This window comes from Carassius carassius, chromosome 41 (genome assembly GCF_963082965.1).
Source record: "Carassius carassius chromosome 41, fCarCar2.1, whole genome shotgun sequence".
Classification (NCBI taxonomy): domain Eukaryota; kingdom Metazoa; phylum Chordata; class Actinopteri; order Cypriniformes; family Cyprinidae; genus Carassius; species Carassius carassius.
The window spans coordinates 26,702,792-26,770,165 of NC_081795.1; the positions used below are offsets into that span (position 1 = coordinate 26,702,792).

Sequence of the window (67,374 nt, forward strand, 5' to 3'; positions counted from 1 at the left end):
TTACCTGATAAACGTGTCCTCTTCGCCTCGCGCTGTTCAGCAGATAACCAGCCTCCTCCGACTTCGGCTGCATTCGGTCTCTTCTAGAACTTTCTCTGGAATTTTCATCTGTGCACATGCGCAAGCCATGCTTAATCTAATAAAGGTCGTTTGATCAAATGTATAATTGAAATTTCATTGTAATGTTTTAATTTTATATTGTATCGATCTAAGAAAATAGATTGAAAGACACATACAAATTACAATATGTAATTTTACTTAACAATCTAATAATTTTAGGCTATTGGAATGAAAAAAAAAATCTAACGAAAAACAGCTATGTTTTACTTTTTACAGTGTGCCACAAGACTGCTAACGTATGAAGGTATAATTAACACCGGATTTATTTAACATGCATTATGTACCATGTGTTGAGTTCAGTGTAAAATGCATTGAGTAAAGAAGTTAATATACAAGACTTGGTATGTCCTTGTGCTTTGGACACAAACTGGACTTTAGTCCCCGTTTGTTAAGTTCACTCAAAAAAGCGATTGCGATAAGTTGCCTTATTTTTTTAAGTTGACGCAACTTTTTTTTTTTTTTACAGTGTTGTTATTGTTACATTGAGGACTGATTGTTTGCTAACTGCCCCGACCCTTTGCATGTCCCAGGATAACGATTTGGCTTCTCTTTACACGCCTCGTTACAGTTTGTGACATACAACGGTTGATGTTTTGGTTTCTTTTGGAATTATTTTAATTGGTGGAGAATAAATATACAAACTAAATGTCCTTTTATCCCCCTGAAACATAAGTAACTACGTTGTAACTTATTGTTTATATACCTGCTATATTAAAAAGCAAATGATTCAGAAAAATTGTCTGTGTTTGCCAACATGGTTCTAAAACAATGACTGCTCCATACCATTTTCCGATCTTTCAGTGAGGCACTTTAATGTTTTTAGGAAGAGCAAAAAGAACTACAGCTTCAAGCCATGGTATCATAATATTTCTCAGTTCTCAGAAGCAAATGAAGACTTTATCTTACTGTGATCTTATCTTCTCACCATTTAAAATAAGAATCCAGTGAACCAGGAACTTTATCAGACAGTTGACTGCATATCAAACCAAACCTTTCAAAACATCAAGCAGTCAGAGATAATTGCAATAGGCTGAAATTATAATAATCATAAAAATAAAACACTATTAATGTCATGTTAAAATGTTGAACACCTTAATTAGTAACAAATACATAGTTAACAGATTGGAAATAATACAGACCAGTCTTTCTTAAGACCATTTTTGGTCATAATAGGAATGTTTGTACCATAATGGGTTAATACAATCAAAAGTGTGCCCTTTTTAAGTTGTGCACTGTAAACAACAGAATATTTTTTTATAAATAAGACAAAAATTATATAAACCAGTCAACCAAAACTGATGCATAAAGCATTGTTGCGTTAACCTTACATTAACCTTATAGATTCTTTTTAAGCCATGATACAAAGTTGTCCATCATCCTGTGTCCAATATCAAAGTCTGTGGGCCATGTAATAAACATTAGTGCCCCATGAAATCCACCGGGGTAATGTTCATGTGTGACATCAACTCCAGCATTACGCAAACGTGTGACATACATCAAGCCGTCATCTCGCAGTACATCATACTCGCAGGTCAACACATAAGTCTTCGGCAGTAAACGCAAGGCTGTGTCAGGCACCAGCAATGGCGAGGCTCGTGGATCTGCAAGCAAGTGATGAAGACCAATAGAGTGCACTGAACTTTTTCCGGTGACCACAGGTGGAGCACTGTAATTGTATGTCTGACGATATGAATCAGGTAAGTATGAACTCCAATTGACAAACTTAAGCAAAGCAGCTGATTCATGGTTGTTGTGTCTGTTTGCCATCATGGCTCTCAAAAATGACTTGTCGCTGGTGAAGTACTCGCTCCAAAACCTCACCATCAGTGTGCGGGGCAGTATAGGCATGTGCTGGTTCTGCTGGTAGGAGGGAGTGTTAAGATCTAAGGCTTGCAGAACAGGGTAGAGTAGAGCCTGGACCTTTAGTTGGACATGCTGTTCTGGGTCCTTCTGCAACTGAGTACACATTCAAATCAATGAAACATATTAAGATGATTGATTAATCTGTAATAAAAAAAACTACTGCAGTTTAATTCTTGACAAAAAAATGAGTGTTGTGCAAGTTGCAACCTGCAGTCAGTTGGAAGATCATCACAATAAACAGTTAGCAGATATTAAGCATTATACTCTAATGTGAGTTAGTAGACATGTAGGTGCAATGTTATTTATTGTTAACAGAATATTCAAAAGTGTTTTTTTTTTTTTTTAATTTAAGCATGGCTGAAAAAAAAATAGAAAATGTGAAATCTAACTGTAATTATGCTGACCAAATACAGTACTCAAAAAATGAAGGGAACACTTAAAGGGATAGTTCACTCTCAAATTAAATTTTAGCATGTTTTAGCTTACCTCAAGGACATCCAAGATGTAGGTTTCTCTGTTTCCTCAGTATTTCCCATTTTGATATTTTTAGGTCCAACCGTTCTTGTCTGTGACTCACATAATGGATGTCTATGGTCACCACCTAAAAGAGCATGCACAGAGAGTCCAAATTAAACAATTCCCCATCATAAGTACACATTGATGACCTAAGACACGAAACGAGCGGATTGTGTAAGAAAACGAACAGTATTTATACACTGTAAAACCCGACAAGTAAACTTAACTGAAACGGTTTGAGTAAACAGATATCCTTAAGTTATGTTAACTCAAACCGTTTGAGGAAACCGATTGCCTTAAACCGTTTAAGTTGAAAAAACTAACAGTTATGAGTACTCTGAACTTAATTCAGTTGAGTTCACTGAAAGAAGATGTACATTGCATTTAAGTAATTAAGTGATTAACTAAGTGCTGATTGTGAATTAGTGATGAACACCTGCTGTTAACAAACAGAATCACTGAAGAAAAGAGAAACACAAGAACTACTACAACTGACTTCAGACACAGCCTTAGATGAAATCAACTGAAATAAAATACATGAAATCTCTCAAGATCTAATTAAACAACCCCACAAACAGCATCACCAGCTCCACTTATTAATAACCAGACTGACTTTATTTCTGTCAGACGTCTACAGAAGATCTTATTGAGAATGAACTAAGGTTTAGATGTTGATTTATTGTTTCATTTGAAGTAACCATATTAGAGATCAGTGTTTGCTTTAGTTGGGCTCTTGACCCTTGACTTCTGTCTTAGTCTTTTCTCTGGCTGTTATAACCCAGGGAAAATATTAACAGGTATTGGTTGTCACGCAGCTTACTGGTGATGAGAGTCATCATTTATGGAGCTGTTCAGAGTTCAAAATCTGACTAAAGAGGTGCTGCATAATTAGTTCAGTTTATTTTAATGGAAGTCTCTCAAAGAGGCTGGTGGCTTTGTCGTAATCTGTTTACATAAAATTATCAAACACTTTATGCACATACATCTTTCTTCTGTGGCAGCAATTAGTCACACACAGACATCAATAATCAGAATATGAACCTCAACAATGGTGACAAATAAAATAAAACATGCTGCAATGCATGCTGGGTATTATTATAGTAAGAAGCTAATCCATGGCTCCCAGCATGCTCTGTTGCATTTTATTTTTATTATGGTCACCATTGTTGAGGTTCATATGCTGATTATTGATGTCTGTGGTGACTGATTGACACCATAGAAGACCAAAGTGTTTGGAAAGTCCTTTATATTAACTAATTATCACAGAACCACTGCTTCTTAGAAACACTTTTACTATATTATTTAACTAATTACACAACACCCTTTTCATCAGAGGTTACACTCTGAACAGTTCAATAATTGATGACTATCATCAATGGGTTAAGTAAAAAATGCTAATGGCATTTCTTCTGGAATTTTGAGATGCAACTAACATGTTTCAGAAACACACGGTTATAACAGCCAGAGAAAACACAAAGACAGAAATCAAGGGTCAAGAGCTCAACTAAAGCAAACACTGATCTCTAACATCGTTACTTCAAATGAAACAATAAATCAACATCTAAACCTTAGTTCATTCTCAATAAGATCTTCTGTAGACGTCTGACAGAAATAAAGTCAGTCTGGTTATTAATAAGTGGAGCTGGTGATGCTGTTTGTGGGGTTGTTTAATCAGATCTTGAGAGATTTCATGTATTTTATTTCAGTTGATTTCATCTAAGGCTGTGTCTGAAGTCAGTTGTAGTAGTTCTTGTGTTTCTCTTTTCTTCAGTGATTCTGTTTGTTAACAGCAGCTGTTCATCACTAATTCACAATCAGCACTTAGTTAATCACTTAATTACTTGAATGCAAAGTTTCAAAACTTACATGGTTTAAATCAAGGCAATCTGTTTACTCAAACGGTTTGAGTTAAGTTTACTTGTCGGGTTTTACAGTGTATAGTTTTTACCTCTTGTACACAACCACGTCACACTGATCTGAGTTCGCGAGTGCTTCCTGATGTGATGTGCGCGCTCTGGCTTTAGTCTGCGCAAGCGCGGAAAGCGCCAGAAGTTATCTTTCGCGCATGCACATCACTCATTGTTTACACTTACTGCCTATGGTTGACACAGATTTTGCAAGTATTACCTTTCACTGTGAAGATCTAAACATATTTAGACGTACAGGAAATCGCAATGGAAGACGATTTCAATATATCAACAGACAACGTTGAATTTTTTTCACAACCATATTTATTTGAACCAGAATACACAGATCAAGTACTCAGGAGCGATCCACTGCAGAAGCACGTCTTCAAGCCTCAGACACAGAGATCTCTTCAAAATTGGTTGTGTTTTAGTAGCAAGTGTTGTGAGATGCCAACAGAAGTGGAGAGCATATGTTGTCACGAATGGAACAACTACAAGACGACGACGAGGAAATTGACAGTATCACATCACACGCCTGCCTGACTGAAGATCCTGAGTTTTCTCCGCTGTTGAGACCCAGCGTTTTGCACATTGTGTTTAGTTTGCCACGTATAAACTGGGGCGACGTCCAATGCCAGAGGGACCCAATGGCACGCTGTCAATAGAGTGAGTAATGTGTTGTTTTTTATTATAAATGCAACGATTATAGGGTGCATTATAAACAAATTAATTTATTACAATTACTGCATTATATTTCAGACAGTGCAGATTGGTGGCGTAGCGTGTGGTAAACAATGAGTGATGTACATGCGCGAGAGATAACTTCCGGCGCTATCCGCGCTTGCGCAGACTAAGCCAGAGCGCGCGCACGTCACATTGGGAAGCACTCGCGAACTCAGATCAGTTGGACATGGTTGTGTACAAGAGGTAAAAACTATATAAATACTGTTCGTTTTCTTACACAAACCGCTCGTTTCGTGTCTTAGGTCATCAATGTATACTTATGATGGGGAATTGTTTAATTTTGACTCCTCTGTGCATGCTCTTTGAGGTGGTGACCATAGACATCCATTATGTGAGTCACAGACAAGAACGGTTTGACCTAAAAATATCAAAATGGAAACTACTCCGGAAACAAAGAAACCTACATCTTGGATGTCCTTGAGGTAAGCTAAAACATATCAAAATTTAATTTGAGAGTGAACTATCCCTTTAAATCACACAATGGATCATGATTAACTAAATATTCTTGTTGAAAAATTTTACTTATATGCATTTTATAAATTGTTGCGATCAAGTGACGATGGACCCATGGAGACCAAAATCATCAACCCACTGAAGGCTGGATTTAAAATCACACCAAAAATCCAAGTAAACTATTTAATATACAGGTTGATTGAACATGCATGAGTTTCATCAAAGCAATTTATGTAAATCAGTAATAACCCACTCAATATGTATTATGATGGTTTTATATATATATTTCAATTTTATGGATTTATATGGCTTAGCCATTTTATTACTCTTACCTATTTTAATATGTGTATGTCTTTAAATTAGTCTGGGTCAGCCTGTCATGTGACTGATCTCTGATCATTTAAAGCCCTTTTCTAAAACATGTAAATCCTATCATTAATGTATAATTTTCTACATCTTACCTGCTGAGCCGCTGCAGCTGCAAGGTTGCCTCCTGCACTGTCTCCAGACACAGCAATCCGTTCTGAATTGATATGGTAGCCCCTCAGAACATCTACACGAAGGAAGTACTTCAGCACACGGTACACATCCTCAAATTGGGCAGGAAAATGATAAGCTGGGGCAAGACGATACCTACACAGAGCAAATGATGTTGGTACTGTTCCTCTTAATTCCAGAATAAAATCCACTGTTGTGAATAGAACGGATGTCCACAGGTATTCACCACAAACAGCATGACTGCTAGTGTTGCAGTTTTTATTTATTTTTTTATTAAATCAATAGAAAAGACAAAAAAGTAGTTACATGTCTTTAATAGAACCTGAACTTGTTCTGTGTGTGGTGTTAGCTTGCAAGATCCAACAGATTGCTTCCGATATACCTTCTGTATCAGATCTTGCCTCTCTATAATATTGCTCATCACTCTCCTGAGTCAAATGTTACCGAAAGATGAATCCAAAAAAGCAAATGACTTAGCATCAACCAGTGTCATATACCTTTTGTTTATTATAACTTAAACTTGTGGAGAATAGCCTAACAATCCACCTACATCATTGTTGTTAAATTTGTAAACAACAACAACAACAAAATTGTCAAATGATGTAAACAACACAGTGCTCTTCTTGCTTCCAAAATTGGTTGCCCTACCATCAGCTTGTTCCTATTACCCTAGTCGTTAAACACAGACAACTTCTCAGGAAACTTTGTGGCTCCATAAAGTCCTTACGATTAGGACACCTACTGGTTCTTTCCAGTGGTGTGTCATTTTTCCTCTCCTTTACACCCATTATACACACAATTGCCATAGCTGATTTGAGTATCAGCACTTTATGAAGTTCACAGATGACAAGGTGTACTTTTAAATATGATTTCTTGATGCATTTTTAGAAACAGCAGGGATGAAGTTGATGCATGGTTGAGGTAAAGTGTATGTTATTTATAAAAACTGGACCTTGGAAAATTCAGGTAGGCTGCATGGGGAGAGCCCCCAACTTCTTTGGCTTCAAGGTTCACATCTTTAGATCAGTGATGCCTTTTTTTTTAAAGACCCTATACTGAGACCATTCATAAACTTTCATTGCTTTGTCCATCCCTAATCAAACAATTTAGCAAGGACTAATAAATACAAAAAACATTATTTAGTGCTTTCCTAGAATTTCAGTTCACTATTTCTTCTAACATTAACTGGCCAAATAATGTTCATGAAGTTCATGTTTTGTGTGTCCTGTACTTCACTATAATCTCTTTAGTGTTTCTGACACTTGGACACCTGGCAGGCAGTCAAAGTGTTTATAGTTTCACAGCAACGGGCAGTCTACTGTAGCAGCAGGAAGTCAGACAGCAAGTCTATTCACATAGGAGATAAACAGGGATTTCTGAATCTTACTCACCAAACGTCTTTTGACTTTTTGTTATAGGTTCAGTATGTTTCTTTTGGCTTTTACTTTGAATATGATCTAATTTTCATGCTCAGTCAACACACCGCATGTTCTTGTTTTTGCTCTTATCCATGATACTACAGGATTCTGCTCTGGAATGCTGGACAGCTGGCCCATGCAGAGGGCTTACCCTCACTGCAGTTCATTGCTGATGCTTATCAGATCACAGTGGTGTCATCAGCACATTTATTTATCCTATTCTTGCTGTGTTTTATAAAAGGTGTTTGTTAAGAACAGAGCATCCACATTTTGAAATTGTTCCAATAGAGTTAGGGCTAAGTGCATTATTCAGGAAGATATATCAGATGTATCACAGATATATCACAGTCAATATAGATTGAAATCAATAGCTGCATTTCCACTGTCGGGCCAAAAGTGGGCATGTTAGTGCGTGCCAGGGCCAGTCGCGTTTCCACTGTCACTTCTGGTGCTTGATTGTGCCTCGTCGTTGCTTCCTCGGGGCCAATGGCCCGGGTTTTTTGGCCTGACGAAAACCTTGGGCCAAAGCAGGCCAGTTGGGACTAGAGGAGTGGTTATGAAGAAAAGTGGAGTTTCTTCGCGTCTCGAGAACGCCAGTGCCGCGGATCATTTGATAAAACTAACAGCTATAACACCAGCAATAAAAACTTTTTTAAATAAGTTGATCTCAAAACTCACTTCCAGTCAGCACTTCCAGTGTTTGAAATAACATGAATGCACTGTAAGTCGCTTTGGATAAAACCGTCTGCTAAATGCATTAATTTAATTTTAATATTTTATCTGTCATAAGTCTCGTCTCGAGAGTTTAGCTCTGCGTATATGTCATAAAAATATAATAATGTTTTTTGTTCGGGAGCTTTTATAAAAATATAGAAATTATCATTCTTTCTAAATATGATGTAGATAGGCTATTGTGACTACAAATAAACAGTAACTGACTCGACTGAATAAGCAGGCTATGTTCAAAACATTTTTTTTTTCTGTGTGACATTTCAATCATGATTTAATTCATTATGATCAATGTATCACTTATTATAGTAAAACATTGATGCTTTTGGATTTAAATATTTAACAAAGCATGCAAACAAATGGCCACTTTTGTGATCGCGCTAGTCCTAGACTTATTTCTTATTAGTTTTCGGATAACTTCTCTTTGTTGGTTAAATGATGGGGTTGCATGACGTTGTTCCTGAGAGGCGTGTAAAGGGCAGCTTTTAGTGAAGCTTTTGGCCCGACGGTGGAAACGCAGCACTATTTTGGCCTTGGTGCTACAGGTCCGAGGCTATTAGCCCCGCCTGGCCTGACAGTGGAAAAGCGGCTAGTGAGTACTGTCAAACTTGTTAGTGCATGCAAGTTTGTTTAGGGACATGAAAATACCATCTTAGCACTGATTGTTCACACCTCAGATTTGAAAAAGGCTCAAAAATGGATGTGTAAACCTGTGGAGATGTTGACTGAGATTTGGAAAGGGGAAATCATAGGGATGAATAAAACACAGACCTACAAAACACTTACATTTCCAAACCATTTTTCTTGAGGCACACCCATAGTATATTTTCAAACTGTCCCTAATCAAACACATCTGATTCAACTCATCTGCTCTGTAAACCATGTATACTTCAAGACCTTAAATGAATCTTTCAGATAAGGGAGACATTTTCAGAATGTGTAATGTTGGTGTGCCTCCAGGAATTAATATTGAAATGGAGTGCAGACCAAAGATAGTTTGAAGCACTTGGCTGTATTCTAAAAATATGTGCCATGACAACAAACTAGGGACACAATATAAAAAAAAAAAAAAAAAAAAAAGGTTTTATAAACTACAGGACACTTATACCAACAACAACAAAAAAAGTTAACATTTCGGGGCTATTGGTCTATAATTATGAAATCAGAGGAAGAACACTAAAAAGGTCTTTAAGTCTCTTAAAAGGACAGTTCACCCAGTAATGCAAATTACTCCATGATTTGCCATCCAAGTTGCAAATTAATTTCTTCATTCAGACAAATACAATCTGAGTTTTAATGCCTAAAAAAGTGCATCCATCCATCATAAAAAGTTCTCAACACGGCTCTGGGGGTCAATAAGGGCATTCTGTAGTAGACACAGCTCACCAACAGCAGTTACAGGCAACAAAGCTATTCAAAAGACCATGGCAACATGAGGGCTATTTATACACAAGACTAAATGACTAAACAAGGAACACCTGTGAACAACCCCAACAGCAAGATTACATAAGGGCAAGGGAACTATGAAAAAGACAAAAGAAAAGACATGAAAACCTGAACATAAACCAAAAACCAAATCTAGCTTGAGCATCATTATGGAGTGTTCAACCCTTATATATGTAATTTGTAACCCTTATATATGTAATTTGTTTTACATTCATACTCAACACCGAAGGGCACCTTCATGCAGAAAGTTCAAAAGCGAGACTCATAGGAGTAATAAAGCCAATTACTTTCCATTAAATCCCTTATATGGACAATGGCATCCAGCTACTGCTGTTGCTGAAAAAAAAATGCAGAAACAAATGTTTTGAATGATGAAACATGATAAGAATCAGCACACGATTACAACAGTATGGTTAATCTGTGTTCTTTAAGCCATCTCGGGTATTTTCATATGAATGGACATTATATCAATTAGTGATAGGCATCCTATCCTATTCCTACAGGTGCACTAGATGTGGATCAGCTGAGAGCCAGCCAATGCAAGTTGACTCACGTGACATGCCAGAGCTAATGCAATGCTTGATTTAGTCACCATAGCAACTAATCACCTATATCTGTCCCTTGTCAGCCCTGGGGCCTGTTTCACAAAGGAGGTTAAGTGAAAACTCTGAGTATGTTATCCCCGAAATGAGGGAAACTCTAGGTTTTCTGTTTCAGAATGGGAGGTTTGTAAAACCCGAGAAAGCAGGGTAAGTCAAGCCCTTTTCTGAAAGAGAGCTAACTTATACTCAGTCAGTTACCATGGTAACTTACTCTATGAACTTAACCTGGTCAGGAGCAGGTTTTTTTCAGTAAACCCAGAGTTTCTTTTGGTCTCCTCCCTGTTTTTAAACACTTCATTGATGCACACTGGAAAAAATGATCTTCTTACTAAGTGCCCCCCCCCCCCCACAAGTACAAATATATTTAAAAAATAATAAATAAAGATACATTTTCTATATAAAATAATGATATAAGATACTTAGTATTGTTTCCTTAAGTGCATTTTAAGTGCATTTTACGTAAGCCAAATTAAATGTCAGTGTGGTAATAAAAATAATCTTAATGCAAATGGAAAACAAGATTATTCGGAGTGTCTATTACTAAGTTCAAATCTACTGTAGCTCCGCCCTCCATCGACACATAAGGTTAAATACGACACATGTGAATAACGGCTTCAATGGTGCAGGCAGTAATGTTTTGGGCACAGAAAACTAGCTTTTAACGCGATTGATTGGGTTAGAGTCCGGCTTTTGCCAAGCTCGTTCTTCTTGCTTTTCCCATCACATGTCACATTACAATTTATTTTCAATAAAAATGAATACAATTTTCTAAAAGTGGAAGTAAAGTGCCTAACGAGTGTTTAATAATGATACAACTATTTATAATTGTAATAGATATAATAATTTACAATCTGTTATTATTGCATCCTGTTAATGTATAACAATACTGAGGTGCAAATGTATCTGCCAGTATAAAGTATAACTAGCATCTAATTATTATTTACACTTAGCCTGCTGCAGAAAGAACTGCTACTTTTAAATGGTAAATAGAATATATCACATTTTTTCTGTAGCTAAATAGCATCTAGAGCTACTTGCACTTAGCCTACTGTAAATAGGATATATTGCTAAGAAAGTATGTTGATTCCACTTAGTGTAAATAGCCACTGTCGTATTTTTCTTACTCTATTGGCAGATCATTTGTAAAATAAGAAAAATACACTTAAAATATTTTTATTAATATTATTATTTTATATATATTTTTTTTGCCCATGAGATACCACAAAATGATTAGCTATAAGTTCATTAATCTAACGTTCTGCCAGTTTTCAACTGTGATATTATAACACTGAGAAGAATTATCTTTGTATTGAGTCTGAAGTATGCAGATGGCTTTTTGGCGGGAGCTGTTGCCATGGTGAATCGTAATATCAGCGCTCCATTGATAATGGGTTTTTATAGTTGTTATTTTATAGTTGATTAAACCAACTCATTTCAGCTGTTCTGTAACCGAAAACTCAGAGTTTCCCATCTCAGGGTAAGTCAACTCAGAGTTCAAGTTTAAACTCAGAGTTGGTTAAACCTCCTTAGTGAAACGGGCCCCTGGTTAACTTGTGTGTGTATATATATGTGGCATAATAGGTAAGATGGGTGTGATCTCCCTAATTTAATTATAAGGGCGGGCATTTGTGTGTTATTGATTGGTGCAGTCTATAAAAGCCATTGGCTGATGTCCCTGCGCAGGTGTCATTTCCCTGACGGGGTTGGGCTTCTGCTGAATGTGACTGTGGGTTGGTAAAGGTGGGTTAATGCAGCCTTTGATGTATTCATCTTGCCGCGACTATTCTGTTTGGCTGATGAATGTGATGACATCTGTCCTCTTCCAGGTATGCGTTTGTTTTTATATGCTTCTTGGCCATGGAAAGGGGTGCAAAATGCAACTTGTTAATGATTTGTATACGACGCCGGCTGTTGCATATAGGCTCTGTATTTAATCATCTGGCTTCCCCTCCTTCCTGCAGCAACCGTTTGGGTGGATAATATCCTCGCAGTGGCAGCACCCCTGTTTCGTTCCAGGTCAAGCTTCATTGAATCTGTGTGTGTGTGTGTGTGTGTGTGTGTGTTAGGGCACGGCTGTGCTCTTGGACCCATGCCAATGGATTTTGTCTTGGTTGTGTATAGGTTTTGTTCTTGAAAGTCTGAGTCGTTATTTTGTGTTGTAGGTTTGTTTGTGATTTTTCTATTTATTCTATTCCTTTTTTTTTCAAATTGGCTTATTTTCTGTACAAGCTATACTTATTCAAGTGGATTATTTTTGATTCTGTTAATATTGTGAAACCTTTTGATTCAATCATTTCTTTTGTAATTTGATTAATTTGAGTTAAAGTGTTTTGTTTTAAGACGTGTGTATGTTGTGATCTGGGACAACTTGTAATTTCTCTTTGTTTGTTTTTCTTTAGGAGCTGCTGGCCTTTATTGACCAGGGTTGATGACTTCCTCTGTAGATATTGTGGTGTTTTCTTCATCTGTAGAGCAGCATTTAATGCGGCTGGAGGTTGTATTGAGTAGGTTAGAACGTGAAGGGTTGAAGGCAAGGTTGGAGAAGTGTTTCCTCTTCAGGAAAGAGGTGAGGTATCTAGGGCATGCGATTTCATCGGAGGGAGTGTCAACAGACCCAAGTAAGATCGAGGCGTTGTCGCAGAAGCATTGTCTAGAAACGCCCAGTGAACTATGTTCGTTTCTGGGTTTCGCAAGCGATTACCGACGATTTGTAGAGGGTTTTGCAAGACTGGCAGCACCCCTCTATAGGCTGGTGGCCGAGTTTGCAGACTCAAAATCCAGGAAGTGAGCTTCTCTGAGTTTTGCGGCTGCATGAACAAAGCTATGCCAACAGAGTTTTGAAGCGTTAAAAGGTAAGCTTACATCCTCACCAGTCCTTGCCTCCGTTGACTTTGAGATTAGGTATAGGTCTGGAAGACGTAATCGCAATGCGGATGCTCTTTCAAGACTCGATCCAGCAAGGCATTGCGAGTTGAGTCAAAAGAGTTTTGGTACCAACTTACCACTTGGTACAATATGTTCAGGATGAGCGAGTGGGTACCCAGGAAGTCACCCAAGCAGCCGTCATGGGTTTTCCCTAGCTGTTCGGCTGATGACATAAGGTCATTTACAAAGCGCGGATGTGATTCTTCGGGAGGTCTTGGGATTTTGGAAGAGAAGGACATTTCCCAGTCGTAAAGAACGCTGTCTATTCTCCAAGTCCACTTTAGTCCTGCTTTGTCAGTGGGATAGGCTGGTTGAGCGGGACAGGTTGGTTTATTGGCATGTTTACCATCCTGATGGGGGAGAGGAGCTCTTACAGGTATTCCTACCCGGTTCTTTGCGGGGTGAGGTGTTGACTTTGTTGCACCAGGAACATGGGCATCAGGGAATTGAGCATACCACTGAATTGGTGAGGCATCATTGTTATTGGAATGGCATGGCTCTGGAGATAGCCCAGTGGTGTCAGCACTGGGAGCGATGAGAGTTAGCCAAGGACTCGCAACCATATGGTCGAAGTTTTATGGGCCATTTGTTGGCATCCAGGCCTAATGAGGTCTTTGCAATAGATTTTACAGTCTTTGAGTCATCGTGGACAGGTATAGAGAATGTATCAGTGATGACTGATGTCTTTACTAAATACATTATGTCTGTCCCTACTTGAGATCAGAGGGCAGAGACTGTGGTGGGAGTACTGGTGATGGAGTGGTTTTATAAGCTGGGGGTGACTGGTCGAATTCACTCAGACCAAGGCCGAAATCAAGTCCCAGCTTATGCAACAGTTGTGCAATTTGTTGAGAGGTCTCTCACTACACCTTACCATCCGGTTGGTAATGGCCATTGTGAGCGATAAAACCGTACACTGCACAACCTTTGCATACCCTCCCCGTTTCCAGAAAAAGGGTTTGGGTGTCTTGTCTCCCGCAAGTATTGTTTTGTTACAATACTGCTCCCCACCAGACCACTAGTGAATTGCCCCATTTCTTGATGTTCGAGTAGGAACCCAGACTCTCAGTGGACTTCCTTCAGGGAAGGGTCCAGGATGTGGTACCTGGTACAGTACATGACTGGGTGGTAGAACATCAATCCAGGCTCTAGGTTGCATTTGAGGGGGCTTGTGAGCGAATAAAGGTGGCCGCAGTCTGCCAAAAGGCTAATCACGATAAGCATGTTTGGGATGATCCGTTGGTTGAAGATCAGATGGTTTATATCCGGCACTTTGCTAAGCAAGGATGTTATAAAATTCAAGACTTATGAAATTATGTGGTACACCATGTAGGGAAGGTGCAGAGGGAAGGCGTTGTGGTTTACTCTGTTGTACCAGTGCATGAACCAGATAAGGTAAAGCATGTTCATCGTTTCTTATTGAAGGCCCAAAATCAGGGAGTGCTGCCTGAGCAGACACAGGAGGATGGTCCTCCTGTACAGCAGTTGGTTGTGCAGGAGGAAGAGCTTGATGAGGCAGACTGGTTACTGGTGGGTTCCAGAGAGCATAAAGCCCCTGTGGCACCGGGAATCGAAGAGCCAGGTTGTCAGCACGGCCGGTCAGTGAGGTATCTGGGGGTTCCGGGGTGCTTAACCATTTTATTGCAGAGGAGGATGGGGTTCGACGGTCCACATGAATGATGGCTTGCTATCATCCTAATATTCATCGGCTCCCCCAGGTGGTGGGATGGTCTGTGTCTGCTACTCCTATGGGTACTAGTGTGGTGTCTGTGTTTTTTAGGCCATGGAATTAAAGCCATTGTCGGGGCGATGACACAAAATCAGGGGGTAGATTGTGGCATAATAGGTAAGATGGGCGTGATATCCTGAATTTAATTATAAGGGCGGGCATTTGTGCGTTATTAATTGGTGCAGTCTATAAAAGCCATTGGCTGATGTACCTGCGCAGGTGTCATTTCCCTGACTGGGTTGGGCACCCACTGTTTCTGCTGAACGTGACTGTGGGTCGGTTAAGGTGGGTTAATGCAGCCTTTGATGTATTGCATTTGCCTGCTTTATTATGGTCTTAGTTGACTTGCCTCTGCATCTGGTTTGTGCTCTCGTTGTTGGCAGAGTGGCTGTGTGAACAGCCGCTTTCTTGTTTGGCATCTCGCCGTGGCTATTCTGTTTGGCTGATGAATGTGATGACATCTGTCCTCTTCCAGGTATGAGTTTATTTTTATATGCTTCTCAGCCATGGAATGAGGTGTGAAATGCAACTTGTTAATGATTTGTGTACAGCATCAGCTGTTGCATATAGGCTAGGTATTTAATCATCTGGCTTCACCTCTTTCCTGCAGCAATCGTTTGGGTGGATAATATCCTTGCAGTGGCAGCACCACAGTCTCCCCTTAGCAAAAAGTATTATACTTCAAGTTTATTTTATTAAGTTTACTTAAGTAAAGTTCAAGTATACTTTTAAGTATACTTTATGTAGCAAGTATACAAAGTGTTCTAGTGTTCTAGTAGTATACTTGTAAGTGTACTGTTTCAATACTCCTTGGGACTAAATCGGCCCACTTTCTAGTACATAAAATATACTTTTAAATATACTTTAAGTATAACAGTAGCAAACTTTGAGTACACAACTAGTTTACCTCTATGTTTGTAGTTTGTACTGCAATTATAATAAAAGTGAACTTGATTTACTGACAGTTTACTAATTAAATACTTTGTACACTTATACTGCAAGTATACTCATAAGTTTTCTTTAAGTGAAATTTATATCATACGTTAAGACTACTATGTCCCTATTTAGGTTTGAATTTGTATATATTTTGTTATATGAATATCTGAGCATGCAAAACATACAAAGAAAGAACAGTGTATCTGCTTGTAAACAAAAACATTTCATTCTAGCTTCATGCATTCTCTTTTTTAAACACTTTAATTTGGGTAAGTTACAAAAAAAAAAGGTTGATAGATGCAGGCTATGCACACTTCAACTACACAGAAATCCTTGCAGAATTCCAATCAGACAACGGATGAGGAGATTTCGCTCAAGAGCAATTGATGACATGGCTGAGAAGAAAATATTTAAGTGTAGGTATTATTACGGTTTTTATGACCTAGATGTACATTTTACCAGTTGTTACCTACAGTTTATACAAACATTATGGTCATCCAGTGATTGATATCTCAAACATAATAATAGCGGTTAGACGTTGGATTTTTGGTGAAAATGAAAATCGGGTTGACGTCTAAATCCAACGACTGTTTGACGTCAAGCTCCAATGTTGGGCAGATGCTGAATTTTGGCTAGAGTAAACACCCCCCCCCCCCCCCCAAAAAAAACATAAAAAAACGGTGAAATGCATGGCAGTATACGTATTACCAGCTTCACTTATTACTAACCAGTTTGACTTTATTTCTGTCAGACGTCTACAGAAGTTCTTTTTGAGAATTAACAGAGGTTTAGATGTTGATGTTTTATTTGAAAATGTTTGGTCACCATTATTGTGATCAGTGTTTGCTTTAGTTGGGTAGTTTGACTCTTAGCTTAGTAAGTTCGTGGTTCCTGTAATAGTGTTTACCAAAACACATAATTTGTTCATGTTTGTTCAAGGCATAAACAAAGATAAGGTGATATAGTTTTCATCATCATGAAGAAAACTGATTGAGGAAAATTATTTTTATCGTCATAAACCCAAAGTGGTTATTTATTAACAATGAACAAAATTCAAGAGACAATACTTTCTTCCCTCAGATTTTTTAAAAACATTTTGGGAGAAAAAGTTATCGAGACACATAGACATCAATAATCAGTATATGAATCTCAACAATGGTGACATGCTTCATGCAGCAATGCATGCTGGGAGCCACCATAGTATACAACGCATGGCTCCCAGCACGCATTGCTGCATGAAGCATGTCACCATTCTTGAGATTCATACGCTGATTGTTGATGTCAGTGTGTGTCACAGTAGGTTAAGTTTTTTTGAGCTCTTGTTTGTTAAAAGATTTTAACTGATTGTTATAATACTGCTGGATCTCATGTGGCAGAAACACAGGGTTTGTAATATGAATGTACTAACGGAAGAACATAATTGTTAGATTAAAAAACATCAGCGAATCAGGTTATTTCATGATGATTATAAAACTATTAACAGGTAACAGCCATCACCTGATCTCATGTCACTTTAGCTTTCTTTGAAGCTGCAAATTTGCTCGACAAACAAACTGTCACAGCAGCCACAATAGCCAAAACATATCATAAGTGTTAAAAGCTCAACTAATGGAAACACTAATCACTGTTATGGTGTTTAACTGTTATGCTGTTATGGAAATTAAACACATTAGAGTTAAGCCCCTGTTAATTTTCAATAAGAGCTTTTGTAGACGTCTGACAGAAATAAAGTCAGTCTGGTTAGTAATACGTGAAGCTGGTAATGCTGTTTGTGGAGATGTTTAATCCTCCTCTGCTGAGATCTTGAGATATGTAATGTGCTGCCAAGCATTTCACCCTTTGTAGCAGTGTGGTGCTTATTCCAACCAAAATTCAACATCTGTCTGATGTCGGAGTTTGACGTCAAACAGGGTGCTTCTCAATATCCCTACTCGTCTCCTCGCTCCTCCGTCCTCCATCCTATGACCCGGAAACCGATCGAACACAGCCATCTTGAAGGACATCTCAATTCTCTAATTGCACCACGAGGAGACGAGGAGGGAGGGGGCTTCATGAGGAGAGATGAGCGAGGATACACAGGTGTATCCTATGCGGAAGAATTTTATCGACTTAACGTGACGCACGTATAAATTCTCCTCCCCCTTCACATCTGTTGTAACAATTTTTATTTATATTTTACCTTTTCACTTCAAATAAACCATGCATGTCATATATTTCAAACAGGGCATCTTGCTTTATTAATATTTATTATGAATGTCTTAATTAACAAACTTTAACAACATAAGGGCAGATCCCTTTAATTACAGCTGATGACACTTTGAAGTAACGCTGAAGGGAGCGAGGATAAATCATTTCACTTGATTCAAGTCCTCCATCCTCACGTCTTTTCCTTGCGTCCTTCCCTCGCATCCTGAAAGGGTGGAGCTAAGACACGAGGAAAGGAAGCGAGGAAAGGAAACGAGGATGCACAAATATGAATTGAGAAGCACCCACAAAGTTGGTTTTAGACATTGTCTGACTGACGTTGGATTAGTTGGAGTCCAGCGTCTTCCTGACGTCACATTGATGTACTGTGCCTGCTGGGTGGTGTTTCTTTTTCTTCTTCACTTGTGTATTTTTGAAAATTTTGTACAGAAGATGCATACTAGCACCCTCTACCATAAAACAATGAAAACACAGATTCTAGGAGTATAGCTCAAATATATTTAGACTTTTTGTAAGTATAAGTCAAGTATACTTAAACGTAATTTTAAGTATATTTCTGAGAAGTACATAAAGAGCATTTCTGAGAAGTACATAAAAAGTAAACTAAAAGTATACTTTCCTTACTATTTTTAGTTTAAAAGAAGTATACTAATAGCACACTTGAATAAACTTCTTTTTCGTAAGGGTCGTTCCAGGGCAAACTTCAATGAATCTGTGTTGTGTGTGCTAGGGCACGCCCGTGCTGTCGGACCCATGCCAACAGATTTAGTCTTGGTTGTGTATAGGTTTTGAGTCATTTTGTGATATAGTTTTGTTTAGATTTTTTTTTCTATTCATCTTTTTCAAAATTTTGTTTATTTTCTGTATAAGCTATATTTATTCAACTGAATTATTTTAGATTTTGTTAATATTGAAAAGTCTTGTTTTGATTCAAGAGTGCGTGCGTGTGCGGACTTTATTTACCAGGGTTGATGACTTCCCCTTTAGATGGTGGTGGGGTTTCTCCATTGTGTGCTGTGGCTTTTGGCATGCACTGGGGTCTTTATTTTGTTATGTGAGTGTGTTATGTAGATTTTTTGGATCGTCTTCCTTGTAATTTAAGCCGCAGCTCCATGACATTTTGAATGATTGATTATAAGCTTTTCTGAGAGTTGATGTTTCTTTTAATTGCTTTTATGCTACTTTAATAAAATATTGGTGTTTTGTTGCCTGTGTCTCCATGTTTTGCTTGATACTGGGCAGGGGATCTGTGCAAAGTTCAAGATTCTTCGGGCGAAATTCCCAAGGTGGAGTAGTCCGGCTCTTTAGGATTCATTTAAAACTTATTGAAACCCAGCTAGGCCGTGTGTGCGCACTCACTCACTCACCTGCCACTTTATTAGGTACACCTGTTCAATTGCTTGGTTACACAAATTGCTAATCAGCCAAACACATGGCAGCACCTCAATGCATTTAAGCATCTAGATGTGAAGATGACTTGCTGAAGTTCAAACCAAGCATCAGAATAGGGTAGAAAGGGGATTTAAGTGACTTTGAACGTGGAATGGTTATTGCTCCCAGATGTGCTGGTCTGAGTATTTCAAAAACTGCTGATCTACTGGGATTTTCAAAGACAATCACACCCATCTCTAGGGTTTACAGAGAATGGTCCAAATAAATTGAAAATATCCAGTGAGCGGTAGTCGTGTAGATGAAAAGTCAGAGGAGAATGGGCAGACTGGTTCGAGATGATAGAAAGGCAAAAGTAACTCAAATAACCACTCATTACAACCAAGCTATGCAGAATACCATCTATGAATGCACCACACATCGAACCCTGATGCAGATGGGCTACAGCAGCAAAAGACCACACCGGATGCCAATCTTGTCAGCTAAGAACAGGAAACAGAGGCTACAATTTGAACAGGCTCACCAAAATTGGACTATAGAAGATCGGGAAAAGCGCTGCCTGGTCTGATGAGTCTTGATTTCTGCTGCAACATTCAGATGGTAGGGTCAGAATTTAGCATAATGAACATAAAAGCATGGATCCTGCCTTGTCTCAACGGTGTAATGGTGTGAGGGATATTTCTTGGCACACTTTGGGCCCCTTAGTACCTATTGAGCATCGTTTAAATGCCACATTGTTGCTGACCATGTCCATCCCTTTATGACTACAGTGTACCCATCTTCTGATGGCTACTTCCAGCAGGATAATGCACCATGTCACAAAGCTCAAATCATCTCAGACTGGTTTCTTGAACATGACAATGAGTATACTCTACTCAAAGGGCCTCCACAGTCACCAAATCTCAAGTTAATAGAGCACCTTAAATAAAAAAAAAACTAAATGTAATTTTAGAGAGAAACAAATTCTTCAAAATACAAGTTAAGTCCTCAAAATAAATTTTACAGAGTAAATTTTGCTCACAGTTGGCAGACTGATCTCCTGAGGGCACTGAGAAGAGATAAGCACCGTGTAATGCGTTGTACACCGCTCTTCCCCAGAGGGAACTGGCCCTCAAAAAGTCCTAGGCCTCAGGACATTTATGACGAAGACTATCCAGCAAGACTGAGGGTCTGCAGAACCACCTTCCGCACCACTCTGCCTCTACATTCTGTGGAGTACGAGAAGTGAGGCCCCCAGAATGAGGAGTTGGAACATGGTAGGTTTGAACTGTTCCCACCCAATAGCCCCTGCTGACCGCCTCAACCTCCTCAGAGGAAGAGAGGTAAACACATGCTCTTACTCATGAAATGTAACAACCAGATGAGTATACACGGTCTGGTGTGATAAGATTTGTATCAAAAATTAAAAATTATATATATTTATCTCACAGACAGATAAATACCTCATTTAATTCCTCAGAATTAAATGCAACTAAACAACCAGACAAGTAAACAGGGTCTGGTGTGGTAGGATTCACCTCAAAAACTGAAAATGATTTAGTACACGCATTGCCTCGGTAGCGCGCGAGCCGCTTGGTCATGCAAACAATAAATCTCAACAATTAATCTCCTTGGAGAAATATAGCTGCAGCAGCACGCTATCACTCAGAAGGGGAAGAATCCGCAGCACGTTGAACCGCTAATAAGAAGAGCTCTCAAAGAGCGCACTGAACTCGTTCAGTCTTCTTCTCTCAGTAGAGTAGGCAGGAGCAGAACGAAGATGAATATGCGCTGCACCTGCTGCCTAGTTATACTCACACAGTGATCAGCAGCATCAGGATGCAATAATTGTGTACCAATGTGCATTGGCTCATATAGTTTACACTCAAGGTGGATTGGTCTCTCTAAGCAAGATTCGAATTCGTCGGTCATCCGACATAACGTCGAGAGTGACTGACTGAAAGGGAACTCAGGGGGCCATGGCAGAGCAGCCTCTGTGGCCTTGGCACAGCCTCTAAGGCTGGATCCCTATAACCAACCCCCCACTCAAAAATTCCTTGGGGAAAATGTTGTTTTCTGTTCTTGTCTTGAACATGCATCGGCCAGTGGGCTTGACTTCGGAGTGGCCAGCGGGCTTGAGAGTGCAGCATCCGGCGGGCTTGAGACAGGAACAGTTCTGAATCAGGGCTGGATGCTTTCTAGAAACCGGAGGATTCCTTCCCTCCAGCTCAGTCCAGTGGTGTCTGGGAGGTCAACAGGGTGATGGTAGTTGGCTCCAATCCAGAACAGAAAATTCAGCGTGAATTCTAACATGATCTTAACTGTGAGCCCGCAGAATTCCCGGGCAAACTCCATAAATGGAAGATCCCTGCGGGCTAGGGCAGAAAAAGTTGTGGCCGTTTCCATGATTTCGACTGGTTACGGAAAACAAAACACTATCTATATGAAAACCAAATAGGTTGCTGCTTACTGTATGTCAGTCCAGTCTTTTTTCACGGGCTCCCTATTTTGTCAGTGCAAGGAGCGAGGAGACGTGGGAGAATATTCAAAGAGTTTTTAATAAACAAAACCAGGAAGACTCACACATAGGACACCGGGCTGATGAATAAGAATGGACGCTAGACACAGGAAAACCCAGGGATAAATAACTGAACCTATACACGGAACACCTGGAAACAATAAACAAGGGAGAATCTAGGTAATAGGGAACACATGGGGAGCAAGATACGGAACACAGGGGCAGTCCAAGGATGTCACAATATCATATATACACAATATCCTATGATTGAGGAATGTGCTTCCTTTTTGGTCAGTCAGTAAGTAGTATGTTTTACAAATATTACCAAAACCAGAGTGTACATGTATGTAATTTATAACTATGATATGGAGTGTGTTGAACATTGGGCTATTCATGCTAATTGTGAACGTGTCGTCTGTTTAGATGGACTTTTTTATTCCTGTGCTTTCTTACATGGGTGAAAGTACTTGCTTCAGCTAACTTTCTGCTTTATGATTGGGAGTTTGGATTATGACGCCTGGACGTTTAACGTGAGCACTAGCGGGTTTGGATTGCACTTGTGGAAGACAGTTAATATCAAGCCTTGCCATCTCTACTCTGATATATAACTTAAGTCCAAAAAAGGGGAAGGGTTATAAGGTGTTGGCTCACCAACTGCCCAACTATACCTATCCCAAGAGTGAACAGAAGTACCAATGGCACCCTCTCTAATTGCTCTTATCTAATTGATCTTAATACTTGCTAGCAGTTATCAATTGTTGCTTTCAGTATGGGTATAAATATAACACAAAATTATAAACAAACTCACATTAGACACTTCTACATTGAATAAAAGACATAAACAGTACCTGAGATTAGCATTGTCATAGTTTGTATGTTGGTGTTCCAGCCGCGACTTTTCAGAAATAAAGTTTTTATAATTTAAACTTTGCATGTTGCAGATGTGGCTGGTTAGGACAAAAACAGCTTTTTATATTGTGTGTCACGGTGCATGTAGTTAGGACACAGTGTAACACTTCCATGTCCATATTCACCCTTTAGAAGAGCAGCAGGTAAGGAAGTGGGATGCAAGAAATGGTATTGCCTGTCTTCTTTTGCTATGCCCTTACATTATACATATGCAAATAAAGAAAGAGCTTATTGCTTCTTCCTTCTGCCTTTTCAGTTTGATTAGTTCAATTAAATGTTTACTGCAACACTTGCCTTCTGCTATAGATAACAGCTGCAGGAACAGAAGGGGGCTGAAGGATGCTATCTGTGGCAGTTCCACGGCTGACTTAATTTTTCTTCTCCATAAACTTCTGGGTAACTTCTATGTTTCGGTTCCGAAAAACGGATCTGGTGCGACCCGTTACCAAGTGCAGTGAGCATCCTTGCACCGGTGTTCTGACAATTCTGTAAATTCAAATTTCAATTCAAATTTCCCGTAAAGGATGTCACAAATCAAATAACAGAAATGCCGCCTGCCTCTTTAATTACTAAGCACATTGATTCCAATGATGCATTCCACAGATGTGCTGTGCCGCGTCATATCTTTAACTACTGAACACATCGTTTCCCTCGACTGTACGCGCACTCACGCCTTTGATAACTGTGCACGTCGTTTTATCTGACTGTACATGTACCGGCATCGCAGCACCTGCCCCAGTCTACAAAACTGTCAAGTTAAATAAACTTAAATATGTATGTTTTGGGAGACTCCATTACTCAATTAAATTGAGGCAATGAGTTTACTCAATCAATTTGGTTCAGTCAACTTATTAGGGTTTTCAGTGCATACTGACTTCAACTTGGACAAATAAATAAATATACTGCTATTGTTATGTAAGTATGAAGGTTAGATTTAGTGTACAGCTCATTTCAAGAGTGATAGACAAAGTGATAGAAAATATTTATTTTCATGCATTTTAAATTTTTTTAAATGTGGAAACCACCTATTGCATCACACCATCTCCTGACTGCATTATTATCTGTAATATAGGGGCTTTATGGACAGTGTGTATACATGGTTATGAGTATAACACTTTATATTTTATTAATTTAGGGAAATTAACAAGTGTCTTAGCCCTCAAGGGACTATTTGGCCAGCCAGCTTATTCCTGCTTGAAATGCAAAATGTTATTGATAATGTAAAAAACATAAACTTTGAAGCACATGCTGATTGATGGACTAGAATTACTACCTTCCAGCAAAACTACATTCAATGAAGGTGAAATAGTAAAAAAAAAAAAACATTTTCTGGTTCTGGTTCCGGTTCCATTTAAATTTCTAACAATACACAACCCTACTTATGAAGATCCGTATACTGTAATATATGTTGAATTTTGACATTGCCAACCTTTAAATTAAGTTCACAGTAAGTAATAAACAGAACTGAGCATTGAGTAGTTGAGTATTGTGCATTTTTCCTTACCACTATTTTTTTATAGTTGTTTAATGATTTTAATGGAACCGGAATCGGAACCATTTGGTGGAACCGTAACCAGATAATTTCTAATGATTCCCAACCCTAGTCAACATGGGACTTGTGGCAGGGGGGGCGTGGTTTAGCGAAGTCTGCAGCGGGAGTGAGAATCAGGAGACGAGCGGCAAGTGAGTGGTTTGGGCGAAAATTATCATCACCTGTTTCTGGTTCTAGTAATTGGCGTGGAGAGAGTATAAAACGCCAGGAGAGTCGGAAGCAAGCGAGAGAGAGACGGACTGCTGACGCGAAGCTGGAAACGAAACCGAAAAGAGTAAATCGGAAGTGCCGGGACAACGTGCCAGAATAGAAGTCACCATTTGGTGTTTGCAAAGTTTAAGTTATTTTCTGTTTAATAAATACGTCACCAGTCCTGCCGACCCCTTTGTCCTCTTCCTTGCCCACACGAACTTACTACACTGGTGCCGAAACCCGGGAAGGAAGTAGGACCGCCGCCGCCGCCATGCAAAGCCCGTCCTCCACGCCACTTGCGGACGTTATTGCTTCCCTCGCGGTCCTGCACCGCGAACAACACCAGGCCCTGCTGGACCTGAGGACCGATCAGGAAAGACGATTCCAGGCCATCGTTCAGGCCCAGCAGGAGGACCGCGAGAGGTTCCGGAGCTGGATTGATCGGGAGGTTCGCACCGAGGCCGCCCGCCGCCCCCTTCCATCTGCCACTGCACAAGATGGGGGCCCAGGACGATCCGGAGGCCGGTGCGCCTCATTCCCCTGCTCTCCGGCGAGGCCCAGGTGGCCGCCCAACAACTTCCGGTGGCGAACCTCCTGGTCTTCAGCGCTTCCGGTCCCTGGACTTGGGCGAGGCCGGTCGGCCCTTCGCGATGGCCCAACAGCTCCGGGACTCCTGCCGCAAGTGGCTACTAGCCGAGGGAAGCAACGTGGAGCATGTCGTCGACTTGGTGGTGCTGGAGCAGTTCATCGCTCGGCTTCCCAAAAATCCATCTGGCGGAGGACCACATGGTGGTGTGCCCAGGGGTCGGCGCACCCCCAGCTACTAATTCTATCTCTCCTTCTCTCTCTCCCCCCTCTCTCTCTCGCCCTGTCCCTCTCCCTAGGTCCCGTCCACCTGGCCCTCCTCGTGTCTCGCCCCGGGGGCGGGTTTGACCAAGGGCACTTCGTGAGTCCCAGGGCCCCGCCAGGGGGGCGGGGCTTGTGCCTGCCGGAGGGGACAGTGCTTCCGTTTCTCCGCTCTCTCCACGCCAATTCTCCAATCCACTCCCTGCCACTGGGGCGGCGGGTAGGTCTGGGCTGGCCTGTTGGCGTTGCGGGGACCCGGAGCATTTCGTGGACAGGTGTCCAGTGATGGAGGTGGGGACGATGATCCGGGTCCCGGACGTCCCACAGGTCACCCCCGGTCAGGCTGGTGAGTACCAAATACCTGTGAGTATCAAGGGGGGTACATATCCGGCCTTGGTGGATTCAGGATGTAACCAAACCTCAATCCATCAAAGCCTGATTCAACCGGGGGCATTGGATACAAGCCGCGTGGTTAAGGTGCGGTGCGTACACGGGGATGTGGTGGAGTATTCGGTTGTCCCAATTATAATTCAATTCCAAGGACAAAAGCATAGTGTGGAGGTGGCGGTTAGTCCCCACCTCCGGCATCCGATAATCTTGGGAACGAATTGGCCCGCGTTTACGGTTTTATTGGGGTCGTTATGTGCGGATGCCTCTTGGGGAAATAAGGCGCGGAAGGAGACCGCGCGGGTACAGGTGGGGGAAACTGAGCCAGGACCACTGGGTTCTGCTTCAGGGGAACCGAACGAAATCGGGAGACTGATTCTCTCGGAGCGTGATGACTTTCCTCTGGAGCAGTCTCAGGATGAGACCCTAAAACATGCGTTTCAACAGGTCCGCGCTATCGATGGCCAGTCTCTCCAACCTGCCCTCCCGCTCTCCTATCCATATTTTGCCATTTTAAAAGACCGGTTGTTTCGAGTGACCCAAGACGCTCGGACAAAATTGAATACAACCCAATTGTTAATTCCAAAGGGCCGCAGGGAAATGCTTTTCCACACGGCTCATTCTAATCCTATGGCGGGCCATTTGGGACAGGCAGCAACACTAAATCGCCTCATGGCCCGTTTCTTTTGGCCGGGCATTCATGACAACGTGCGCAGGTGGTGCGCGTCTTGTCCGGAATGTCGGTTGGTAAACCCACCGGCCGCCCCAAAAGCGCCTTTGCGCCCTCTTCCATTAATGCAGGTCCCCTTCGAGAGAATTGGTATGGACCTCATCGGGCCATTCGAGCGATCGGCACGAGGACATCGCTTTGCACTAGTCATAGTTGATAATGCAACACGATATCCTGAAGCGGTGGCCCTCCGCAACATTTCCGCTAAAAGTGTTGCGGATGCCCTGTTTCGTCTTATCTCCCGGGTGGGGATTCCAAAAGAAATCCTCACCGATCAGGGCACGGCGTTTATGTCACGTACGCTACGCGAACTGTACGGATTATTGGGCATTAAGTCGATTTGAACTAGCGTCTATCACCCACAAACCGACGGCCTGGTCGAACGATTTAATCGCACGCTTAAATCCATGATCCGTAAGTTCGTTCACGAAGACGCCAAAAATTGGGATAGGTGGCTAGAGCCCTTGTTATTCGCTGTGCGAGAGGTCCCGCAAGCCTCCACGGGGTTTTCCCCCTTCGAGCTTCTCTATGGACGCCAGCCCCGGGGGGTGCTCGACGTACTGAGAGAAACGTGGGAGGAGGGACCATCTCAGGGCAAAAACGAAATTCAGTATGTGCTGGACTTGAGAACAAAACTCCACACATTGGGGCGGCTATCAATGGAGAATTTGTTACAAGCCCAGGACCGCCAGAGCCAGCTGTATAACAGGGGAACTAGGTTACGCAAATTTGCACCGGGAGAGAAAGTACTTGTATTACTCCCAACGTCGAGCTCCAAATTAATGGCTAAGTGGCAGGGACCGTTCGAGGTCGCACGACAGGTCGGAGATCTTGATTATGAGGTAATACGGTCCGATAGGAACGGGTCCCGTCAGATCTACCACCTCAATCTCCTTAAAAAAGGGAATGAGGCGGAATCAGTGATGTTGGCAACGGTGATTGGCGGAGAGGATGATCTCGGGCCAGAGGCGAATATCAAACCACAATCCCTTGCCCTGGCTCCAGGTGGAGATCACCTCTCGCCGTCCCAACTCACTGATTTAACGAAATTGCAGGCAGTGTTTGCCGACGTCTTCTCGCCCCTACCGGGCCGTACTAACCTGATTCAGCACCATATCGAGACCGAGCCGGGCGTGGTAGTTCGCAGCCGGCCGTATCGTTTACCTGAGCACAAGAAAAAAGTAGTTCAGGCTGAATTAGGCGCTATGCTTGACATGGGGGTAATAGAAGAATCTAATAGTAACTGGGCGAGCCCGATAGTTTTAGTTCCGAAAACGGACGGCTCAGTTTCTGAGTAGATTACCACAAGGTGAATGCTGTGTCGAAATTCGACGTGTATCCAATGCCGCGGGTTGACGAGTTGCTTGATCGGCTAGGCACGGCTCGCTTTTATTCGACATTGGACTTAACAAAGGGCTATTGGCAGATCCCCTTGTCTCCATTGTCCAGAGAAAAGACAGCTTTCACAACGCCGTTTGGATTACACCAATTTGTTACCCTTCTGTTCGGCTTGTTCGGGGCTCCAGCTACCTTTCAGCGCCTCATGGACAGGATCCTACGGCCCCATGCTGCGTATGCAGCTGCCTACCTAGATGATATCATTATATTTAGTAATGATTGGCAGCGGCATATGCAGCATCTGAGGGCTGTCCTGAGGTCGCTGAGGGGAGCGGGGCTCACGGCCAACCCAAAGAAGTGTGCGATTGGGCGGGTGGAAGTACGGTATCTGGGCTTCCACTTGGGGCAGGTGCATCCCCAAATTGATAAGACAGCCGCTATTGCGACCTGCCCACGTCCCTGGGAAATTTGTGCTCTGCATTTAACCCATCCGAAGTGCACACACACAGAGCAGTGAACACACACACACACTGTGAACACACACCCGGAGCACACCCGGAGCCAGATACGGTCCAGTGGACGGAGCCGTGTCAGCAGGCCTTTACTCAGGTCAAGGCTGCCCTGTGTGGCGGGCCGCTGTTACACTCTCCTGATTTTTCTCTCCCTTTTCTGTTGCAGACAGACGCGTCGGACAGGGGGCTGGGGGCAGTCCTGTCCCAGGAGATAGAGGGAGAGGAACGGCCGGTGCTGTACATTAGCCGGAAGCTCTTGAAGAGAGAGGCTAAGTTAAAGCACCATCTAAAAAGAGTGCCTTGCCATCAGATGGGCCGTCCTCACCCTCCGCTATTATCTCCTGGGACGGGAGTTCACCCTCTGTTCGGACCAAGCTCCGCTGCAGTGGCTCCACCGCATGAAGGATACCAACGCGCAGATCACTCGTTGGTATCTAGCTCTTCAGAGACGGACTGCTGACACGAAGCCGGAAACGAAACCGGAAAGAGTAAATCGGAAGTGCCGGGACAACGTGCCAGAATAGAAGTCACCATTTGGTGTTTGCAAAGTTTAAGTTATTTTCTGTTTAATAAATACGTCAGCAGTCCTGCCGACCCCTTTGTCCTCTTCCTTGCCCACACGAACTTACTACAGGACTGCATTATGTTCTGCAGGGACTTATGTGAGGCTCCTGTATGTGGATTTCAGCTTGGTTTTCAACACTATCATTACAAACCGCCTCCTGCCCAAACTAACTCAGCTCTCCGTGCCCACCTCCATCTGTCAGTGGATCAACAGCTTCCTGACAGACAGGCAGCAGCTAGTGAGGCTGGGAAAATACACATCCAGCACCCGTATAATCAGCACTGGAGCTCCACAGGGCTGTGTTCTCTCCCCACTGCTCTTCTCCCTGTACATCAACGACTGCACATCTAAAGAACCCTCTGTCAAACTCCTGAAGTTTGCAGATGACACCACACTCATTGGTCTCATTCAGGACGGTTGAGCAGCTGGCTGTCTGGTGCAGTCTTAACAATCTGGAGCTCCACATGTTTAACCCTTGTGGATTGTTCAAATTCACTACCCTTTCGGTATGTTCAGGATGAAAACATCCACTCAATAAAAATGCTGTAAAAATTTATCAGATTCATATATTTTTTTTTACCTTTTTTTTTTGCATAAATCTGTTAATCAACATTAAACAAACAAAACAAAAAAATACCAAATGTTTTTAAAAAAAATCCAAGTTTTTAACTCTTTAATTGCCAAGTTCATAAATGATGTCACTGATTTTGGGGGAAAAAACACAAGTGCACAAAGGTCTCTCTCACACTCTCTCTCTCTCTCTCTCACACACACACACACACACACACACACACACTTTAATTTGCTATTATACTCCATATACAAGCCAGAAACGAAGCCTTTTTTTGCACAGGCCTATCTAAAGGGTTAATGGTCCCACATAGTGATCAACTGTAAAAATACAAAATTTTACCTCTTCCCAAAAGGGAAAACCACAAACAATCAAGAATGCATGATTATATGGTGTCATGGCTTTGCAATCAAAAAATGTCGTTATAATGGAAGTCAATGGGGCAAAAACAGCTACCAACAACAAATTAGGGAGAAAAAAATAAAATCTAATGCTGTACAAAAACTAACAATGCATCAAAGCCAATGTTGCTACTAATCTTTGACATGCCCAAGACTGTGATATAAGGTAAAAAAATATCCAGTCCACAATCACTTTTTATATTGAAAATATGTAATTTTGTGTTTTTTCCCCCAAATCAGTGACATCATTTATTAACTTGGTAATTAAAGAGTTAAAATCTTGGAATTTTTTTAAACATTTGGTAGTTTTAATCAGGACTGAGGTTGATTAATAGATTTATGCAAATAATATTGAAAAATATATTTATTTGATACATTTTTACAGCAGTTTAATTTAGCGGATGTTTTCATCCACGAACATACCGAAAGGGTAGTGACTTTGCCCACAGTGTACCGTTGAGTTTTTGAAAAATTTCAAAGCATTTTCCCAAAATATGGGTCAAAATAAGATTTGTCACCAAAAATAATTCCATTAGCTCAAACACAGAGAAAGTTGTGGCCAAAATAAGACTCAACTTTACCCCCTAGTGGACGAAAACGTCCCCAACAACGCATAAGGGTTAAAACCCCTCTGCACTCCCCCCACTCACCATCATGAACAGCACTGTGACTGCAGTGGAGTCATTCAGGTTCCTGGGCACCACAATCTCTCAGGACCTAAAGTGGGACACTCACATTGACTCCATCGTGAAAAAGGCCCAGTAGAGTCTGATCTCAGAAGACTACAGAGGGTAGTCCGGACTGCTGAGAGAATCATTGGTACAACCCTCCCTTCTATTCAAGAACTGTACTTATCCAGAGTGAGCAAAAGGGCTGGTAAAATCACTCTGGACCCCTCACATTCAGCACACTCCCTCTTTGAACTGTTGCCATCCGGTCGACGCTACAGAGCACGAGCATGACCAGACACAGGAACAGCTTCTTCCCCCAGGCAATCCATCTAAGGAACACTTGATAATAACTGTGGAACAAACAACCCGATTTATACACTCATACGCTTATTTAGCTAACACAAATACTTAGTCTACACTTCAAATTTGCACATAATATACCTGTACATATAAAACTGTCTATTGTAATATACCTGCACATACAATTGTCAATTTGTATATTGTTATTCCTTATTTACTTGTTCTATTTTTTATTCTTTTATTATCTGTGTTTTTGTTGTGTTGCTATCATTCACTGCAGAAGCTTCTGTCATGAAAACAAATTCCTCGTATGTGTAAACATAGCTGGCAATAAAGCTCATTCTGATTCTGATTTATTAATTTGCTGATAATTAATTAACAATTTAATGGCTGTAATAGAAATTATAAGCACAATTACATAAAATTACATCAATCAGTCACCAGATCCTGTGTGACCTTGTTGAAGCAAGCAAGCATTTTTATTGAAGGAACAACATATGATACTTACTCTACAGACACAATAACTGCATTGAGCTCTGTAACCATGTGCTTGGCTAGCAGATCATATGGGCCCATACCTAAGGTGAGAAGGAAAACAAATATATATATATATATATACTTTTGACTTTTATTTGAATAAGTGATGAAAATAGTACCCATGGATTAAAACAAAATATATATTACATGTTTTTACCATAGTAATAACAGTAAATCACGCATACTTACATGCAACTAACCCCAATCCTAACCCTACAGTAATTGCATGTTGTTAATTAGAGCTGAAACAACGAATCGATTTAATCGATTAAAATCGATTATTAAAATAGTTGTCAACTAATTTAGTCATCGATTCGTTGCTAAATAACTTTTATTTGCCGTAAGCGGCTCATTTCGTGCATATTTCAAATCTGCGGTGACCAAAGTGTGGCAGTAATGAGCCACCGGAGGTTTTACTCAGCCAGTACAACAGGAGAAGTAGCGAATAGCCAATAGCTGGCCTTGTTTTATGTCACGTGCTTCCCGAGCAGCGTCTCTGCAGCCATAGACATCATATGATGTCTATGTCTGCAGCATTCAGCGTGATGTGGGAGTACTTTACATTGAGCCTTTAAAAAAGAAGAGTAACCTGTAAACTCTGCACTACTGAACTGTTTAAGGGGACGTTCACATATCGCGTCTTTTGCGTGCTCAAGTTCGTTATTTCCAACACCGCACCGCATCGAGTTAAAAACATTTAAACTTTTCAGAATGCCGCAACCGCACCGCGGGTCATGTGACAAGAACTAACCAATCAGCTTTATCCTTTCCCGTAACAACGTTAAAAGCTCAGTCAAGATGAAAGGAACAGCTGATCATAGTTGTATATGGATTTCCATTTTGAAATAAACTTAGTAGCAGAGCTACTGCAAGCGATTTATTTGAGCTGCAAATCCATTTATCCTTTGCTGAAATTTCCGCGTCTTCAAGGAGAGAGCACGTCATGGTTGCTTAGCAAAGGCAGACGCCTCAGGGGCGCTTCTGTGCGAGCGCTTTGGAAAGAAGGAGAAAGCGGTGCGCCTAGCGTTTTCCACGCGTTTTTAGGCGCGATTTGTGAACGGCCCCTAAGACTTTCATTTGTGCAGATTCTCCAGTACAATGTTGTTTGCAAATGTTTAGTCGTAAAAGCTGATAACATTGCTTTTTAACTGTTAACATTTAAAGCTTTACAAACATGTTCTGTGATCAGTTTGTCGTTTACCAGTTCAAAATTCAGTCGTGCAGCCTAATTATGACTGAATGAGAGAGGTAAATGTAGATATTTGAAATGCACTTTTTTTTCTAAGTATTCACTGCTCTTTTTCACACAGCAGGTTTTTTGTGTGTGTCCTATTTTTTTTTCTGGACAACCTTCTGATGGATTTTACTTTAAATTGTGAGTTCCATTCAGGTTTCATGCCATTGGCACTTTTTTTGAAGGATTGTTTACAATTTCACAGCAAAAGCTATAAAGCTGTTTCCCAGTAAATAATAAAATACAATGCACTGCAATTTTATTCTGTTTTATCCTTATTATTCGTGAAAATATGTTCTGAAAGATTCCTTAATAAGCTTTGTTCAGGATGTTAAACTACTTTAGGAGCTCTAAGGACTGCCATGGTGAAAACATTATTTGAAATCTCCTTGTGAAATTTGCTAGAGTATGGGTCAGTGTTCTGATTGCAGAAGAGTTCGACAAAGGATTACTAACACAATAAAACAACTCCAGGTATATTTTTGATGAGGATATGACAGTGCAAAATGGTTAAAATCTCTTAAATCTATGCTGAATGATAAAGACCATTTATTAATAATTTACTTGGGGAAAAAATGGAAAAAACTAAAATATAAGTACATAAACCGATTAATCGATTAATCGTAAAAATAATCGACAGATTAATCGATTATCAAAATAATCGTTAGTTGCAGCCCTATTGTTAATTATTATTACTTACTACCTAAATGCATAATTACTAGGGGTGTAACGATATATCGTGGTACGATTTATCGTGATGCAAAAATGTCACGATATGTATCGTAGAGTTATGACGATATTCAACAATTTTTTTTTTTTTTTTTTTTTTTATGATTTGACGTCCGTTTTATCCTATTGGTTGAGCTACCGCAGCCGCGTCATATGTCACGCTTGCATTCAGGCTCAAATGAAGAATCGCTTGAACTGTGAGCAGTAGCAGGGCAAAATGAGTTCGACTTCATCTGAAATTGTAGATGCTCCGTCCACTTACAAGTCTGACGTCTGGCAGCATTTTGGTTTTCCAGTTACTCGACAGGAGGACGGTAAAAAAACAGACAAAACACGAACTGTGTGTAAACACTGTAAACAAACACTGTTATACACGACGTCGAACACTACAAATATGATGTGTCATTTAAAACGGTACCACAAAGAGAAACTCCTGCAACCGGGTGCGAAAAAGAGAGTTAAAGAAGGCCAAATATCTTTAGAACGTAGTTTTGCTTCAACATGGTCTCAGTCAAGTGCAAAAGCTCAAGAAATAACCAGGTGCATCGGAGTTTTTATCGCAAAAGACATGAGGCCATTCTCGGTCGTCGAAAATGTTGGATTTTGCGAATTGGTGAGGGTACTGGAGCCCAGGTATCATATTCCGTCACGCCCGCACTTCAGTCAGGAGGTAATTCCAGCCCTGTACAACGAAGTTAAAGCAAATGTGACGGATGTTTTGAAAAATGCTGAGAGTGTGGCGATAACAACTGACGGATGGACTTCGCGGGCTGTTCAGAGTTACATCACAGTCACAGCGCATGTTATTACCACAGAGTGGGAAATGAAAAGTTTTGTGCTTCAGACTCGCCCGCTTTTCGAGTCGCACACTGGTACAAACATAGCTGATGTCTTAAAAGCAACCATACAAGAGTGGGAGCTTGAAAGATCTGCTCATAGCATTGCTGTCGTTACAGACAACGCACGCAACATGGTTGATGTCACCGCATATTAAGTGTTTTGCACACACTTTGAATCTTGCTTCGCAAGCAGGATTGAATGTTCCCCGCGTCAGTCGCTTGCTGGGTCGCGTGAGGAAAGTCGTAGCTTTCTTTCACCGCAGTACCACAGCAACAGCTGTGCTCGCGGCAAAGCAAAATATGCTTGAGATCGCATCACACAAGCTTATCATGGATGTTGTTACACGCTGGAACAGCTCAATGGAGATGCTGGAACGCTATCTCGAGCAACAAGCTGCGATAACGGCAGCCCTCTTGAGCACTGAGGTGCGCAAAAATGCACGTCAACTCGATACTATGGATAGCGCTGGCATCAGTGACGCCGAAGAAATCGTAAACCTTCTTAAACCGCTAAAAAAAGCCACCACTGTCCTGTCTGATGAAAAGAGCCCCACGCTGTCACTCATATTGCCCTTGAAAGCCATGATCAAACAGAGCATGACACCGGACGAGAAAGACTCCACAACTATTGCTAACATGAAGACAGCCATCCTGCAAAACCTCTCAAGCAGATTCACAGAGGAACAGGATTATCTACTAGAGGGTACTGCCTTGGACCCCAGATTTCGGTCATTGCCCCACTTACTCCCTGAACAACGTGAAGAGGTTTTCCACCGGTTGAAAAACAAATCAAACCAGTTACAGCAGGTATGTCTGCATTACAAATTGTCTGAGAATCTATGTATTTGCACTTGTGTGTGTTTGTCACTCTAATTGCATGTTTGTGTAACCTACTTTGTGCACACCTTTTGTGTATGTACTTGAAACTACACTTACTTACTAGTATACCTTAATTATTTTATTTATTTTATTTTATTTTAAGGCTGTCACTGGGAAGCAAACGAAAGAGGGAGGTGCCAGTGATGGAGATCCCACTGATGCAGCAGATCAAAGAGATGCAGCACACAGAGTTGAGCCAGAACAGCCACCTAGTAAAAAGACAGCACTGGAAGAGCTCTTTGGTGCAACTTTTTCTGAACCACCAGTCACCCAGTCCAAAAGTAGGATAGAAGTAGAGATTAACATGTACAAAAAGGACACTTCTATTCCCCTCACTAGCTGTCCACTGAAATGGTGGAAAGAAAATGCTCAAATGTACCCACTTCTTTCACCTCTTGCAAAGGCTTACCTCACAGTTCCAGCAACTTCTGTTCCTAGTGAACGTGTTTTTTCGACAGCAGGGGATATTGTTAATGCGCAAAGATCCCAGCTACTGCCAGAAAATGTAGATATGCTGGTTTTCTTGCAAAAAAACCTGTAAGTAACCTCAAAAAAAAAAACCAAAGCTGTTTGTGTTGAAATTACTTGAACAGGAGTCAGGACACTACTTGACGTGTTTTTTGTTGCACTTGTACTGCTTAAAGAAGTTCTCTCTTGGGCTATCCTAATTTTGATTTCATGATACAATTCAGTTTTATTGGTCGGTGACACCTAGTAGTCATTGTTAATTTATTTACGTACTGAAGGTAAACTAAATCTTGATTTATATTGAAGTATTGTATATTCTTTTAGTTGCATGTATAACAAGACAGTTATTGAACACTGTTAATGTTAAATAAATCTGTTATTTGATTTTCAGTTGAATTTTTTAATTTTGTTCAAAATATCGTGATGCATATCGTATCGTGAACCCAGTATCGTGATACGTATCGAATCGTGAGCTGAGTGTATCGTTACACCCCTAATAATTACAGTGTAACAAGGACACATTAAAATAAACTGTAACACCTTTAACCATCACTTTTTTTTTTTTTTTGAGACTAATAGCACTTTAAAGGAGGAGTTTTTTTTAACAGAACTTTTTTACTGTTTATATGTGTTCAAAACAGTTTTCATAACGTGTGATTGGCTGTAATGCTCAATGCTGCAAAAAAAAAGTTATAATTTTAAAAATTAATTTAAAGAGTACTCTTTGGTGCAGCATGAGCTAGATCTAGATGTAATGCTGCATTCTATACTTTTCATTTATTTTCATATTTCACTTTAATCTTGACACTCATAATTTATTTTGTTTAATTTTGCACCTTTATTTTTTGCACCTGTATATTGAATTCAGTGTGCATTTTTGTTAATTTTGGTCCCATTTTTGCCCCAAACTGCTTCTCTGCAGTCTGATTGAACAGAAACCCCTCATCATAATGGAGAACTTAAAACTTTGAAATTCCAAATTTCATAAAAACATTTACCTTACAGTTCAGATATGAAAGCTAGAACACGGTTATACAGCAGTGTGATTAGTTGTACTCACGGGAGCTGCCAAGACACCATCCTCCTCCATGCAGGTAAATGATGGCTCTTCGTAGCTCTTCTGTTTCTTGTCGTTGGGTTGGCTGATACACAATCACCTCTACCCCATCAAAGTTCTCATCCGACACCTGCACCCTCTCATCTGACACAGGCACTACTCGCTCTGCAATGGTGATGAACATCATAACTTTCATGTAGTGCAACAGTCCCATCCACTCACTCAGTTCGGCCTGTGAAGAGGGAAAAATGAAATAAAAAAAATACATTTAAAATGAAGTTTTTGGGAGCTCCCAGTGGAAGTCACACAGTGACTGGCTGCATTTTCTCAAAAGGGTTATGAACAGGGCAGGCACATGGTTGATCAGCTGAGATCATCTCACTAATAGCCAGAATCCCCTAATCTTTTGGTTCAGTGGACAACAGCCCATTGTTAAGCCACTTGATGTTAAATGATGTTACTCCAGTGATGTTCACAGTGATCAAGTCAAGCCTTAAGTCTCTAGCCACCAGTTTTAGTCTTCCGTCTCCTTTGGTAATAGGTTAATTTTCTAAACCATTCAGTCTTGACCATGGAACAACTTTTAAATGCGTCACTATACAAAAACATGAGGAGACTTCTTCACATGAAAGACACAGATTAAAATCAACTGAACTGAAATATAGGACACAAGATGATTGATTGATTGATCGATTGCGTTTACGATGACAGGGTGCATGCAATATGAAAAAGCACAGTCCATGATGAATGCAAATATGATGTGGTATATGTCCCAAAACTTGCCAAATCTTCTGCTACATACTTTTTCTTCAGAAAAACAGAAGCCTATACTTTAGGGGCATAGTCTAAATGGGTGAGTTGAGATGCAGCATAAAGCCCACACCCACACACTGTTATGTTGTCGATTTGTTCAGCACTGCTTGCATGTATTTATTTTCTCCAATTTGTTTGAGATTTATATCAAATGTTTAAATGTTAAAATGTCAGGATGATGAGTAATGGTTTAAAAATCATTAATTTCACACAACCCAACCCAACCAACCTACTGTTAAAACTCACACAATAGTTGTAATAACAGTGAAACTAGTTCATTTGTAACAGACAAATTGAGGGGAGGGGGGGGGGGGGGGGCGGGGATTTAGACGTGATATTCCAACGCTCCCCTATTTAAAGTGCACTGTAAAACCCGACAAGTTAACTTAACTCAAACCGTTTGAGTAAACCGATTGCCTTGACTGTAATACCCGACAAGTAAACTTAACTCAAACGGTTTGAGTAAACAGATATCCTTAAGTTATGTTAACTCAAACCATTTGAGGAAACCGATTGCCTTAAACCGTTTAAGTTGAAAAAACTCACAGTTATGAGTACTCTGAACTTAATTCAGTTGAGTTCACTGAAAGAAGATATATATTGCAATTAAGTAATTAAGTGATTAATTGAGTGATAATTGAGTTTAGTGATGAACAGCTGCTGTTAACAAACAGAATCACTGAAGAAAAGAGAGAAAGGAAATACAGCTGACTTCAGACACAGCCTCACTCAAACCTGACAAGTTATGTTAACTCAAACCGTTTGAGGAAACCGGTTGCCTTAAACCGTTTAAGTTGAAAAAACTCACAGTTATGAGTACTCTGAACTTAATTCAGTTGAGTTCACTTAAAGAAGATGTACATTGCAATTAAGATTAACTAAGTGCTGATTGAGAATTAGTGATGAACAGCTGCTGTTAACAAACAGAATCACTGAAGAAAAGAGAAACACAAGAACTACTACAACTGACTTCAGACACAGCCTTAGATGAAATCAACTGAAATAAAATACATGAAATCTCTCAAGATCTGATTAAAGAACCCCACAAACAGCATCACCAGCTCCACTTATTAATAACCAGACTGACTTTATTTCTGTCAGACGTCTACAGAAGATCTTATTGAGAATGAACTAAGGTTTAGATGTTGATTTATTGTTTCATTTGAAGTAACCATGTTAGAGATCAGTGTTTGCTTTAGTTGTGCTCTTGACCCTCGACTTCTGTCTTTGTGTTTTCTCTGGCTGTTATAACCGTGTGTTTCTAAAACACATTTGTTGTAATTCAAAAGCCCAGAAGAAATGCCATCAGGTGTTAACCTGTACCTAGGTGTAGGTTGTTATACTTTATATTGGTGATGATAATTATTCATTATTATTCACAATTATTGATCTGTACGGAGTCTAATCTCTGATGAAGTAGGTGTAGTGTAATTTGTAGAAGTGGTTCTAGTAAAAATGACACTAAGAGCCAGTGGTTCTGTGATAATCAGTTAATATAAAAATGACTTTCTAAACATTTTGTACACATACATTTTTCTTCTATGCCAGTAGTTGGTCAAACACAGACATTAATAATCAGAATATGAACCTCTACAATGGTGACGAAAAAAACATGCTGCAATGCATGCTGGGTACTATTGTAGTACAAAACTCATCCATGGCTCCCAGCATGCTCTGCAGCATTTTATTTTTATGGTCACCATTGTTGAGGTTCATATGCTGATTATTGATGTCTGTGTGTGACTAATTAACACCATAGAAGTCCAAACTGTCTGGAAAGTCTTTGTATTAACGGATTATCACAGAACCACTGGCTCTTAGCATCCATTTACTATAATCAATCAAATTACACAACACCTATTACATCGGAGATTAGACTAAGTACAGTTCAATAATTGATGATTATCATCCCAATATAAAGTATAATAACCTACACCCAGGTACAGGTTAACACCTGATGGCATTTCTTCTGGGCTTTTGAGTTACAACAAATGTGTTTTAGAAACACACGGTTATAACAGCCAGAGAAAAGACTAAGACAGAAGTCGAGGGTCAAGAGCACAACTAAAGCAAACACTGATCTCTAACATGGTTACTTCAAATGAAACAATAAATCAACATCTAAACCTTAGTTCATTCTCAATAAGATCTTCTGTAGACGTCTGACAGAAATAAAGTCAGTCTGGTTATTAATAAGTGGAGCTGGTGATGCTGTTTGTGGGGTTGTTTAATCAGATCTTGAGAGATTTCATGTATTTTATTTCAGTTGATTTCATCTAAGGCTGTGTCTGAAGTCAGTTGTAGTAGTTCTTGTGTTTCTCTTTTCTTCAGTGATTCTGTTTGTTAACAGCAGCTGTTCATCACTAATTCTCAATCAGCACTTAGTTAATCACTTAATTACTTGAATGCAAAGTTTCAAAACTTACATGGTTTAAATCAAGGCAATCTGTTTACTCAAACGGTTTGAGTTAAGTTTACTTGTCGGGTTTTACAGTGTGCATTTACACATGCATTTACTTAATTGCCATTATTTCCTGCTATAACGTCCAGCTATTATTAGCCACGAAGATTCCTATATATAATACAATCCTCGGATTAAGAATTGAGCTAATATCTAAACTGTAAATCTGCTGGTGTGGTATCATGCCAAACAATACCAACAAATAACCACACGTTAAACTGACCCGACAAACAGACTGCTGCTGCGATTGGATGCTAATCACATTCTTTGATCAAGCCTGTCCAAAATAATAAAACGATATATATATGGCCATAACATTGCAAATTCATGGCAATATGTGCGTTAAACCGGCATTAAACTTCAGACTGATGGCTGTCAATATTACAAGCAGCTCAGTACGTGTTAAAATACAAATGCAAGCAAAACTTACCAACTGGCTTAAACTTCTGAAGAAAGAGTCTGCGAGCATTAGTTTCCATCTCTCCTCTATGTTATTCGGGATTGGTAAATAAACGTAGTAAGCTGTTAACGCGCTCAGTAACACAAACACTAACGCTCCTTTAGACATCATTATTTTGATTTAGATTTGGCTCTCGTCTGTGTCGTCTGTTCTTTTTTATAGATTGTTGATTGTCTTTTCTCAAAAAGTCTTCGGCAGATGAATCCTCCGTCAACTGCGTTTATTAGTCATTCAGTTCTCTGTGTGTTAAAGTGTAATCCTGGATTAATTCTGGACTGGAGCCAGCTAAATATGACAGCACGTGTTAGTGTCATCTGATCGTGATACTGTAGCGTGCATGTGGGAAGCTTTGCGCTCGAGCGCGCTCTGCTCTTATTCGTTCTGCACCATGTCTTGCGCAGAGAATACAGTATATATAGAGTCGTAATGAAACCCAACTGCAGCTTCAGTGCACTACGCAGAGCTCGTCTCAAATTCCTCAGATAACCTTGTGGGGTCGTTGTATGCTTTGGTGTGGCTATCTAATACCTGCGTTTAAAGTGTTGAAAGATTCCAGTTTTCTTGAACGCCTAATGTGTTGAAAATTCTACAAGCTGCAAGCCTTTCAAAAACTACTCTCCGTTTGTGTGTTGTAAAAGCAGCTGTTATACTTAGCTGTTATATGCTACACACACACATGCACACACACACAGTGGGTGCAGAATAGGATCACCCCTTTATATAATCACATTTTGTTGCTTTGCAGCCTAAAATGAAGACGGACGGTTTTTGTTTTATCCAGCTGTTTATCCAGTGCATCTTATCATTCAAGAGAAAGATAAAACACCAACATGTCCGAAAATAAAGAACAGAATCACTGAGTTGATTTCCTAAACTCAGTCAGGTGCAGCTGATCAGCTTCTCAATGCTTCTCCTCAGCTGATTGCTGCTGCCTTATGAGGAAACAACTTAGCAGGCAATGTATTTGCATGATGGCACCGCATGAAAGTGATTTTGGACAGACTTCTGAGGCAGCGTAACAGTTTAATGTTCTAAATAGAATGAGTTTTGGTAAATACTAAATTTATTTTTAATTACTATAATATTGATTTCTCGCTAGAGCTAATATCATAAGTGCAAAAAATTTAGTCAGAAATATATATTTACACACAAGCTGACCGCCAAATACAACTTTCGGACACCATATTTTTTTTTTAGCTCAACCATGATCACGGAATGGAACGCACAGGATTGTGGGATATCAAAGGCAGCGAAGAATACATCGATGCTGCTTTCAAAATTCGATCAGAAGAAGGTACCTCTGGAGACAGGAAGTAATGCATAATTTGGATTCGGATGTGCCTTGATGTCTTCATGCCTTGGAATACTTCCTCTGAAGGCAGCATTTTAGAGCTTTCGGACGCAGGGAAAGCCATCTGACTTTCACCTGTGATCAGCTGTTCTCATTTTGATCAGCTCAGCATGAAAATAGCTTTCCTGGATCTCCGGGATAAAGTTGTGGACAGTCACAGGTCAGGAGATGGAGACAAAATAATTTCAAAGGCTTTATCAATGCCCAGAAGCACAGTGGAGTCTTTTATGAAGTACAGCAACTCTGAAACAGCTGCAGGAGTTTATGACCAAGAGTGCTCATTGTGTGCATGTGACAACAATATCAGATTCTCCACAATGTGGCTTGTTTGGGAGGGTTGAAGAAAGAAGGCTTACCTTCCAACACGAGACTGGCCCAAAGCACACAGAAAAAAGTGAATGCCCTTGTATGGTCGAGTCAGAGCCCAGACTTAAACCCCATTGAAAATCTGTGCAGTGACATGAAGACTGCAGTCCACAAACGCTCACCATCAAATTTAACTGAACTAGAAGAACGGGCAAATATAGCAAAGTCTAGAGTTGCAAAGTTATTGGAGACAAATCCCAAAAGACAAAAGCAAAAAGGTGCTTCATGAAAATACTGACACAAGGGGGTCATCCTTTTTCCAACTCAGTGATTCTTTTACTGTTTTTTGTTTTTATTGTTTTTCTGACATGTTGGTATTATATCTTTCACTTGGATGTTATAAATGCACTGAGAAAACACAGCTGGATAAAACAAATACTGTGTCTTCATAGCTCATAGAACCTCTCAAATTCCTCAAATAACCTCATGGGTTATCCCATGATTTGGTTGCCCTCCCTCCCCTACCGAGTTATTGGGGGAGGAGATTTTATCAGCTCGCATGACTCTCTAGGGCAGTATTCACAGATCTGAAGATTATGAAAGCTTCAGTCTAAAAAAACAGGGATGATTCTTAATCTTTTAACATTTCTGAATGACGCTTTGATGATCAGACAAAATAAATTGTCAGAGTTTCATATCTTTGCCTCAGTGTAGATTTACAAGATCTCAAATTGATTTATTTTTGATTATTATTTTTTATATAATTGCTTATTATTTTAGAATTGTTCTATTAGTTCCTAGCTGGCAGTTTTATAAAAAAAAGAAAGAAAAAAAAAATTCACAAAACTCTTATAAGAAAGTTTTACTACTAAATTCCTGATATAAGAGTAAGGAGTAAGGTGGGGTTGACCTTGTTGATGATCACTTGATGACTATAAAATACAAACACTTGATAATACATCCACCTATCCACCAAAGAAAGGACTGGATGGAAAATCGACTGTTGCTACTTACACAAATGATATAAGAAAGAAAGGCACATATGTAAAGGGAAATTTGGTATGATTTAAAAACAAAACAGGAAGCAAATATGTTTTCAAATCAAGAGTGCTTCCATTAAATTCACAGATTTTAAACGACTTTTTTATTCAGTGTTATCTGTTTCTACAATTCTCAGATGTTCATGATACTTTCTTATGAATAAATTATGAAATTGACATATACAGTATTTGCCAAAATATTGATTTGCCAAAGGCTTAGACTCTGAACCAAAGTTTACACAAAGTTTATGTTGGTGTAGAAAGCCCTATATGCTGGTCCGTCTTGATTAGAGCATGTGAAGAGTGACTTTGCTATCATCATCATCACCTTCATTATACTGTAGTTGTGTGTTTGCAGCTGTGTCAAGTTCCTGCAAGTCTACACTCTACACAAATGCCCAATATAATACATAGTGATATGATTACTGACAAGTTACATTAGAAAGCTGGGTTGCTTGTCTAGGATAAGTAACCTTTTGTCTTTGCAGTATACTGGGATTTTAGTTCTACTTCTGTGTTTAAAGCTTTAAAGGTTTTGTCTAAGATATAATTTTGCTTCTTATTGACAAAATGACAATTAGTGCTTATTGTTGTTTTGGTAATTAGCTTAACCTCTCATGCCTCAGAGAGAGGAGGGTGCCTCCCTTTACCTGAGACTAACTCCCTCAACATTCCCTGCCATCATGTTGTTATTTTTGACACATTTATCCCTTATTGGACACTTTATTTCCCCTAAAAACTTCCTGAATAAGGTCTTCCATAATTACCTTCACTGCTTTGTAGTGATTTACATCAAAGACATCTGGATCACCTTCTCATTACTGGCTCTATACCTCCACATGTCAAACACATGTTGTGAGCGTGTTCACAACACTGCAGTGTAGTTATATCCGATTTGCGAACGAATCATTCGATTTAACCGGTTCTTCTTGAACCAGTTCACCAAATCGAACTGAATCGTTTTAAACGGTTCACGTCTCCAATAAGCATTAATCCACAAATTACTTGAGCTGTTAACTTTTTTAACGTGACTGACACTCCCTCGGAGTTCAAACAAACCAATATCACAGAGTAATTCATTTACTCAAACAGTACACTGACTGAACTGCTGTGAAGAGAGAACTGAAGATGAACACCGAACCGAGCCAGATAACGAACGAAAGATTGACTCGTTCTCGAGTTAAGAACCGTTTCTGTCAGACGCGTCTGATTCGAGAACGAGGAGCTGATGATACTGCGCACGAGTTATGTGCACGGGTTACTAGTTCTTTGTAACTGGTCTTTACAGGGGATCTGTATCTGGGGCTCTAGTAGTCCTGGTCTCCGCTGTCTTTCAGGGAGGTAGAGGTCCTTTCTAGGTGCTGATCCAGCATCTGGTCTGGATACGTACTGGATCCGGGTGACTGCAGTGACCCTCTGATCTGGACACAGACTGGATCTGGTGGCCACGGTGACCTCGGAACAAGAGAGAAACAGACTAATATTAGCGTAGATGCCATTCTTCTAATGATGTAGCAAGTACATAGGTCGTTATGGGAAGTGTTTCCGGTTCCGGTTTACCTAATTAATGCAGCCTAAAAATCCTTTAACGGATTTGGATATTAAAAGCATATTAGTATGTTATGTGTATGCCAGGTTAAAGAGATGGGTCTTTAATCTAGATTTAAACTGCAAGAGTGTGTCTGCCTCCCGAACAATGTTAGGTAGGTTATTCCAGAGTTTAGGCGCCAAATAGGAAAACGATCTGCCGCCCGCAGTTGATTTTCAAATTTTAGGTATTATCAAATTGCCTGAGTTTTGAGATCGCAGCGGACGTGGAGGACTATAATGTAACAAGAGCTCATTCAAATACTAGAGTGGAACACCAGGTCAGAAAAAGAACATAGTTTGTCTGTTAATATCTCCTTCCTCGTAAAGTTAGAAAAGAAAAACCAAGGTATGTCTCAATGTGGTATGTGTTTATCCCTTACCGATGAGGAATCTGGAGCCTTTCCATCCCAGCAACGTGACTGGCCATTGGTTTTACAAGTAGCCACAGTGTTGCCTTCTGGGACTCATTTGCATAGTGAACATTTATGAACTTCAAGTACCCGCTGATATTTTAAGATAATATTTTAATCATCAAACAACATATTTACACGTTTTTCAGTTCACATATCTTTTTAATAGCTCAGTTGAGATTATTTTCAAACTGTTGTTTTAATATTCAAAAACTGCTTGTCTGTTGTCACTGTTGTCATCATATTCAAACTGTTGGTACTCCGTGAATTTGAGTAATAGTAAGTCATTGTTTCACATTATTATTTTAAATATTAAAACAAATATATTACAATTGTAAAAATACAACTTTTAAATAAAGAAAAATGAATATTTGATCATTTGTCTTGTTTTATCTTAACAATTCTAGTTCCCTTTATTTGTCCTGTGTATAAAAACCCTGAGTGCTCCCTTATCTTCTGTTCATCCTCATTTAAAATAGTGCTTGGTTGTGTTTCTATAGAGGTTATTATTAATTACATTCTGCTTCATCGTATGATTTCTTTAGACAACCATTCCATAATAGACAGATGGTCCAACACTGAAACAGCATGGATTCACCTACTGTCCTGCTTCTTTATCTGATGTAGGAGCAGAAAAGCCTTGAGGCCCACACAAGTGGATTGCTCTATCTGACGAGCCTCACATCCATCCCAGAAGGAGTCCTAGTGGGATATGTGGGCATGAAATGGACCCCTGCCCACACTTCCACTGCTGAGGGTGAGCTGCTGTTGGCCTCTGTCCTATTTTATGTTTTTGAAGAAGATGTGTCCCTATTTCTCCCCTCTCCACTGGTTCTGTCCAGTCCTGAGTCTCTTACATCTCCCGAGACTCTTACATCTCCTGAATTTCCATTGGTTCCACCAAGCTTAGAATCTCCTGCTTCTCCAGTGTTCCCACCCAGACTCCCTCTCCTACCTGCATTTCCAGATTCAACTAGTTCCTCAGCCCTGCCTCTGCTGGTTTCTTTCAGTCCTTCTGCTCACCCTCAGTCAGCACCATCCGGGCACTCTGATTTGCCTTTGACCTTATAGTCTCCAGCTCTGCCTTGGTGTGTGTATCCTCTGTCTCAGCATCCAGCCACTGAGCACTTGACTTCCTTTTCTCCTTGCTCTCTCGTCTCCACTGTGCCACATCACCCCACTGGCTCCACTGGGCTCCCTCATCCTGCCAGCTCTGTCTTGCTTAGTTGTCAACCTGCCTCTGCCATGTAATTCCATTCCTTCGGCTTCACATTTCAATTCCTTTGGTTCTGTTGGGCTGCTCTTTTCCTCTGGCTCCGCCTTTGTCCTCCATTGCTCTGGATACACTGTGGCCTTCCAAATCCCCACCTCCGCCTCTGTCACATGAACTGTCAGCTTCACTGTGGCCCTCCAGGCTTGTGGTGTCACCCTGGCTCTGTCTGTTCAGCTCCACATGGGTCTCCTACTCCTTCACTCATCCCCAGAATGCCTTCCTTCAAGTCATCAGCCCAAAGGCTCCTACTGCCTTCAGCTCCACCCTGGGGCCTTATCCTGTTTGGCCTCTGGTACAACATCTGGCTCCTGGCTCCTCCCACCATCCACTCCCTCATGGACTGCGTCTTCTGCCCTGGACTCTTTTTCTTTTTCCTTAGATCTGTGGCCTCTTCCAGAACCCCACCCATCCTCCTCATTTGGACTGTTTACCATGCGATGATGCGCCTTTCAGGGATGGGGCAAACTGTACCATGTATGTCTTGTTTTTGCTCTTGTTTGCCTATGACCTAGTTTCTGTGTCTAATTAGTCATTCAGTTCACCTGTCGTTCAATTATTTTATCAGTTCCCTTTGTTTGCCCTGTTTATAAAACACTGAATTCTCCATTTTCCTTTGTACATCCTCATTTGAAGTAGTGTTTGAAGTAGAGTTTTTTTTTTATTAAAGTCTGTTCCTGTACATTCTCCTTTATGCACTTTTTTTTAGATAACAATTTCATAACAGATACAATACTATACTAATGTTTTAAATGATTCATTTTTATGAAACCCACAACTGTTAACCCTCAGGCCCTAAAGCGTTTACTATGGAAGAAAAATGAGACCTTTAGGTTTGACAGGTTGAAAAACACTACTAAAATGCTAAAAAAGTTTCTGTCCACAGATATTTTGGAAATTGCAACTTTTTATGAGTACAAATTTCGTATTGTGATTTTAATATTTACATTTATTTGTTTTAATTTTACATTGATTCAATTACCTTTTCCATAAATTACATTCCACAACAGTTTATTCATGCAATCATGCTGATCTTATTTCGACTTTTAGTTTTCCACATAACTTCTGGTCTTAAGTATGTTGCTGACTGAGGAGAGCAAAATCAACAACAGTATTTGAGGATGTCCCACATTGAATGGAACTGTTCCGTGGCGGCAAGTGTTGTGCCAACTTTAGCAGCTTATCTGATGTTGCTGAGCATTTGTTTATGTTCATTCACCAAGATCCAATTACAGTTTGGTCAATTTTTCTCCACATCGGCAGTTAGAGATGGGACCAGCTGCTTGAGATTTCAGACACTGCCAAAGACTAAAGTCTCTGCCAAATGATTAAATGTAAAGCTGTTGCCAAGGCAAATTATGGCTACTTCAAGGAATCTAAAATGTAAACTTTTTTTTTTTTTGGTCAATTCATAATTTAATGATGAAAAATTATTATTGTGCCAAAACATTTGATGACCCCTTTTCTATTTCTTCTTCTTTTCCATTCCTTTCATGCTCTGTCAGTTTGGATACATCTTACATTTACATTTATTCATTTAGCAGAAGCTTTTATCCAAAGTTACTTATAAATGAGCAACCGATTCATCTTAAATGGACATTATAGATATTATGAATCTCATCCTTTTTACACACTCTACACTAAGCAGCAAGTTTTCTTTGAGACTGTCTCTGCTTTGTCTTCTTTCAATAATGTAGATAAATTCCAGCATTTTTTCATTAAAAGACGTCGCCTGACATAACATGGCTACCACCATGACATTGCATACAGTAACTCTAAAAATATTTACACACTTTTGGAACATAAATCAAGCTTAAAATATATGAATTACATTGCAATAAATACAAAATATCAAACTAAGTGACAAAACTAACGTATCCCTTTTTTGAGCCTTGGGTCTAAGGTTTTTTTTTTTTTTTTTAGATGTTTGTATTAGCATTCTTCAGGAAATGAAGAGAAGACCCAAGAAACAAATGCAGTTCTGAACTTGTATTGAATAAAAGACAAAGACACAAATCTGTCCAGTTCTCTGGATCTGAGAAGGGACTGGCAATGTGGCACAGCAAGCATGGATTCTGGGAAGCAGTAGCAAACAAGCTGTCCAAGGCCAAAGAAATACAAAAGTGTCGTGAACCTGATCATAGAGAAGCAGGGAAATTATCCATTAAAAAAAAAATTAAATACAATTTACATATGAATGTATTTCCTCCAGGCTCTGCCTCATTCTAAAATTGGGGTACATTTCACAAAACCACTACACCAGTGGTTCCCAACCTTTTTCAACTCGCGGCCCACACAACCAAACACATATGTTTGCACGGCCCACTGCAAAAAAAATTTACTGACCCTGCAATTGTTGGGTTAATGACTTAGTATTCAGAAACTAGATTGTTAACTGTATTTATTGAACAAACTAGGGTTGTGCGATATGGACAAATTATTTTTTTAAAAACCTATCGCGATTTCTTTGATACATTTTGTGATTTCGATTTTAATCACAATTTTGACACACACAGATATGCTTTACAGTCATAAATGCATTCAGGATGAATTTGAAACATATTTCCAAAAGAAAACTGTTGTAACGTCTCCAAGTCAAAATAATCACTATAGTAAAGGTGTAACAAAATTTATAGACTTATGGCAAAAAAAATTATAAATAAACAAATGTCCAGGGACCTTTTTTTTTTTTTTGCCATGCATTGTTCAAAGAGCTCATTAATTGTAGCGGTGCGTCAGGTGTTGAAATAGATTTGTTACATTATACATGTTCACACATACTCCGTTTGCAGTGTGTATACAGTATGTGTGAACATGTGTAAGCGATGCAGAGGCAGCAGCGAGAGCACATTAATGTAACGCGAAAGCACATTAAAATAATGCACGAGCGCAAATATCTCTGTTCGCACGCAGATTTCCTTCACTTTGTCACAAAACCAGAACGTGCTTGCTCATGAGCTAGATATTAATTATTTTCGCACGTTTTTATTTCTAGCCTTTTACCACGTGCAGTGTGAATGCTCTGATCCGTCAACATGGGCTCGGGAAAAAAGGCGCATTACAGACAGTGTGTGAACCTGGAGTTAGGCATATGCCCAGTCTGCTCTGTTCTCGCGCTGGGCGTGTTGCGTTCTGATTGTATCGGACAGCATACTGCGGGAGGTCAGGGGACCACAGGTTGAAAACCATTGCACTACATGTTTCAGGACAGGACCCCTGGTCTTTAATTATAATGCACTAGGTTCCCCTTTATCATAATTTTTCATTGTTCAGGTTATTCCATAATTTTCAGATGTTTACCTACTGTGTTAAATCAAGACACATTTAATTACTGGCATGCATTTGTACAGATGGAAATATTTTTGACACATTTTTATACTATACTAATCCTAACCACTTTTCAACAAAATGAAACACAATACAGGGAGATAAAAGTAGTCACAGGCATTTACTGAGCAAAAGGCAATATTACCACCAAAGCAAAAATTATTACAAACAATTCTGGCTGCATTCCAAGTTGTGAAGCCATTCGATCTTTAATGTGAGGAACAAAGTGAAAACTTATGGTTTTATAGTCCCTGCTTTATATTTCCTTCAAATGTTCATTCATTAGCAGCCACTGAACTTCATGTAATCAACCACAAGACACATTAAAGCTGACATGACTTTTCTTGAGTTTGTGAACGTGTTCAAGCCTTGAAATATTTGTATTGATTTATAATGAATGATGTTATGAAGTATATTTGAATAAATTGTGATTGTGTATGTTTCTCATTTTACCCTGTGTTAGTGGATTTGTCATGATGAATTTGTCAGCTATATTACAAACTGTGTCAACAGTATATTTAACACATGACTAGGCCCATTAGAATCCAGAATAGGGCTTTTGTAATATTGGCTTGTTAGTACAAAAGTGGTATTGAATTATTTTTAATTCAGTACAGTGATAGTCTGTTCACTAAGTGTTTTAGTATCAGTAGCTGTGCTTATGCAACAGCAAACTAGTTTTATTTTAAAATATGAAACACATATATTGTAAATAATTGTTAAACATAAGAAATAAAAGTAACACTTTATTTAAATGACCAATTCTCACTATTAACTAGCTGCTTATTATCATGATTATTACAATCATATTGGCTGATTTCTTATAATGCACATATTAATGTCTTATTCTGCATGACCATGTTTTAAATCCCTTAATCCTGTACAGTACCATTCCTAAATGTAACAACTGCCTTACTAACTATTAATAAGCAGCATATTAGGCAAGGCAAGGCAAGTTTATTTATATAGCACATTTCGTAGACAATGGTAATTCAAAGTGCTTTACATAAAAGAAAGTAAAATAATAATTAAGAAAAATAATAACAAGAATAAAACCAGAAATTTTAAAACTTTTAAAATTATTAAAAAATGTACTTATTTAAAATGAATTTAAAACAGTTAGAAAATGATTTTACATCAAATAAAATAAAAAAAAACAGTGAAAATATATATTGCAATCAGTTCGGACATTGCACAGTGCTCATTCAATAAATGCACAGCTAAACAGATGAGTTTTGAGTCTAGATTTAAATGTGACTAGTGTTTTAGCACATCTGATCTCTTCTGGAAGCTGATTCCAGCTGCGGGCGGCATAGTAACTAAAGGAGGACTCCCCTTGTTTTGTGTGAACCCTTGGTATTTCTAACTGACTCGATCCTAATGATCTGAGTGCTCTGTTAGGTTTATATTCAGTGAGCATATCTGCAATATATTTCGGTACTAGGTCATTTAGTGACTTGTATACGAGTAAAAGTATTTTAAAATCAATCCTAAATGTAACTGGGAGCCAGTGTAAGGACCTGAGGACTGGTGTGATATGCTCAGATTTTCTGGTTCTAGTCAGAATCCTGGCAGCAGCGTTCTGGATGAGCTGCAGCTGTCTAATGGTCTTTTTGGGAAGGCCGGTGAGGAGCCCATTACAATAGTCCACCCTGCTGGTGATGAAGGCATGAACAAGTTTCTCCAAGTCTTGGCTGGAAACAAAAGATCTAATTCTTGCAATGTTTTTTAAATGATAGTATGCTGATTTAGTTACTGCTTTGACATGACTATTGAAACTAAGGTCTGTCTCCAGAATCACACCAAGATTCCTGACTTGATTTTTAGTTGTTTGACCCCTAGAGTTAAGGTATGCATTCACCTTGAACACTTCATCTTTGTTTCCAAATGCAATGACTTCAGTTTTTTCCTTGTTTAGCTGAAGAAAGTTCTGGCACATCCAACTATTAATTTCATCAATGCATTGGCAGAGGGAGTCAATGGGGCTGTAGTCATTTGGAGATAAGGCTAGGTAAATCTGGGTATCATCAGCATAGCTTTGATAGGCAATTTGGTTCTTTCTCATTATTTGACTTAGGGGAAGCATATACAGGCTAAACAAGAGCGGTGCAAGAATTGACCCTTGTGGGACTCCGCATGTCATGGACGTATGCTCTCCTAGACTCACATAATAACCTCTCCCTTCTAAGTATGACCTGAACCATTTGAGTACCATCCCAGAAAGCCCGACCCAGTTTTCCAGTCTCTCTAGTAGTATGTTATGATCGACAGTGTCAAACGCAGCACTGAGATCTAGCAATACCAGCACCGATATTTTGCCAGAGTCACAATTTAAGCGAATATCATTTATTATCTTAATGAGTGCTGTCTCTGTGTTGTGATGTGGTCGAAAACCAGATTGAAAATTGTCCAGGTATCCATTTGAGTTTTAGTATTTGTTCAGCTGATTAAAAACGACCTTTTCTATAATTTTGCCTATAAAAGGAAGATTAGATATTGGTCTAAAATTGCTCAAAATGGTTTTATCAAGATTGCTCTTTTTCTGCAGTTTTTAAGGAGTTTGGAAATGTCCCAGAAAGAAGTGAGGCGTTCACCACTTCTAAAAGATCTGCTTCTAAGCAGTTAAACACACTTTTGAAAGAAGATGTGGGAAGTGTGTCAAGATAGCAGGTTGATGATTTTAGGTGCTGCACTATGTCTTCCAGAATTTTGCTATCAATTGCTTCAAAAATCGACATAGTATCTTTTTTATATTGTGGCCTAATCTGTCTGACCTCTGCATTACTTGAGGATGTGCTAATCGCCTTCCTGATATTGATGATCTTATCAGAAAAGAAGGATGCAAACTCATTGCATTTGCTGTCTGAGAGCATTTCACTGGGAATCTGACTTGGGGGGTTTGTCAGTCTCTCAACAGTGGCAAAAAGAGTACGAGTGTTATTTAAGTTACTGTTTATAAGGTTTGAGAAGAAATTCTGTCTAGCTGTGGCTAGTTTCACATTAAAAGCATGAAGGCTGTCTTTGTAGATGCTATAGTGAATTTCAAGTTTTGTCTTCCGCCACATCCGCTCTGCTTTTCTGCATTGTCTTTTCATAGTCTGAACTGCTGTTGATCTTCTCCAAACTGATTTCTGTCTGTTTGTTTTCTTACTGACTATTATTGGAGCAATATCATCAATAACATTCTTAACTTTTGAGTTGAATGAATCAAGGAGAGTATCAACAGAGTCTGCAGAAATGCTTGGTGTTAAAGATATAGCCTCCATAAATAGTACACTTGTGTTCTCGTTAATGCATCTCCTCCTGACAGAGACCGATCTAGATTCAGTTGTAGCAGACATCAAAACATCAAAGAAAATACAGAAGTGATCAGATAGTGCTATGTCCTTAATAACAATGGATGAAATGTTTAGACCCCTACTGATGATTAAGTCTAGAGTGTGTCCACCTTTGTGTGTGGGTCCATGCACATGCTGAGTCAAGTCAAAAGTGTTTAGAACCGTTATCATTTCTTTTGTAGTTTTGTTTTCTGCATTATCTATGTGAATATTAAAATCCCCTGCAATAGCAAAACAGTCAAACTCTGAGGAAATCATTGATAACATTTCTGTGACCTCTTCAACAAAGGCTGGAGAGTATTTTGGAGGCCTGTAAATAATAATAAACAGAATGCGTGGAGCACCTTTCAGCACAATCCCTAGATATTCAAAAGACAAGTACTGGCCAAATGACACTTGCTTGCATTGATAAACATCTTTAAATATAGCAGCTACACCCCCATCTCTCTTAACAGTCCTGCAGACACTCATGTAAGTGAAGTTAGGAGGGGCTGCTTCATTAAGGACTGTTGCATTGCAGCTGTCGTCAAGCCATGTTTCGTTTAGAAACATAAAATCCAGATTGTTTGTGGTTATAAAGTCATTGATTAGAAATGATTTATTTTTTAGTGAGCGAATGTTTAAAGATGCTAACTTGATGGCTGTGCTTTGTGTCTTTACATCAATTTTAGTTTGATGCATAATAGGCCGCAGATTAGATGAGTTTCCCCTTCGGCTTGAGATGGCCTTAGACTTTCTATCACGTGATAAAACTGAAATAGAGAAAGCTACAGGCACACTGGGTTCCCGCTTGTTCTGTAAGCATTTGTGAATGTTGCTGTTATTATAGCGGGGACCCAACACATATCACTGAGAGCTGCTATCAGTTGTTTTTGGTTCACCTTCAGCAGATAGAGGGTTTGGGCCCTGCGTTGTGGCAGTGGTCGAAGAGCTCTCGCAGGAGCAGGGGCCACAGGCTTTGGTGGTTTTGGGGACTGCCGTTTTTTTTTGTGATATCTGCGGGCTTGCAGCAAATGAGTGAGAGAGTTTAGTCCCAGCATATACCAATTCCTCCTTTTTCTGTGAGAAGCACAGAAGTGGAGATGCTGGAGAAAGTGATAATGTGTCTGGTGAGATGGGCTGTGTCTCTGGTGTTTCCGGTGGCTGTGATGTGTTATCCTGGCTTCCCTGGCTGTTTTCCAGAAAGTAATCCCTGGGTGCTGAATCCTGTAGCTGTTTTGATACATCACAGTCAGTCTGTGAGGAGCTCTGTGGGCAGGGCTCAGTCGGGATAGTGTCCATGAGCAGTGCTTGTTTTGGCTGCGTGGTGTTATCAGTGTCCTTGTGGGATATGTCAACCACATGAGGACTCGGACCCGGTGTGTGTGTGCTGAATGGATTGACACACTCTGCTGAAGGATGACGGAGGGAAAAGTAGATATTGTCCTTAAACACTCTAGCACCAAGTTTGTTTGGGTGGAGGCAATCCGGTTTAAACAATTGTCTATGGCCCCAGAAAAGATTGAAGTTGTCGATGAAATTCACTCCTTTTATATTACATATCTTTGTAGCCATGTGTTCAGCCCAAGCAACCGTGAAAACATATTTGTTCCCCTTGCTGGGAGTGGTCCACTGATGAACGACTGAACTTTGAGTCTTCGAAGTGTTTCAAAGAGTTCACTGAAGTCCTTCTTAAGGAGTTCTGACTGCTCTTTCCGAATATCATTCTTCCCCACATGGATGATGATTCGATTTGCTGTCTTGTGCTTCATCAGAATGTTCTGAAGTTCCTTGTTCACATCAGAGACCGTTGCTTGAGGAAGGCAGCATGTTGTTGTAGTCCTGCTACGGATGTTTCTGATAACAGAGTCACCCACTATCAGAGTCCTTGGCTCGGCTGCGCTCTGAGCTGAAAGCCGCTGTCTGCTCGTCCTTGAGCGCCTGCTAGTAGCGATGTTAGCTGCTGGCTGATCAGATCCATGTTAACATACATTTGGGGATTCCTCACCCGCATTCATTAATGCTTGAAATCTGTTCTCAAGATGTATAGGGGGTGGTTGAATGCCAGTATTCACAAGCCTTGTCATAGTCGAATCTGGGGTAGAGGAAGCTACGGCAGCAATACGAGAAACTTGTGACAATCTGATATTTCATTTTCCTTTGGGTCTCGCTCCCTGTTTGTGCCATCGATTAGTGTGGCAATCAGTTTGGGCTTGTTCCTCTACACTTGGTATAAACTGTTGAGATTCATAAGATTCATGGGACTCACCGGCTGTATGCTGAGAGGGTCCATGACGACTGTCTGCGAAGTGTTCCGTCTGTTTTGGAAGTCCAGCAAGTAACTTTGTTTCAAGAATCACAATCCTTTGTAGAAGTTTGCAGCAGTTCATGCAACAAGTAGATCCAACAGGAGGCATTTTTTCTCTCTTCTGTTTGAATGTAGGCAGTTGTTTTCCCCTCTCTGGAATGTAAGCTGCTGGCAGTGGGAGGCAAAGTTTTCTTTTTGTAGTATTATTCCAGTCTTAAAGAGTTTTTAGTTTTAGCGTTTGTGCCAAAAAATCTGTTTTTTGAGCACTGTGCTGATCTGCTGATGTAGAAATCTTAGAAAAATCAGAGAAAAGTACAGAAATAAGAGCAAAGCGCAGAGCAGTAAGCTAGAACGTCCAAACGGTAGCAAAGCTGGAAGCGAGTAAAAAAATTAGGAGTTTGTTCAGGGGAAACTCTTAGTAAATATGTGTTCCCTATTCTAAAGTGTTACTAAAATATATATTTCCATATATGTGTGTATATACTGAATATGTAAATAAATGTTCATTATATTTATACACATGCAGTACCATATATTATCACATGTACATCTTTATAAAGTAATAAAGTAAATATATTGTCACATATATTTCCAATGTGTGGAAGCAGCAAACCCTCATGTATTATTCAATATATCATAATATATTATTCTGTATATTTTCTATATAGGTATTTGTCAACCTAGCACATAACACACAATGGACTGGTCAGTTGTTCCTTTTGCACTGCACCTGTGCTGATAGATGACGTCATCACCGCTTGCCACAGCTTGGTTCGGGTTGGCCAGTGCAACTTTTACACTTGAAAAACTTAAAGTTTAAACACAAACAAATACAGAACATTAGATAATGCATGTGATGTCTGGAGGGTAACCTGTAGAATGTGCTTTGGAAAATGTCCGTGAACTGAATCGAGTGTGCACATTTCTCCTGACAGTATAGAGGAGGTGAAAATGGTAATTCATGATCTTGATTATTGTAATGCTCTGTACCACAATGTAAGTCAGTCTTCACTGCAGGGGGTACAGATATATACTGGTTACTTGTTCAGAAAAAAAAAGTTTAGAAAAACTTGTTTAGAATAAAATAAGGAATTGTTGTGTGCTTTTAAAGCTTTATATGGACTGGCTCCAGGATATATTTCCAGTCTTATTATTTTCCACCCCACCAAGAGATCTCTTAGATCTCAAAACCAGCTGCTTCTTGAAATTCCTCGGTCATACTGCCCCAAAGGTGAAATGGACTACCAATGCTTATTAGATCCTCTACCTCTGTAAACCTTTTCCCATATGTATTTTTCTTCTATTATTGTATCTTACTGCATTGCATTTTTATTTATTTATTATTATTATTATTATTATACAGCATTTGATTTGAATGTTCCAATGTTCGAAATTACTGTAAAATTAAGAAAAGAAAGTGACGTGACATTCAGCCAAGTATGGTGACCCATACTCAGAATTTGTGCTCTGCGTTTAACCCATCCAAAGTGCACACACACAGAGCAGTGAACACACACACACACACTGTGAGCACACACCCGGAGCAGTGGACATAATTTATGCTGCGGCGCCCGGGGAGCAGTTGGGGGTTCGATGCCTTGCTCAAGGGCACCTAAGTCGTGGTATTGAAGGTGGAGAGAGAACTGTACATGCACTCCCCCCACCCACAATTCCTGCCGGCCCGGGACTCGAACTCACAACCTTTCGATTGGGAGTCCGACTCTCTAACCATTAGGCCACGACTTCCCTAAGAAGATTAGTAAGAAAGATTAGTAGGTAAGAAAGAAAGAAAGAAAGAAAGAAAGAAAGAAAGAAAGAAAGAAAGAAAGAAAGAAAGAAAGAAAGAAAGAAAGAAAGAAAGAAAGAAAGAAAGAAAGAAAGAAAGAAAAAGAAAGAAAGAAAGACATTTTGGGATACAAAGACAAATGTTATGGCTGCATGTTTTGTTAAAGAAACCTGACATGGAAATTTTGGACAGGAAAATATTTTAGCAAAAGAGTCAGGTCTGTATATATATATATATTATATATATATAAAACCACCAGTTGTCAGTTGAAAGCTTGTTAATACAGTTTGAATCTAAAATCTTTATTTAGGAAACAACAACAAAACCTAGAACTATAATTTCATTCAGGTGAATGAACACATAATAAACTAAACACATAACAATGAGAACAGCACGGTATAATGGCAAGCAGACGACAGGGAGAATGAAGCAGTAACAGTAATTGGCAATAACTGTAGACAATGGCAAATGTATTGTACAATTTGTTGTGCACAAATGGAACGACATTCAAGTGAACAAAGCAAGGAACATAGTTTACAAAGTTGGAGAATTAAATTACTGCTGCAATTTAATTTAATTTTTTAACAGCAATGATTTGCTTTATTCAAGGGCCTGTTTTACTGATATAGCCTGGTTGATCAGTGATGTTGGGTGCATCCAGCAACAGGCTGACAGAGACTATAGGCAAGGTTGAGCTGGAGATACTTCTTTATTAAAGGGGACATTCTGAAAGGAGAACAGGAGGAGAACAAGTTGTTTACGGTGTCAAAGGCAGTAGGAGGGTCCATCAGAATAAGAACCAATAATTTGGAGTTTGGGTTTGCCAGTCAAAGCATTGCAGCATCAGACAGAGTTTCCATGGAGTTCCAGATCCTAGACTGTTTGAGTAGATTGTTAGTTATGTAAGAGAAAAGCAGAGGGGGACTAGTCTGGTCTGTAGTTTTCATAGGATTAAGAGCAGGGGTGCCAAACTCAGCTCCTGGAGAGCCACGGTCCTACAGTCCTTCACTTCTAGCCCAATCAAAAAAAAAAAAAAGAACATAGAAATCAATATATAATTGAAAGAGTTTAAGACACCTAAACCTCCCTAGGATCCTCCTGAGGAGTTGGCATCCGTTCACAAGGTCTCTGAGGCGGCGGCATCTGCTACAACCCTCCTGAGGCGGCAGCGTCCGCTCACAATTCCCCTGAGGCATCAGCGTCCATTCACAGTTCCCCTGAAGTGGAGTCTGATCACAAGGTTTCAGAGACGGCGGTGTTCCCTCACAGTTCCGCTCACTACCCTCCAGAGGTGGCGGCGTCCGCTTACAGTTCCCCCGGGAAGGCGACGGCGGCAGCATCTGCTCACAGTTCCCCTGAGTTGGTGTCCGCTTACAGTTCCCCCCTGGAGGCTTTCCCAGCTCCTGGTGCAGTCCCAGAGCCGCCCATGATCCTTGCCCTCCTGGCGCCACCCATGAGGTCAACTCTACCCTGGCTGCTTGCCCTGCCGGCCCCCTCCTTGAGGCAGGCTCCACTCCTGCTGCCTGCAAAGCTGCCGGCCCCACCCTGGCACCTTTGTTTACCTCTTTCTCCAGGCCCTCTTACACTACACTGGCCTGTGTATTTTATTTTGGTGATTTATAAATAAAGAATCCTCATCTGCCTGCACTTGAGTCTTCGCCTCTTACGATCCGTGACAGAAAACACAGACTGTAAAAGAAAAATATAAGTGTAAAAAAACAATGACTGTCAGCTACAGTTGCCAAACAAAAACCCTAAAATGAATGTAAAATAACCTAATTTAAATAGTGCAAAAAACTTTACAGAAAAACAGAGATATTTCCCAAATTATTAGGATAAAAAACCTTAACTGTAAAACAACAACAACACAATAATACAATGTCTACCTAAAAAAAAAAAAAATAGGTAAAAATAAATAAATAGAAAAACTGTTGTTTTACATTTACTGAATTATTAATAACAGACAAGTTCACTGTAAAACATGAATCTCTAGCAGTCAACCAGAAACAGAATGCATGAAACAATGTAACTACTGTATATGTTACAGCCTCATCAACTACACAGTTACTGTCTTTGAATAAAACAACATGCAGCATAACATCAACCACTCCTGTTCTTCTGCTAGACTGAAGCACTGGCTCTACTCTTCAGCACAACAGTAACCTCACAAACACAGAAACAATTTAAATCCCAACACAACATTAACACTAACAGATCTCTCTAGATTTCTTGATCTTCCAGACCGCAGCCATGAATGCGGCCCACAGTGGAGCCGATGGAGGAAAGGCTGACGACTCCAGGGGGTGTGACTGACAGAGGTGGAGCAGGTACATATAATATAGGAAAACGGCCAATTTTATATATGTCACATATATTAAAAACCTATATCAAAACCTATATTAAAACATATATGTTTATATAGGTTATTTCCATGTCACTGTCATGGAGGAAAATCATTGAATGCAAGATCTGTTAAAGATGCTAATTTACCACTAATTAAAGATAAGGTGGACTTTTCTTTACTGGACTGCCGAACCTCAGAGTTCATGCAAACATCCACATCACTGTAATCAAATGTGTTCTTAAGTGCTGCTTTTACATCGCGTTCGGTTTTTGTTGTGTTAATTTAGTTATTGAGAGGAAGGTGCGCAGTATATATTTACATATTCATTCAAACGCGCTCAGCAGCCTCAGGTTCTCAGGTTAAATGAAGCACTGTGTTCTTCTTCTGAACTGAATCAGGAGAGCTGTAATACAGTCTTGCGCTAGCGCCACACTGGTCAAACCGCATTATTGCAGGCTCTCACATTAGGCAGATACGAGATCAAACCACTACTCAAAAACATTTGCCGACATTTTTGTTTTTCGTCAACGTTGTCGATAATGTCGACTAACTGTTTCAGCCCTAGTATATATATACTAAAGTCAATATGTTACAGAGAGGCATGCACTTCAGATCTCCCAACCGCTCAAAATCATTTATTGAAAATAAATCAAAACTCTATTAATGGCGCTCAAAATCTATTAATGGCGCAATAAACTTGTTACATAATACTAGAATGCAAAACAAAAGCACCCCAAAACACAACACTTTAGATTTTCTTACCTGACTGGTACTTCTTGCTCTGACTGACGCCATTATGTGGCATATATACTCTACGCATATATTCAGCATATATATATATATATATATATCATATATGTGCATATATGCTGTAAATATGCAGCATATATATGCATATAAACTGCATATAGGTTTCATATATGCGCATATATCCTCATATAGTTCCTTTCCATGTGGGCAAGCTGTCTGGAAACTGGAAATTCTGACAGAATAATTGTAACAGTATTAGCATTTAATGTCCCATTGAGCTGTGTCCCGGCGTGCTTTTTTTGCGCCATCTACTGGTAGATTATAGCGGGTACAATTGTTTATGTTTGGGTTTCTGCCGAGCCCATTTTGCTGAGACACATGCTATCTGCAGGCTGTAGCTGCCGGTTAGCTCCACTAAGAATGAAAGAAACGTGAAAATGTGAGATAAAATTAAGAAATAAGAGAGAAAGAAGATAGAGAAGAAGATAAAGGATTATTTAGCCCCCTCTGGGATGTCAGCTCACGAGGTTTGTGTTCTTTAAATGTTTTTTCTGTGATTTATGTCTTATCAACGAAGCTGTAACATTGGATAAGAACAAGCTCTGATATCTTGTTTTTTCTTTATGTTGTTTTCTTTTGTGAGCAGTTCTCACGGGTTGTCAAGACCAGAATAAACCCTGTTTTATGACTCTACATCGTGCGTTCGTTGATCCTTGAGGGTGCTACAGTGAGAACTCCCGTCTGCTGAGCGCGGGTAGATAATTGACGGTGCCGACAACGAGCAACAGGTGCCCCCATCAGCCACGGCGATGCACAGCAAGGAAGGAGCCACTGCTGGAAGGTTCAGGTGCCCCGAAAAATAAGTGTTGCCCCGGTTAAAGGACTAACTTGAATTCTTCTACAAGAGAGAGAAAAATGGACTGTTAAAGGAATTAAGACTAATCTCTCTCTATTGATGAACAAAGCAGAAGACTGGAATATTTTCTATTGTTTAGATTTCTACTGCTTAAGTGACTGATATTCATACAGTGTTAAATTTGATGTTGTGATAAGTAACCTGCACATTCAGTGGATTTCAGTAAGTATCAGAAGATAAATATTCTGGCTTGGTAAAATATTTAATAGTGTTTCTTAGTTACAGTTATTTAAATCTTGACTTTAAGTTATATCTAAAGAGTTATAACTGTGCTTCAAGGTTACAACAGTAAGCTAAAATAAGATCAACATTCATTCACTCATTACCAAATCAAATTTAAGCTGCTTCATTAAATTCTGCACTTAAGACTAAGTTACAAATAAAAATTAAATAGAATAAATAAAACCTCCAACAATGGCAGAGCATGAGGTTAATCCAGAAGTAAATGAAGATGGTGATGTGGAACAACCTCATACAGACAAGGAATTACAAGCAGCAGAAGGCACAGCTGATGATGTCTCTACTACCTCACGAAGAGCACGGAGAAGCCAAAGAGTCCGTAAACTGACGGAAAAGGGCCAAGAACTCCACAAGTAGCTCGTAGAGAAGGCTGCATGTCGTTTCAGAGGACACTATGAGAAGTGGAAAGCTGCTGTTAAGGACGCTAAAGGAGCCATAGAAGATAAGTACTCAGAGGATCTGCTACAGGACCATGTCTCCAAGGTTTCAAATGCTTCTGAGGGTGTGAATGCTGCCTATGTTGAGTTGAGACGCATTGAATCTCCAGATAATGAGACAAGACGGAGAATGGATACATGTGAAGCCATAACAAAGACAATTATCGGAGCAGTAGCAAAGTGCTCTAACCCAAGTAAATCTGAAGTTCAAGGAGATGAAAACTGGAAAGAGACTGAGCCTATATCTAAGTTAGTAGCCTCAGACAAGATGAGTGTAAAGTCACACCACACTAAGCTCTCTTCTCGCTCAAGGGTCTCCTCTAGAAGCTCCAGCAGGCTTTCAGCCAAAAGACAAGAGGCAGCTGCTGATGTTGCAGCAAATGAAGCTGCTCTGCAAGTTCTGCTTGAACAAGAAACTCATATGAAGGAAATCGAAAGACAAGAAGCTGAAATAGCACAAAGACAGAGAGCTCTAGAAGCTAAGCGCAGAGAAGTAGAGCGACTTGAGACAATAAAAAAGCTAAATGCAGCAAAGGCTCGACAGCAGGTGTATGAACAAAGTGAATGTTCAGATGAAGAGATATACAGCCTACTTCACCACAGTCCTGCCAAAAACAATGAAGTCAAGTCTGAAAACAATGACTCACATTGCAAACAGTGTTCTTCACCGCAAATTATGACACCTCAACGAGAAGTGAACACGACAGATCTGGTCAAAGCATTTGCAGAGTCTCTTAGTGTAAGCCGTCTTCCGGTACCAGAGCCTACAATATTTAGTGGCGATCCTATTAGATATAATGATTGGAAGATTTCAAACTCGACAGGAAAAATATACCAGTTGAAGAGAAGACTTATTACCTGAGAAAGTATGTAAGTGGGCCTGCAAAGAAGGCGATAGAAGGCTACTTTCCGCTTGGCACAGAATCAGCATACTATGCAGCATGGTCAGTTCTCGAAGAGAGGTATGGCAATCCCTTCCTCGTAGCCAAAGCTTATCGAGACAAACTCGATGCATGGCCAAAGATAAACTCTAAAGACAGTATGGAACTTCAGGCATTTGCTGACTTCCTCTGCTGCTGCAAGACAGACATGTTACAAATGAAGGGGCTTGAAGTGTTCAATGACTGCAATGAAAACCAAAAAATGCTTGCAAAACTCCCAGATTGGCTCACTTCAAGATGGAATAGAAAGGTTATGGAAGTGCAAGAGGAAACCCACACCTTCCCGAGCTTCAGCCAATTTGTGGACTTCATCTCACGGGAAGCCAAAATTGCCTATAACCCCATAACATCTCTTTTCGCTCTGAAACCAATTGAAATTGAAAGTACAAAAACACAAAAGAACAAAGGCTATGGAGCGAAGGTACTGGCAACTAACTTAAATGAAAGATCTGTCAGTACTAGTTGTGTGTACTGTGAGAAGTTGGGTCACAGCCTACTTAATTGCTGGAAGTTTATGAGTGAGAGTATTCATGAGAGACTAAATTTTGTTCAAGACAAGAAGTTATGCTTTGGCTGTCTAAAGTCTGGTCACCACTCCAAGGTTTGTGAAAGCAGAGCCACCTGTGATACATGTGATAAAAAACATCCAACATGTCTTCATGATAACCGTACCAGAGAAGAAAGAACAAGAAAAAGTCAAACCAGCAGTGACAGGACAAGACATAGAAACCCATACACTTTACAAGATGATACCGTCACACCAACAACAAGCGAAGCAACATCTAACAGAGTCGCACTGAATGTTGATGACACTCACACATCCTCCATTGTTCCAGTATGGGTGTCAGCTGAAGGCAAGCCAGAGCATGAAGTTCTTGTGTACGCGCTCCTTGATACGCAGAGCGACACAACCTTTATTCTCGAAGAAACAGCACAAGCTCTGCATATTAAAGGTAAATCAGCTCAGCTAAGGCTTACCACCATGTCATCAAGAAACACAGTTGTGTCGTGTCGCAAGCTCTCAGGTCTTCAAGTAAGAGGATTTTTTTCAAATAAGACAATTTCCCTACCAGTAACATATGCAAGGGACTTCATACCTGCAAACCGAGATCACATTCCAACCCCTGGAACAGCCAAGACATGGCCTCATCTTGAATGCATTGCGGAGGAGATCGCTCCACTACAAAGCTGTGATATTGGCCTACTGATTGGCTACAACTGCCCCCAAGCACTTGTTCCTCGTCAAGTTGTGTCAGGAAACGAAAATCAGCCGTTCGCACAAAGGACTGATCTGGGATGGAGTATTGTGGGTTATGGCAATCCATGTCTTGATTATGGAGATCCTTTCAGAGTAAGTCATCAAGTCATTGTGAAGGAAGTGGTGCCGGATATTCAAACCTCCTCAAACTTCACCAACAAGGTTCACTATGTTTTCAGAACTCAAATAAAGGAAATGATCTCCCCTACAGAAGTCCTGAAAATGTTGGAATCTGACTTTGTTGAGAAGTTCACAGAAGATGTAAACATCTCTCAAGAAGATCTCAAATTTCTAGCAAAGATAAGGAAAGGCATTAGACACAAGGAGGATGGCCATTTTGAGATGCCACTCCCATTCAAGAGTGAAAGGCCTAACCTGCCAGATAACAAGGCATGTGCTATTCATCGCCTCAAATGTTTAGGAAAAAAGCTCAAGAGGAACAAGCAGTACTACATGGACTACAAGAAGTTCATGGATGAGATAATAGCCCTTGGGGATGCTGAAAGAGTACCAGAGCAAGACATTGACAAGAGACCAGCTTGGTACATCCCACACCATGGGGTGTATCATCCCCAAAAACCCGGAAAGATTCGTGTTGTCTTTGACGCCTCCGCCAAGTTCAGAGGCACCTCACTAAATGACCATCTCCTGACTGGTCCAGAGCTAACAAACACCCTGCTAGGAGTCTTGTGTCGCTTCCGAAGAGGCCCAGTGGCTTTCATGTGTGATATTGAACGCATGTTCCACCAGTTTCATGTGAATGCTTGCGATCAAAATTACCTACGGTTCTTGTGGTGGGAGAACGGAGACCTCGAAACTCCATTCACTGTCTACCGAATGAAAGTACACTTATTCGGCGCAGCGTCCTCTCCAGGTTGCGCAAACTATGGCCTCAAACACCTCGCAGCTGAAGGAGAAGGAAGTTTTGATGAAGAAACCATCAAGTTCATCAAAACTAACTTCTATGTCGATGATGGACTAGGAAGTGTCGACACTGAAGAGCAAGCAATACAGCTTGTCAATGAAGCACGCAAGCTCTGCAGGATGGGCAACCTTCGGCTGCATAAGTTCATCTCAAACAGCACCCAAGTTCTAGCTTCGCTTCCAAAGGAAGAATGTGCTGTAGTTGCCAAAGATCTAGATATGGCACTTGGTGAAGTGCATATGGAGAGAGCACTTGGGGTACAATGGTGTGTGGAATCAGACCAATTCCAGTTCCGAGTGGTTGTTAAGGAAAATCCACTCACCCGAAGAGGAGTATTATCCACAGTCGCCTCTGTGTTCGATCCATTTGGGTTTGTGTCGCCTTTCATTTTGCTAGGAAAGCAAATCTTGCAACAAATGTGCCGAGATAAGCTCAGCTGGGATGATAGCTTACCTGACAGTCTTCGACCTCAGTGGGAGTCTTGGCTCCGGGACCTGGGAAACCTGGCAGATGTAAAAATTTGCAGATGCTACATTCCTTCAAACTTCCAGGCACAACACTACAAACTGCATCATTTTTCTGATGCAAGTGCATCTGGATATGGCATGTGCACCTACCTGAGAGCAGTAAGCACATCTGGTGAAGTTTACTGCACCTTGGTGATGGGAAGATCGAGAGTTCCACCATCCAAAGTCACAACTATACCACGTCTAGAGTTGTCAGCGGCCGTTGTTGCTGTTCGCACCGGTGACATGCTAAAAAAGGAATTGGAAATAGAAATCTCAGAAGAAAGGTACTGGACTGACTCTAAAGTGGTGCTCGGCTATATCAGTAATGAGGCCAGAAGGTTTCACGTGTTTGTTGCAAACCGTGTCGAACGCATCAAACAAAGTACAGAGTCAACACAATGGTGGTATGTAACTTCCAAAGACAATCCGACAGACCACGCCTCAAGGGGCCTTACAGCAGAACAACTTGTAGCTTCAAACTGGTTCAAGGGCCCAGATCTTCTCTGGCAGAAGGTCATAACCAGTAGTGTACTCAAGGTGGGAGAGTTATCGAACAGTGACCCAGAGGTCAGGAAAGTTCAAGTCTACACGATACAAGTAGAAGAACAAAGGTCACTGTTAGATCGGCTTCAGAAGTTTTCCGACTGGTTGAGAATGATTAAAGCTGTGGCCAGACTCAAGCGCTATGTTAAAGAAGCAAAGGATCACAAGAAGTCATGTAACATTGTTAACCTACAAGAGAGAAAAGAAGCAGAGGTAACCATAATAAAGATGGTCCAAGCAGCAGCGTTTACTCAGGAGATAAAAACCTTACAACATCATGAGGTGATGCAGACCAAACACAGGGTCAGCAAGTTATGTCCATTTCTCGACAACCAAGGCCTTCTTCGGGTAGGCGGACGCTTAACACATGCTGCTTTGCATCCTAATGTCAGACATCCTGTGATCCTGCCAAGAAACAGTCATGTGTCTACATTACTCGTCAAACATTATCACGAGAAGACATACCATCAAGGAAGAGGGATCACGATGAACGAGCTGCGAGCTAATGGATACTGGATACTTGGATGCAGTAAGATTGTTTCGTCTTACATCTATAAATGTTTAAAATGCAGAAGATTCAGAAGGTGCACGGAGCAGCAGAAGATGGCAGACCTCCCGGAGGATAGGATGGAAACTACACCACCATTCACCTACTGTGGGATGGACTGCTTTGGTCCTTTTTACGTCAAGGATGGCCGCAAGGAGTTAAAGCGTTATGGATTGTTAATCACCTGCATGTGCTCCAGAGCAGTACATCTTGAGATGCTTGATGATCTATCGACGGATTCCCTCATAAACTCTTTACGTGGATTCATAGCCATCAGAGGTACAGTTCGGCAGATAAGATGTGATCAAGGCACAAACTTTGTCGGCACCAGAAATGAGTTTGCTGAAGCATTCAAGGAAATGGATCAAGCAAAGCTGGAAAAACTGGACTGCGAGTTTCTCATGAACACCCCAGCGTCAAGTCACATGGGTGGTGTCTGGGAAAGACAAATCCGCACCATAAGAAGTGTACTCACGTCAATCCTGGATCAATCCAGCAAACAACTCGACAGCTCTTCTCTAAGGACATTCCTGTATGAGGTAATGGCAGTCATCAATAGCAGGCCATTGACTACTGACCAACTGTGTGATCCATCAAACCCAGAACCTTTAACGCCAAACCACATACTGACCATGAAGTCAACAATCATCTCCCCACCTCCAGGAAGGTTTGTAAAGGAAGATCTTTATCTCCGTAAGAGGTGGCGTCGTGTTCAACTCCTCGCCAACACCTTCTGGACAAGGTGGAAAAAAGAGTATTTGTTAAACCTTCAAGGTAGACAGAAGTGGACCAAGGAGCATAGAAATGCTAAGGTTGATGATATTGTTCTCC

At 40.3% G+C, this 67,374-nt stretch overlaps 1 protein-coding gene across 2 annotated transcripts; it reads right to left on the bottom strand.

Annotated features, from left to right (window-relative positions):
* Positions 1-1,145: 1,145 nt before the first annotated feature.
* Positions 1,146-40,794, bottom strand: LOC132123119 (arylacetamide deacetylase-like). 2 transcript variants are annotated; one of them, XM_059533657.1, is made up of 5 exons: positions 40,399-40,794; positions 36,698-36,926; positions 31,460-31,529; positions 6,065-6,236; positions 1,146-2,070 (listed from the first exon to the last, which is right to left on the bottom strand). In XM_059533657.1, exons 1-5 carry the CDS (start codon positions 40,537-40,539, stop codon positions 1,456-1,458), a joined length of 1,227 nt encoding a protein of 408 aa, XP_059389640.1. In that variant the 5' UTR covers positions 40,540-40,794; the 3' UTR covers positions 1,146-1,455. The 2 variants fall into 2 exon arrangements, with proteins under 2 accessions (XP_059389640.1, XP_059389639.1); XM_059533656.1 differs by having other exon boundaries at positions 1,146-2,076.
* Between the last annotated feature and the right edge of the window lie 26,580 nt (positions 40,795-67,374).

Bases quoted from the DNA above. Each gene is read 5' to 3' on its own strand.
- LOC132123119 (XM_059533656.1), bottom strand. From the start codon at position 40,539: ATGATGTCTAAAGGAGCGTTAGTGTTTGTGTTACTGAGCGCGTTAACA. The intron at 31,530-36,697 runs GTGAGTACAACT...TTCTCACCTTAG, and splicing joins ATGGTGTCTTGGCAGCTCCC to GTATGGGCCCATATGATCTG. The intron at 6,237-31,459 runs GTAAGTATCATA...TGCTCTGTGTAG, and splicing joins GCAGTTATTGTGTCTGTAGA to GTATCGTCTTGCCCCAGCTT.